The sequence below is a fragment of the Teleopsis dalmanni genome, chromosome X, assembly GCF_002237135.1.
Source record: "Teleopsis dalmanni isolate 2A chromosome X, ASM223713v2, whole genome shotgun sequence".
In the NCBI taxonomy this organism is placed as follows: domain Eukaryota; kingdom Metazoa; phylum Arthropoda; class Insecta; order Diptera; family Diopsidae; genus Teleopsis; species Teleopsis dalmanni.
This window is the reverse complement of record NC_051848.1, coordinates 39,543,522-39,605,942: the sequence shown is the minus strand read 5'-3', so window position 1 is coordinate 39,605,942 and position 62,421 is coordinate 39,543,522. Positions and strand designations below refer to the sequence as shown.

Below are 62,421 nucleotides of genomic sequence, written 5' to 3'. Positions count from 1 at the left end.
ATTAGATAATTGATTAGAATTTTTACAGTTTTGTCATATATAGTATTTCTTAGTTTGAAATTCTTGACATAGTGACTTCTCTAATTAACCTATAATTGTAATCAGAAGTTTTTTTATGAAACTATATTCTAATGCCGAATATTAGTTTTAAAAGTAAAAAACTAAGTTTAGACACTTATATAGATAACCTTTATCTTCATTATCTGTTCGTTTTCCGAGTAACTTTAATAATGTACATACATTTTGCTTATTAAGTAAGCAGTTTAAGTACCGGAGTTCCACTTAAGTTTAAACATTTTTTAAGGACTATTTAGTAACATATTGTTATACTTTAATGGCTTTCATATAATCTATTGTGAGGAAGGTGTTTAAATGTGTATAGATAATTTTTTATTTTATTATTTTCAAAATTTTGATGCAAAAATACTAAAGCTTCAATAATCTATTTATAAATAGTTATTTAAAAATAAATTATTTATCATTTACTGCACCTTTTTTATATGGTTTAATGCAAAAATTACAATCGACCATGGATCTCTAATAGAATTTTATAGTTGTCGTATGATATTATTTTATTTCTTTATGACTTATTCATTCTTTTAATCTGAGAAAATAACGTTAATACAATCATTATAACTTTATGGATTTGTCAAACTCATTTTTCTGTTTTTAAAATCGTTGAAATCTTGACTTTAGTAGAACTTTTAGGTCTTCACTTGGAACTTGTGATTGAGAATTTCATCACGTTAAAATAGTTGTTTTTTAGTATATTACTACCAATATTTTACGGGGGTGAGGACTTTATTTCGGGACAATATCTTTAAAAATCGAGGTTTATCCGCATACTTTTTGCAACACTTTTTGCTTTACTATAATATAGTATCTTACAAGTGAAGAAGGATTTAATTAGATTAAGGTGTTGGAATCATTTTTCGCTTAAGTATGACGTGATCACATTATTATGACGTGCTTTTTTTTCGAGAAAACTGAGACGTAAATCTTTATTAACTTTAAAATCAGTTTTTTCTGTCTCTCATTCGAAAGTATTAACATTTTAAGTTTGTTTGCAGTTCAATTGGGCCATCTTTTTGGATATACTGTCTGTGTATATAATTGTTAATTTTTGTCAGACCAGATCATCAAGCAATGACTGTTCAATTTTCTATTAATAAAGTAATCTTTAGGTAATAGTGAACTCGATTAATTTTATTTGCTATTGTTATATTAGGGAATTTTACACTGCGACCTAAACACTTATTGTGCCCCCTTCATGGATTCAAAGTGGTTGAAGGTAATATATACCATTAAGCCATTTTATGTTTTCAAAAGTTTGTTAGATGTATATTTATTTTAAAATTTTAATAATTTTGTTATAAAATTTTTTGTTTATTTTATTTATATAAACATATATACTTTATTATTTAAATTAATTCTGTTAATGATTTTAATGAGCAAGTAACATAAGCGAACGGAACAAGCAATACTTAAGTGCGAGAATATTTCGTAGCCACTGTGGCTGGTTCGCTATATAACTCTTGAATAACGTAAGCAAAATTTCTGATATTTAAAATTTAAATTATTCTCAGTTAGTCTTAGCTTCCTTTTAAAAACGGTTGAGATTCGGTATATTTGCATACTATTTTGCTACAAATTTCCAAATGTGCAATTAAAATTTTCTTTTGTATATAAAATATAAAATAGTGTGTGAACGATGAACCATTGCACACGCTTTGTATTTTGAGTATTTTCTTACCCGCAAAGAATTTATCTGTGTAGGAGGCGAAATGTGTAGGTCCTGTGGTGTTTTAAATAGAATTTTTTTTCTCGAGTACCTATTTTAATCTGTTGTAAATGTAGTGTTCTTATGCAAATGAAATAATTTTTGGATCAAAGCAACAAGTGTGTTCCTACATTGCAACAACATTATAATAAAATAAAATATTCAACAATCATTCAAGAAAAATATTTTATTGAATTTCCGTACCCATCACCTATTAAAGTAACTATTTCTAGTATCTTTGGTTTATTTTAATTTTAATTATTTAAATATTTTTAAGCATTTATATTGTGCAAATTTTTTTTCCAATACCATTTGGTATTTTCATTAAAGGTATTATAACTATTGTTGTTGTAACGTTTCCATTAGTATGAATAAAGGTGAGACGTCGTCAACCAGTCATATAGATCAAATATTGATCAGAAAAAACAATTAAACTTTCCAACAGCTCTCTGCCTGTCAATTTTCATCTTAATATCATTCGTCTTATTGAATAAAATTTTGTATATAGTTTGTTTGTTAAATTATGTTCCCATTGCCTTCATTAAAGCAGTTTATTTGATTTAGGTCACTAATAAAATTAATTAACCCTACAATAAGCTTTCGAGCTTTTCAATTTAGTTAAGAATAAATTAGAGAAATTATATAGCAAAAATGTCGATTATAGCATTCGAATAAATTTCTCGAAAGGGAAATTGATGAAATAAAAAACAAGTAAGTCAAACATATACCAGGTAAGAGGGAAGAGCTTTTTAAAATGATTGTTTTTTTATAAATAAGTATTAGACAGGCAATTTTTGGCATTTTCTAAGTTTTTCATGATCAATTAATTACTTACTGCTAAAAATACAAAACTAAATATTATCTGCTAATAATTGAAATGCAAGCAAACAAAAGCTCTTTAAGAACTTTCACAGAACTTTCTACCCCATAGCAGCTCATTCACATGCATAGCAAATCAACTTATGCTAATGAAAACGATCAAATCTTAATTTGATTAACATAAATTGATTTAACTGCAATGGGCAAATGTTAATAATTTAGATAAATTAAGACGAAAAATAAATAAGATTGTTTTGCTTTATTTTATAGTTTTTATAGAAAGTAAATTTCGAAAGTGTGGTAAGATTTATAAATATAAAAGTTAATCCATTTTGAGGTCTTGATTTCACTGCACTATTTGAGTAATACTTGTCATACAAGACTGTCATCAATACCATCCGTTGTTTAGTTTGAGGTTTGCTATTTCACAATCTGGATCACTTAACTGTTGCTTAGTATGTGCAAATGAGCGAAATTTTCGAATTTTCTTCAGTGCTGGAACTTTAGTGATGAAACTTATTCTTCACTTAATAGATGTGTTAATTAAGTTATCGAATTAATCAATATGATATGACTATATATTAACCAAATAGCGACTTTTTGTTATTTAAAAAAATAGATGTTACTCGTTCGTAGAACGCTCCTTGCATATGCTACATATCTTATATAGGTGGAGGAGCATAATTATATTGCATAAAAATATAGAGACACACTCAAAAGAAGAATCAATTAAAAAGATTTAATTATTAAATCTTATATACTCTTTCCACAATAAATTGAATTCTTTCAAGTAGTAGGTTGTAGAATCTCTTCACTTTTTCCAATAACATAACCCGAACTCATTTAATAATATGCGCTTATATATTTTATTTATATATTAACAACAATATTTTTTTTTAAACAAATTTAATATTGCAACGAAACTTTTTTTATATTGTAAGATGCCTATATCTTTCTCTACTTTTTTTGGTGTATAATATATACATACATTTAAACTTAATGACTGATTAAGCTAAAAAGTACTTCCACTGCAAATGCAAAAATTATATACAAAAAGTAAACAAGAGCTTTGCAATGACGACTATATTGACATAGCAATTTACTTGAGCATTAACTGCAGGAGTAAGCGAAGTAAATGGGTTTGTTAAGATTTATGATATTTAAATTTAATAGAGATGAACAATTCATATGCAGTATCTGCTATTTTGACAATACGAATTCTTCTGTCTTCTTCTGTCTTCTTCTGTATTTATGGGTTTTTAGTCATTTGTTATTTTTTTAATGTTTGTGATAGAAAAAATTGTCAGATCTAATTACTTTAATAGTTTATATTGAGAATGTTAATTCTGTTACATATCACTTAATAGCGTTATTTTTATATATATAAGGACTCATTTTAATAAACGCACATTAATTATATTAATTAAGTAAAATATATTAAAGACATTTTATAAATAAAATATTAAATATTTTTAAACATTTTAAAATATTTTATTATTTACATAATAAAATTAATAATAAAATAAATAATGGTATATAATTGAATAACTATTATAACCCAACTTAAAAAATTTTCTTAATATTATTTTTGTATTTTATTCTATTTATTATATTGTCTTCACTAATTTATGTATTTTTCAAAAATTTTATTTTTTAAATACAATATTTAAATAATAAATAAATATGTATAAATTTACATTTATAAATTTATAATTTGAATAAAAGTATATATTATTATAATTTCAATTTTAACTTATATTAATTTATTTGTTTTCTTTATTTATTTCACTTTTTTTTAAAATAATTTTTAATAAAACATTTTTTTAAATTTGTTTAAGGTTCTTTATATGTCGGATTGTATTTATATATATATAAACATATATAATACAGAATAATATATAATCTTTAAAGATTTCAAATTAATTTTTTTTTTGTGTTAAGTTTGAATGTATTATATTAATATATGTATAATGTGTATATTTTTTTAAAAACACTTAACCTATTTTTTGCAGACAGTACGTGTGTCCAATTTAAATTTATCTATCTAATTTAAAATTATTATATGGATATCATAGTTTTATTTATAATTATTTTATAAGCATAAATTTTTCAAATCATATTATAATTTATTTATTTTTTATTCATTTTATATAATTTTCAAATGCACGTAAAAATATAAATAATATAACAAGACTAATTCTTAGTGTTTTTTTTAATTTATTGTCATTGTATAATATCTCTGTATAATTTTAAAAAAATTAAATAACATTTATGTTATATGTAAATGCATATATAAGTGCAAATCAATTTTTATTGACTAACTTTTTTGAAAATTTGTCGAATTGTTCTTCATTAAACCCGAAACATCTATTTAACGAAATTCAACCGATCTAGGTGTATATCTTAAGGTTTCTTGAGAAAAATGCAGGAGTAAATAATTGCTAGTTAAGGGTAGAGGAAGGATAACTGCTGTTCTGTCAATAAGATCAATCAACTAACCTTGCGTTCCTCAACGGAACAAGTTGAATGTTTCAAAAACTTTTTATATGTATTATCAGAAATGTTTTAAAAAATAAGGAATTTTTAAAACTAAAAAACATAAAAATAAATTAAAAAAATTATTTAATAAATTTTTATAATTTATATATTTGATTTGTTATAAAGTCACGTATTTAGTTAGTTAAATATTATGCTTTTTTTTATATGATATGCTTTTTTTTATTTGTTAAAAATAAAAATTACTTGTGTTTATTATTTTGTTTTACTTATTATTATATTTTATTTTAGTATTAAAAAATTAAAATTTTTAAATAAATATTTTGATAGTTATTAAAAATGGTGAACAGTATAATATTTAATAATTATGTGATTAATTTGTAGATATTGGTATTTTAATTTTGTTATTTTTGAAAAATAAAAATTTGATTTTTTTATTTTTGGAAAATAAAAGTTATTTGTATTTTATTATAGTTTTATTATTTTTTAATTCATTATTTTTTATTTTATTTATTTTTTATTTTTGTCGTTTTATTTTAATTTAGAATACAAGTAGTTTTTTTTTTCTTTTATATATGATAAACATTATGAAATTTTTTATGAAATTAATAAGATTAATAAATAATATTTTATTTGATTGTTATATGATTGAGTACATTTTTTAGAGATAGGAATAATATATGTCTGTTATATTAATTGCAATATCACATATTATTTTGGTACTTGAACACTTACATATTATTTATAAGAAAACATGTTACTTTAGCTTTTTAAATAATTATTAAAACTTAATAATATTATATATAATATTTATGTGGTTAAGTTGTTTGTATATTTGTTTCAATTATTTGTTTTTTTTGTAAATAATTAAATATTTATAATTATCCTTAGTATTTGTTATATTATGGTATTTATTATTATATTTAAGTTTGGTTTTTAAATATTTTTAATTTACTTATGTAAGAAATATTTTTCAAAATAATTATTAGTATTCGATTTCATAATTATGAAGTTGATTTGTATTTTTTGAAAATAAAAATTTTTAATACATATCATATTATGAGATTTTATATTATATTTTGTTTTGCTATTTAAATACTTATATTCCATTTAAAAAAAAATAATTATCACAAATTTTTTAAACAATTATTAAAAATGATAAACTATAACTTATATAACGTCATAACGAATCACACTGGTTCAATTTTTTTTATTTCTTTTATTTTTTAAAAATAAAATATTTTTGTGTTTATTATATTATTATATTCGTTTTTATATTTAATTTAATTGGTTAAGCATTCATGTTTTATGTATAATAGCTAATATCAAATTTTTTGTATAATCATTAAAAATTATTAAAAAATATTATTAAAAAAGATAGACAATATCTTATTAAAATATTATGTGGCTGAGTTGTACATGCAGACATATTATTTTATGTTTTTTATTATTTTTATTTTTAAAAATTAAAATATTTAGTTTTTATTATATTACTTTATTTGGTTTTATGTTTAATTTTTGTATTTAAGTATTTATATTTTATATATAAAATATATTATAAAATTTTTTGTGTAATTATTAAAAATGATAAATTATATCTTATTTAAATATTACTTGGCTGAGTTTTAGGTATGGTTTTTTTTTATTTTGAAAACAAAAATGATTATATTATTGTATTGCTTAATATAGCTTAAGTTGGTATTTGAACATTTATATATAAGTTATAAAAAATCATTAATAAGAATTTTTTTAATAATTGTTCGAAATGATAAAAAATATTTTACATTTTATATAAAACTCTATGGTTGAGTTAATTTCGTAAATTATTTCAAAATGGGTTTACGATTCATATACTTTTATTATATATTTTGTACATAAAAATTTATTTATTTTAATAAATTAATCATAATAGTTAAAAGTTTTAGAAAACAAAAATAAATTTTCCAGAAATGTTTTGAGATATTTATTTGTCATATTGTTGCGGTATCATTTTTTAGATATTTAAAAAGAATTAAGTTATACATATATATATACATGTATAAATATTTTTGTTAGAGAATTCAGGCATGTAAATTGGTGTGTATATATATATGTATAGCTTATATACATGCAAAACGTTTATCATAAAGCAACGAAGCGAAGACGTCTTGGCCATTTTTAGAACTTAAAATAAAAATTAAAAAATTCTATTATATAAAGTTCGAGAGGCAATACTATAGGCATTAGTCAGTCTGAAGACAGCAAAACAAATAATATAAATACAAATGATAAAATAAAATAAGTAAAATAGATATATGTATGTATGTAAATATTTTAAAAAGTGTATTTAATGAAAATCTTAAAGTATCGTCAACAAGATTATAGCCGGTATCTATTAGCGGCATACCATCCTGGTTGTTATTGTTGCTGATAGTATTTTAGCCATATATTTTGTCGCTATTAAACATCGGTGTTGTGTCGGTATTGAGATATTTTTACATGCCGTTGTAGTCAGATAATACTAGCGTTGCTGCACAGATTCACTTACATATATCACAACTACTAAAAGATCGGCAAATATCTATTTGTGCTAGTAACACTTGACTTGTCTGTTAGTATTCAGTTTTGTGGTACTAAGTTTTGAATTTGTTTTGTGATTGTGTGTTTTTGTTAGCTAAGTATAGAAATGTTAAATATATTGCTTCTGCGCGTTGGGCCCCACCAATACAAATAATACTGCAATATTGGAAATGACTGTGTGGCTCATATAATTTTAGTTTTCTTCTTCTGCCTTTTTATTGTTTTGTTAAAAATACTTTAAGCATTTAAAAGTTTGTGGTATATAAGTATATGTGTTTGTGTAGTTACAAATATACAAAAATGAACAAGTATAAAAGCATTTTCAATAAAAAATACATGTGCAGTTTTCGCTTTGAAGATACGTATAATCATCAGCCATTCAATTACCCCACACTGCTGCCTGGTTCTGTGATATTGTGTGCTTTGGTGTGGATGTATAAGTCCGTGGCCATAAACTGTGGAGGAGCTGGTACAGTTATGGCAACATAAGACTTAGTTCTGAATTTTGCATTCTTTAGTGCATTGCTGATTCTGATACTGATCAGTTCAGACCATTGGCAAAATTGTAAATTTCAGAAAAATAATTTGAATTTTTGAAAATTTAAAAAGACCGCGTTTTATTGAAAATGTGATTTAAAATAAATATCCAAACAACACAAAAAAAAAATAATAATAATAAATATATCTATCCATAAAGTACAAATTGTTTATTTAAATATTAAAGAAAATTTTTTAAAATAATTTTCATTTAAACCAAAAAAAAAAACTTGTGATTTAATAATTAAATTCATTCACAAAACATTAAAAAATGTACATCTACTTATTAAAACTGTATAAAAAAATTGTGTTGACTAGTGTAAATTGTGCAACTAAAACCTCCAAAAAAAAATGTATATAAAAACTACTTAAAAATTATAAACTTAAAAAAGTACTTATAAGTTAAGAAGGGTGGCAAAAAAATTAAAACACCACATTAAAAAGAACGTCATAAGTCATTTAAAGAGACCCCCTCGAAAAAATAAAGGCTTATATAAACTCGGAGGTAAATGTAAATGTTTGCACATATTTTAAAATTCAACAAAAAGAAAAAAAAACGAAAAAAAAAATTAAAAATAAATAGAAGTAAAAGTAAAAAATAAAAAATAAAAAATAAATAAATATTAATGCTGAAAAGAGCAAGCAGCGTATCAAATGTCATAAATCACGTTAAAGTGTCATATGACAAAGTCATATGGCTCGTGTGCAATCGCGACTATGTAGTATTCTTATTCCACTTGTGAGTGTTTTCCGTTCTCCTTGCTTTTTATTTTTTTCCTTTTCTTTTCTTTTTTTGTTTTCTTTTTTTCTTTTTATTTTTTCGGTTTTAGTAGTGCCGTTGCCATTTACACATATCCAGTTTTCTTATTCCGCATTACATTTCCATTTTTCTTGCACAATTTCACATTTCCTTTTATTCACTTTTTGCTTTCTTCTTAAATAAAAAAACCCTAAAATGGCGTTTTGGCTGTGGCTATTTATGGAGAACGTTTGTGGCCGGCGGAGTAGAATTTTCTACATCTAAAAATACACCAACGGTTATAGCTTATAGCTTACTTTATACATCTACAAATGTTCGAAAAGTTCTAGGTACTCATGGGTGTGTTTGAATGCCAAAAATGTTTTCGAGTGAGCGTCTTTTTGTTGGCAGAAAAGCAGAATAACGATGCTATGTGCTAGTATATGACTGTTTTTCTTTGCAGATATGTCAGTGTTGTGGCGATGTGACAACACTGGTAAAAAGGGATAAGTTCTTGCAAAAATAGCGCTTCAAGTTGAAGTTTCCTATAAAAAAAAGTGTGTATCTGGTATATCTCACGTGAGAATATGTGATTGAAAAACGTGTTCTGACTAGGATTTTTTAATGATATTTCAAATTTAGAAATTAGGAGAGCAGAAGAGCAAAAGAGAGTGCTAAAAAGGGAGTAAAAGTGAAAAAAAATTTGTTGTTGATTTCTCATTAAGATATATATATCTACAAATTTTTTTTTTTTTTTTGTGGTACATTTTAAAACAATGATATTATGTAATAGCTAAAATCAAAATTTGCTAATTGAGTATATTTGCTTTAAATATTTGTTCTCGAAAACTTTCTAAAACTTCCTAGAACTATATATACTTCCTCGTTTCAAAAAAACAAATAATAAATAATGAAGTTTGTGGTGCTATCACAAGTATTAAATTTCATACTGTTAAGTAATTGATTAAAAACTTTTGAATTAATATTTTATATAATATATGTGCTTTTTATTTTTTATATATTTTAATTTTTAACTTTCAATAATAATAATTTTTATATATTAATAACTTCTTAATAATTTTTAACAATCTTTTATTATTTTATATGTTATTTTTACTTCGTATTTATTTAAATATTTACTATTCAATGTTAATAATTTTCATAAAATAATAATTTTTAATAATTTTTTTAAATAGAGTAACATTTAGTTATAGATTTTTTATTATTTATATTAAATATTTGTTATCATTATCATGTACTACATTATTATATAATATAATGTTAAACAATTATATGATTAAATATATTGTTGCCATTATTTTATTGTGCATTTTATTAAATATTCTATTAATAGAAACAAATTAAACAAATATTTCATAACTAATAATTTTATATAATAATATATTTCTGTATATGTTATTGTAGTTAGGTAGTACAGAAATAATAAACAATAATCCTTATTATTGTATAATAATTTGAGATGTAAGTTAACATGATTATGAAGAACAGTGTATTATAATTAAATATTAAATACTATATTAATAATAAATTCTAAACAACTTAAAATATTTTATAACAAAAAATATTTTCTAATTAATAGATTTATTAATATATTATAACATTGACATATATATTAATTTGATTTATTTGAAATAATTTCTAATTAACAGATATAAATATTTTTTTTTATATCAATCAACTTATGTTTTAATCTTTATTTTACTTTATTTAATTTGTTAAATAATATAATATGATAACATTAAATAGTGCGCTATTATATATTTATTAATTAAATTATTACATTAAACTTCAGTTCAATTATATATTCTACATTATTTAAAAACCTTTAACATTTTTTTTTTAATTAAAAGATTTTTGTGTGTATACTATTTTATTATGTATGTGTTATACACATATATAAACAATTTTATCTAGTTAGTGTTAAAACATTACTTTTGTTTTTATTTTATTTTTATTATATTTTATTTTATTTTTTGTAATATATGATTATATGAGATAGTGAATTTTTTTTCATATTTTAATATTTTTATTTAAATGTTGTTAACAAAAATTATTAAAGTTATATTTATTTTTATAAATCATTTATATTTTGTAATATTAATTGAGTAAGGCATATTATTTTGACATTTTTTCTTAAAGAAATGTTCATAGTGGTTAAATATTTTTAAATTATTTTTTTTATACATATATTTTTTAAATTATCATAAATTTATTTAGCATTCAATTCAGTTTTATATTATTTTAATGAATTTATTACCTGTCTTAGTGTATTTGAATTTTTTTTAGAAGTATCCTTAACAATGATATTATCTAAAAAATTAAAATTATAAATTAAAAATTATAATTTCTAATTTAAAAAACTATAAATATCGAATATATATATACATAATATATATATATGTATATATCAAATAATACAAAAAAAATTAAAAGGAATCTGCAATTTTTTTTAAAAATTCTTTAGTATGGTCTTGCAAAACAAAAAAATAAATTAAAGTTTAATTATAATTAATATTCTAATATTTATATATTTTATTTGATAAAGAAAAAATTTAATTGTAATTCAATTTAAAAAAAATACATAATAAATATAAAAATAATAATCTATAAAAAAAAGAAACAATTAATTTGAATTATATACCCATTTCTGTAAGTATATAAAATACAAATTAATATATATGAAAGGTATAAATATATATTAAAAACATATAGTTAATTAATAGTGAATTGAATTGCAACAAAATATAAATTAAAGGAGAATATATGTGTTTGAAAAAATTAAAGAAGAAAATTAAGAAAATAATACAAATAAAAACAGTTCTATTTTTATACTGTAAAGTTATTATAAATATATACTCATAGCAAGAAAATATTTGAGAATAAAAGAAATAAAGATATATTGTATATAAAAAATGTAAATACTATAAAAGAACAAAAAAGTTTAAGTTCAAAAATGAAGATTAATTAATATTAAAGAAGAATGAATGAATTAAAGAAGGATATATAATAATAAAATAAATTTTATTTTTTTGTGTAGAAATACAATAAAATGTAAAAAATTAATTTTATGAAACTAACATTAAAATATTAATTACTAACAATTGAATTATGAATGTCAGTTATATTAAAAATTATATATTAAAAATTATGAAATTATGAATAAATTAAAAAATTATAAATTGGAAATTATATAAAACAAAAAAAATTATAAATAAAATATAAACTATATATAAAATATAAATTAAACTATAAACTATAAATTAAAAATTTCAAATTAGAAAATTGTGAATTAAAAATTATAAATTAAAAATTATCAATTAAAAATAATAAATTAAAACTTAAAAATTATAAATAAAAAAAATCTATTTGGTGGAACTAAGATATATGTCTGTTAAATAAAATATGTCGTCGTATTAGAAATTTAATATATAAACTCATTAATCTAAAAATAAATTAATTCCTTTTAACGAGATAGCTGTTGTAGACAGAAAAATTAAAAATTAATCAAAAAATAAAGAAAGTAAAATAATAAAATTAATAATAAAAATAATAAAATAATAAAATTAATTAATAAATGTAATATAAAAAAACTGTCTTTTTAGTAATTAATAAATTTTAATTAATTTATTTATTATAATTTTTTTGACTAAAAGAATAAATATACTATATATGTCATTATTATCAATAATACTTATTATGACGCTATATTAATATATATACAGAAAGCGAAAAAACAATGATGATAACAATAATATAATTTTAAGTTTAATAAAAATATATGTTTTGTTAATTGAAATAAATTAAATATTTGTGTAATCAAATTATATAAAATATTTTGATTACAATGGTACAGATTATGGGAACTAATAATAATAATAATAATTATTTTGTTAATTATTGCAAACAATATTTATAAAATAATAATTTTATTTATACTTTATTTATACACAATATTTATATAAAAGTAAAACAAATATAATTATCAAATTATAATATATATACATTTTGAAAATCACGGAAATCAATAATTTATAAGTAGTCAACTCTTATGTTATACAACAGCTCTGAGCATCAAACCGCTCAAGAAATTTAAGTATACTCGAATGGGATCATTAAGATTAACACTAAACACCGTAATATTCTGACATTTTTCTATATTTCGAATGTTCGAAATTGCTTGTGTCATTCGAACAATAAATTTGTTTTATACGAATACGTTATATTTTATACGAATATCTATAACAGCAAATACACTGACACCACATGTTTTTCGAATATATACAAAAAACTTGTTGTGCTCAAATTGAATGATCGATTAAAAGCATATTCGAAGATAAGGCAAAATGCTCGAAAAAAGAATAATAATTGAAGCTCTAATACATTCATTTGAATTATCTAAGTTTTTTGTAATATGATAATAATTTAATCCTTGACAAACGCCTTTCCCGGATTCCCTCGATTACATAAAGAAAAGTTATTCGCAAAAAATTTCCATAAATAAGTCAATCGTCATGTGGGTGTTGTTTTCGTTCTTGTGATATCCTGATTCTCACTGTTGGGGTTAATTTTTTCATCGTTACGATGTCATTCATTTAAAACTATTTTCATTTGTTCTTATTTATTCGGTAATGTGTTTTTTTTTTGCTGTTCTTAATTTTTTATTTATTTTCATTGCGGTGCATTTCCGGTTTAAAATTAATTGCATGCGACATATTCAACCATTGACATGTGTTAATTTATTGCAATTAATTATGCATTTCTGTACATAAAATATTTGTGTGTATTTACAAGGATTTATTATGTGCCTAAATATTACAACAACAAATATGACAAAATACAATGCATGGATTAAAACATAAGCCGATATAAAAATTAAAAAACAATTTAAAAAACAATTTTTTATATAAAAATATATGTGCATACAATATTTTACCCAAATAAAATTAAATAAAAACTAGAGAATTTTCGATAAAAAAATAATTGTAAAAATAAAAATAATTTAAAATATAATAAACAGAAAAGTTAATAAATATTTAAAAAATATTTCAAATATTTGCAAATTTAATACAATAATTTTTTTATATGCAAATGTATTTTTATTATTTTCAAACAAATATGCAAGTCCCACTTTAAAGTCCCACTTGCTCTATTTTTTAAAGAGTTAAATATATAAAAATCTATTAGATATATTTCCTATTATATTGATTCTGGAATTCCTATTCTCATAATAAACTTTTATATATTTTTATATATATAAAATAAATGAAACGCATGTATGAATATGTATATATGTGTGTATGATAAGTAATTATTTATATATATATCGTTTGTGTGGAGTTGATATTTTATAAAAGTGTAAAAAAATTAAAAAGTTTAAAATTTTAATTTTTTACTATGTACTGAAAATTAAAAAAAATGCAAAATACAATATTTTTCCTAAGGAAAATTCAATAAAATAAATAAAAATAAAAAATTATATATGAAAAACAATGGCGAAAATTAAATAAAATACATTTAAAATATAATAAACAGAAAAGTTAACAAATATTTAAAAAATATTTGAAACTTTAAATATTTGAAATATTGTGGAGTTTATTATTAATTTATTAAATATTCTAAAATTTTTAACATTGCTCTTTACTTGGTGCCTAGAGATATATCTTTTATTTATTTATATATTATTATTTTTTATATAAATATAAGCTTTTGGTTTATAAAATATTATTGAAACATACAAATTAGTATTAACTTTTATATTTGTAAATTTATTTAAGATTCAAATTGTCTATGTTATTGTTATATATATATATATATATATATATATATATTTTATATAATAACTTTAAAAGTGCATATAAGTAATATATACAATTTTGTTTGTTTTAAATCATATTATATATTAGATTGCATTATGACTAATCTCTCATAAAATAATATTATATATATTAAATATTGTTCCTTGTTGTTAGTTATTTTTTTTTTACATTTTGTTTTAAATTTATTTTAACCCATAATTTATATTAATTTAAAAAGTAAGAATTTTTTAATGTGTAATATGTTTATATGTAATATGTTTACTAAAATTTTGAAAATTTGAAGCTATAACTATATTATATTACAACTATATTGATTTCAGTCGCATTAGTGTATGTGTCAAGACTTAACTCTAACTAATCATATTTTTAAAATATTTCGGTTTTATAAAAATTATATGTTTTTTATACATAATAATTATATATAAGTTTTTTTTAATTAAAAAAAAAAAATTCAATGTATATTATTTCATTTAATTAAAAAAATTTAATTGAAATTTCAAATAGTAAGTATAAAATGAATTTACTGGTATTTTGTTAAATATATAATAGTAAATAAATAATATAAAAAAATAATTAATATTAAGTAATATAATGGCTTTGGCAGGACATATCTTACAAAAATTTTTTAAATCGTGTATTGCTTTTGAGTTATTTTGTTTAATTTTATATATAATTAGTGTAATATATATATTTCAAAAATTTGTTATATATTTAGCTAATAGACTTAAGTGGAACCTTTGGGTAGCCATTATAGTCCGAATATGTTAAAGAAAACTGTTATTTATAACATTTTCTTTACGTTTCTTTTCTTGAAATATATTAAATGTGTACATATATATATATATTTTTAAATATATATTTATTGCAATTCATATATTTTAAGAAGAATTTACGTATTATATTGCTTTTCAATTATATTTTCAAATCGTTTACCATTATTTACCATTAAAATATATCTACATGTTTGAAAATATTTAAATAATATTTTATAAAACTATAAATATAATACTATAAAATTATAATTTTATAATTTAAGTTTTATAATATAATTAAAATTATATATTGTATTAAATCGTTATTTTATATTGTATATTTATATATTATATATTATATATATAACATAATATAATATATATATATATATATATATATATATATTATATATATATATATATATATAATTAGACATATATATACATATATACATATATACATATATATATTTTTTAATATAATATTTTTTGTGGATTATTTATTTTTTTATTTTAATATATATCTACTGTAATACGTATCTTACAAGAATTCTTACTTTTTTTGATAAACGATTATTATATGTATATATAATAAGGTACATATATTATATACGTTACAAATATATGTTATATGTTTTATACATATTAATTTTTAATTATATACATATGTAACTATAGTAATAAATACATCTAAAGAATATTTATGTATTATTTTATTTTTGAGTAATTCTCTAAATAGCTCTATTTTTATTTTTATTTTAACAAAATAGTTGTGTTTTAGAAAACATTTATGCATTATATATCTTTAAATTTATTTTTTTTAATTACATACTTAACTTTTGCTAAAATTATATTTGAAGAAGATATTGAAAATGAGTTATGTACTTAAATTCTTTAAATATAATAAGTCCAATATATGCATTAAAAGAATTATTTATTTACTATATTATTCTTCAATAATAATTTCCTCAATTCACTTCTACTCTTGTATTATATATAGTATGTTTATAATAAAGTATGATTTATTATTAAGCATTTATACATTATTTTAATTATTAATTATTTATCCTTATAGTATAAATAAATTGTATAAAAAATTATTTATAAATATTTTATTTCATAATTATATATATTTGTTGTTGTATAAATAATGTATAAAATTGTTTAGGTATAACTTATACTTCAAGTAATTTTAATAATAATATAATAGTAATTTAATAACATACATTGCTGTTGTAAGATATATATATTACATATTTTTTTTATTTTTTTATATGTATGCATGTATTTTTACATGGTGTTGTGTTATTTTTTGTTAATTTAGGAGCATATGTATGCTTCTGACCTATGCCAGTGGGTTATTTTTTGTGTATAAATAAATAAAAAAGTCAGTTGAGTGAAATTACGATATACATAAAGATGTATTATAAATTCTTTTTTGTTTTTTTGGATATAACGTTTAAATGACTTATTTATACTTCCCTTTCAAGGAAGGATCAATGAACGTAGTATACGTACGTGCCCACCACTGTGCATTGATCTTCAACGTGCTCATACGGCGATCTGAAGCCAACGCGAATAATTGTGAAGGCAGCGTTAATATAGTTGTTGACATATTGCGAACATATGACACACAGCAAGTCAACACATGGTATAGAACCAAGCAGGCAGGCGGGTAACAGACAGTAAGAATCGCTGTTAGGAGAGGCATAGGTATATATGCTAATGATATATTGTGTGTAATGCAATTATGCAGTGACCAAATTCAGATACAGATATATACGCAAAGTTCGTACCAGAGAAAACGTAATATTTACGCATGCGTGCAATGTGAGTGCCGGCAAAAAGTGCAATGTGTAAACCAAAATCAAATACAATGTGTTCCAGTGTCGGTGGCAGCATCATGGAAATTTGTAACTGTAACTATGCTTGAGATTTGTATATCCTGCATGATCATTTATATACATTTAACTTATATACACAAGTACAGGCAGTTATCTTCAAGTAGGTAATATGACCCAGGGTGCAATGCGCAAGCAGGAGACACATGTGCATGCAGTTGACCTGCGAACTAACAATTAAATGGAGACTCCTCAGCGCTAAATGTAGCACAATTGTAAGTTAATAGCCCTGGGAAGTGCTGTGTGTACTGCCGCATTTATACTAGCCACCGCGCATCTATGCCGAAACTATTTATAAATACAATATTGAATTCTAATTTAAAAATAAAACATATATAAAGTCTTGTTTACATCGAGGATCTGACACAGTCGTGTTTCAATGCTCAACAAAGACACAACCGAGTGGAGTGAGTCCAAATAATAAAAAAAAAAAGAAAAGAAAGTTATAAACTATAAAATAAAATAAATAAAAGTTATTAAGTTATTAAACAAATTTTAATAATTCAGTGTTGATATGTACTTATTTTAATGGAGTGTTTTAATAAAATTTGAATTTATCTATTAGAAAGTATAATGAAAATAACCGCGAGTTTTTAGTGATATATGCGTTTAAAAAGATTTTTAAATTTTAAAAAATAAACAATTATTAGTTTAAACCAAGTGAAGTGAGTCATTAAAGCAAAATATTGTCATGTGTTGAAAATAAAAAAATAAAATAAATGTAATGTTAAGTATTTTTATATATAAAGGATGCCATATGTGCTACTACGACTGCTGCTCTTCCTAAACATACGATGGATTTAAAAAATTCTGGCAAAAAATTTATGCTTTTAAAAATAAATAAATATAAATACCATATATAAATGAGGTTTTTTCTTTTTGGTTAAACTTCTGGATCTGGCTTTGGCTCATTGCATGTAGTCGTAGTTAGTTTCTTATGTTGGCTGCGTTCCTTTTCAGCCAACAATGGCAAAAAGATGGAGGTACTTTCGCTACTTGCAGTTACATTTGCTGCATGTGTTTCCATTTATATGTGAAATGCGCTTAAAAATTTGTTTTATAGCATTCATATATTGTTATTTAACTGGAGACACTGCAACGCAATCGGTTAAAAAGTCCTTCCTACTCGACAATACTCGCAGAAGCAAACTGCACGTAATAAATGTGCAGGAAAAACCATACAAATGTACCAAAGGATTTGTTACAAAAGTATCTATGAGTGCAACAAAATAAAGCAGAAATCTACAAAATATTATAAAAACATCCAAATATAATGCAACAAAGCACGAAGTTCCTGCAGAAAAAAAAAAAACAAGAAAAAAAAAAATTCTATAAATGTATAAATAAAAAATATCGAATTAAGGAAAAAATATTTAAAAATATTTATAATGAAAAGATTTGTATAAAAAATGTGCATGAAAATAAATAAAACAAAACTTTTACAAAAACATAAAAAAAAAAAAAATTACTAAATAAAAAAATTCTATAAAAACATAAAAACGGCACTGAAAAAATAACCAAAAATAAGGACACGAATATTGTGAAAAATTATTTTCAAAAAGTTTTCCTTCTAAAATTTATGCATAGAAAAAAAAATTCAAAAAAAAATTCAAAAAAAATTCAAAAAAAAATTAAAAAAAATAACAAAAAAAATATATTAAAACTTTTCTTTGTTTTTGTGCGGTTAGTAATGGTGTGTAAATAGTTTTATTCAGTTGAATAATCCCAGCACAGCTTTCATTTTTTTACTCCATATTCCATAAAAAATGGGAAAATTGCTGTGAAGCACAAGAAATGGTGTGAAATTGACATTGCACATTACCGTCCAAAAGGAGTTGGAATTGGAGTCGGAATAAATTGCTTAAATTAAAACAAAATATCAAAATTAAAAAATTGTAAAATGGTAAAGTGGTGAAATGGTAAAGTGGTAAAAGTGAATGTGTGTCAATGTGTCTGACTACTTGAATGAATACATTTCTCGTCTATATAAATGGCCTTTTAGAGTTCCATGCTTCCTTGCATTCAATAGTAATTTTTAACCATATGGAATGTAAAGAAGTATGGAGCGATATAAGCCAAAACAACGTTAAAAATATATTTACATATATAAAAATTAGAAAAACAATTAAACAGATTTTCTACTAAAATTAACTAGTAGAGAATTTCATACTTACTTACTTACCTACTTAGTTGGCCATTGCAGACGTGAGTAGTCGTAGGCCGCGTTGAGTAGTCCAGTCACTTCCTCCCTCTTTTTTTTTTTTTTTTTTTTTTTTTTGCAGTAGGTGGGAAGCATCGAAAACCACAGTATGAGACTTGAACCCACTAAAACCACCTCTTAGGAATGAATGGAGAAGATTCCCACAGCAATGTGGGAACTTCATTCCAGTAATCAGGGAAGAGAGAAAGTAGATAGTGAGGTTCATCTAAGTCAGAAAGCAAGGGCATGAATTAAGAAGAAAGGATAATAATGAAGGTGGTGGGTTTACGGCTAGTTAGCGGGGGTGAGACTAGTGATATACTTTAAGATCAGGGTCACGAAAGCCGCGGTTAAAAAGAGCAATAGCGAGAGGATTTTGATCTTGCTCATCAAAATAGTGGAGAAGGTACTGTGCAGGTTTAAAACGTAAAGCTAGAACAAGGTCTACTGGTAGGGTATCTGGACAAGAGACATCAGGAGGGAGGTCGTGGAGCCGGGTGAGATACTAACGGCCGAGTGTCAAAAGGTACTCATCAATACGAGTGATCTTGGCATTGTCATATAGAGTGGAGATAGAGAAGTGCTTGCCATTAGGCTTGCGCTTATAGTTGGTGCAATCACGGAGAAGTTTCCGCTTCCTCCCCTTAGAGAATTTTATGCTTATATTAATTATGAAGAGAACATTTAAACAATATTTAAATATGATAAAGTTAATTGCATATGTGTTATATGAACCGAATTACAGTAGATAATTTTACTCGATTAATAATAAAATAAAGATATTAAAGATGTTGTAAAGTATTATAATGTACTTATAATACTTTGGGTGTCGATGCCTTTAATAGACCTTTGAATACTAGCTTCTTTTTCGATTTAATCAGATATTAACTAATTCAATACAATAATAACATACAGGACATGTGAAGTTTAAGTCACAGAAGTAACCCGGAGAAAGGCTTATTACATGCCTAATCGGCGTCAAAGAAAAAGCTCAACGCGTTCAATTTTACTAGGGGGATTTACAATACTGAGTAATAGGCTATAGACATGAGTAATAGACATGGTAACAGTGTAAAGTGGCAAAAGTACTTTATTTGAAAAGTGTTTTATAGTTGCAGTTTTGGTTAATTATCACTGTTGACTAAAATGAGCCAACATCATCTTATTTCAAAATATAAACTTACATACACAAATATTTAACTAGACAGTGTAGCTGTTCTGTTAATGCATACCAAGGATTTAAGCAACACCCGAGTAAAGAAATTCCGTTAAATTCAATTCCGATACTCTGACGATGCAATTAAATAATGGATTTTGATGAACGGAATTATTTTAAATAACTTCTTTAACTACCGGAAAGGAAATAAGTTAATGGTGGTAATGGAGATTCTTCAAATACACACTACCAAGTTGCATAGCATATGCTTTATTTCTTATTTCGAATCTATTATTATTTCTCTTCTGATCCAGCACTCTACTGTATCTTCTCAGATCCATTATTCTTCTTTTTCCTATCCAGCATTCGACTGTATCTTCTTATAAAATACTGTCATAAATTCCAATGCTTCACAAACTCGTACTTGTACCTGTTAGTCTTATATATTTTGTACAGTTTAGAGGCATAATACAATATATATATATATATGTATATTTAAAATACTTCACAATACTTATTAAATAATGACGAAATAAGTTAATATAATTCATATCTAAAACTAAAGAACAATTAGCGCTGACCACCATCACTCTATTGATTCCAGCCAATAATTAACTTCTTACTTTTGAAATAAAAAAAATGTTTGAACAAAATATTTTGGTTAGTTATATGACTACGCCTTGACAACACCCGCTTATCACATCAGTACAATTAAAAAAACTCCTTTAGTAAGCCTTATTCTCTACAGAAGCTTATTGGTCAGTGTTTAAAATATTCCTTCAAATTGTAGTCACATAGCTTATGCACTTTTTCCTCTGGGGTCTATCAATTCACTGCATTCTATTAACACCACTCATATAAATTTTATTAACACACCTTAAAAGTTCCTTTTAGATGATCAGACAATATATATACTGATATATTAACAGATAATGATAAAATCTATTGCCAAATCGCCGGTACGGGAATTTGGAATCGTAAAGGATGTGATATTTGAAAGAGCTTAAAAGATACGAGATATTGAAAGAGTGATGTAAGAATTATGCCTATATATTTATTTACTTGTAAAATGATCAGACTATGACACGAAGAAAACACATCCGAATTGAGGGCCATGACAATAGGCGTATTCAAACCAAACTTGTGTATAGTAAAGATGTTTAGTTAAAACACATTACCTTAATATATGACGATGACGGTAACTGGGTTATATTTTCGTGGTCACTAAACTACTGTTACAATTAAGTGTTAAAGAATGGTTAGCAGATAGTTCTCTTCCTGTCAGAAAAAAATATTTTCTAGTATTTTTAATAATTTTTTTATGTATTTTTAATAATGGAGTTTATATTTCTTAGCAAAAGTTTTTTTAGCAGTTTATACAGAATGGTAAGTAAGTTTAAAGATCTGTAGGACATCACACTTTGACAAGCTTTTCCCGACTTAATAACAATGTTTATTTCAGCTACTGGCTCTGGAACAAAACTTCAAGTAATAATAACGGTATATATGTTTATTAGGAGTGTTTTTGCTTTGATTGGTAATATCTTTAGTGCTTTTGATATTGTCAAGTCATTTACTTACATATGGTTGAAACTTAATATTGACATTATTTTTAGTGGATCTAATGGCAAGATTTGTTCAGGTGCTTTTTTCGGATTATATTTCCCATATTATTTAATAAGCATATATTTTTTAATAATACTCAAAACTCAAAAAATTGATAAGCTATTTTAAACACGTTTGTATTCGTATGTCTTTGATCAGTTATCACAATCTGGATCTCAGTATAATCTATTGACGAAGGGGTTTTGCGTAGAATGGAGTTATGATGGAAATACTGATTGCTGTCAACGACTTCAGGTATACTATAGATGTCAACTCTGCATTGTTAACAAACAATAATATGAAGAAAAAAATGTGTTTCCAAAAGCTTTCCTCATTTAGTATTAAACAATTAATGAGAAAACTTTTGAGAGATGAGAATTCCAAATATTTATAGATAGCACCGACTATAAGGAGAGGCTAAACGATTACTTAAATAATTTGAAAATTTTAAAGGTAGTGTAAATAAATTTCACATTAAAATATTATTCTGGAAAATATTATTATAATAATTTTTTTTGTAGCAGATATAATTCATTCTCTCGAAGTTGAGAACTGGAAAAATAATTACAAGGATGTACTTAACACAAAAGAGATGCATTATCAAAATACAAGATTGTCTAAAATCCTATTTGATATTTGTTTAATTCATAACTAACAATCAATTTTAATGGATGTAATAGTGATTTGTTAACGGATTGAGAATTATCTTTGCTCCATATATGACAATTTGCTTTTTGACGTAGCCATTTAATCAGAAATGAGCTTCATCACTAAACACAATTTTTTGATAAAAATTCTCAGCTTTGACTAGTTTCAAACAGTGAACAGACACTAAACAGTGGGCTTTTGCTTTCCAGTCTTGCATGAGCAGTATTTTATAGGCACGTAAGCCAAGATCCTAGTTAAAAAACAAAGGGCAACAAATTGAGAACTGTGACGAATCGACACTTCGGCGTCTTCTTCAACACTTCGAGGTACAGCAGCAATATTCTGTTCTGCACGAACATTTCTTTGTCTTATTGACGGTTATGAATCGAAAGGAATAAAATTGGTGCGAAAACGATGAATAACTGCAAGAATGGCTTGCTCAGTAGGCCGATTATGTGGTAAAATGGACAAAATGCACTATGAACTTCGCGAATACATTTATTTTTCTCAAAGTAAATGACATTATGAATTTCTAAACTTTATTGAACTGAAATGTCAACGCAGTTAGACATTCTCAGTTGTCAAACCATAGTTTTCGATATCGATACTTCTAAGGCAACTAAAAAAATACCCTATATATAGGACGATCTTTATGAAGCATCAGAAATCAAAATTTGGGATCACATTAAATTTTAGTCCTTACAAAATTCGAGTGCATTGGAGTCATTTGTAGAAACCATATTCTCTCGTAAATACTTATGAATTCTTTTGTTTCATACATTTCGTTATTAATTTAGAAACCAGTTTCAAGATTTATATATTATATGAGATTAACATAGATGATAATTTAAGAACAAAAAAATTTGAAAAAAGCTTAGTACAACTGTTGAATTTTAATATCAAAATTTTTTAACAATTTTTATCATATTTTTGTGGTAGTGCACAAAAAGAGAATCCCAACTGTTATTTCTATCGGCTCCCTCCAGTGGTTCTTTCCTTCAACGAACTCATAAACAGTTTATAATTTTTACATATTTATTAAGAACAAAGTCGGAAAAAAATATAAAAGTGAATAACTTTTAAAAAGTCTAAACCGGTTGAGTTTTTGGTTGAGAACGTGTCACTGTTTACAAGTCACGTGGGTGGGTGCGATACTCATCGTTTGTTGGCTGTGAACTTCTCTCAGCTTCCATTCTCGCAATTTAAGCGCACGTGTTGCTCATCAATTTGAAAGAAAGTATTCTGGCACTTCTTTGGGGTCTGCTTTCGCCATATCTGCTGCTAATCTGACACATGGCATGCACGTAATTCTATCATCTCATACACTCGTTCCACAAGCGAACACTATGAACACGGTGGGGTGAAATCATTTGGTGTGTTCGTTCATCAAATCTGGAAGGGCCAACATCAACAGAGCGCGGCTTGGTGGTATAGTATTTTCCTTTAGCACTGCCTTTTGCATATTAATTGCATTAGGATACTATTTGATAGCATTGGCAAAGGAAAGTAAGCATGCTGTTTTTGTTTGGGTCGGAATCATGCTCAAAAATGCAACCCCAGCTGACTGCAATGGCAAATTATGCGATCGTTAAACTGCACTTCCGTTTGGAGTTGGAAGTTTGTACAAAAGTTGCAAGTTCTCAGCCAACTTCTCTACTCTGGCAACTTCATGCGTGCGATTGTCTGTGAGTACGTAGGGTTGTCTGTCTATTCGTTAAGGATACATGTAAGGGATAGTTTTTTACGCATAAAACTTTGTAATGCAATGAAGAAAAGTTTTGCTTTGCTAAATCCACTTTACGGTACTTGGCTTAACTGCAGCTACCTCCTACGTGCACTTTTGCCACTTTTGCACCTTCGCAGCCATTTATGCAGGCATGCAAGCAGCAAGCGTGTTTGTTTGAGTGCATAAATCCAGCTTCCGTTGAGAGTTCTAAATTAAAACAGTAAACTTGCATCGCATCCTCAATAAAAACAGAATGACATTTAAGATAAAAACATTGAAATAAATTTTAAGCTAAATTTGCATATTCTCCAAAAATTAACAAAAGGAAAAAACCATTCGGAAAGTAGGAAGCAAAGAAATTAACTAAAACTTTTTTAATTTGCTCAATTTGTGCTAAGTCACTTTTAAAGGATATGAAAAACTATGCACATTCAGCAGAATTGAAAAAATATCAACAAAACTTATATTTAATTAATTTTTATTATTTTTTGTCACACGCGTACTTATTTTAAAATACTTAGTTTTAATTCCAGAAAATTAAAAAAATCACTCTCCGGTTTGTGTGGATCACAAAAGCACTTTAGCTTCTAACAGTAGACCAACTGTTTGCATAAATTTTGATATAATGAGTATGTCATACAAAAATATCGAAAATATACTAATGTATCACATCAGCCAGGCAGCTATAATGGCACTCATATCCTACCAGGAATCATCTAAACTGGTATGGGAGTGCATTGACATGCTGAACATACTCGGCTGGTATCTGAACATTCCCGGACATGCTGGTATCCAAGACAATGAAATGGCATACAAACTTGCAAGAAGAGGTGCAACCTCAAGAATGATAGGTCCAGAACCATTCTGTAGTCTAGGCAAAGGAACTCTCTTTATTTTTATGAATGGTGCAGAGGAAAAACAAAGAGAACTCTATTGAGAAAGGATATCAGAAGTCTCACAATCTAAAATGCTGTTAGGGACTTACAACCTAAAACGCTTCAAAGATTGCATATAAAAAAATAACTTAAAAATTATAATGGGATTATTGACCGGTCACTGCAGATCGAAGAATCATCTATCGAAATTAGGCATTCAATCCAACTCAGACTGCAGATACTGTAGAGAAGAGAGAGAAATTGCATTGCATGTGCTTGGGGAGTGCTTGGTACTGATGCAAAAGCGGAGAAAACACCTAGAGGGGTATTTCATGAATCATAAAGATTCAAGACTAGGAACGGTAGGCTCTATACTGTCTTTCATTAAAGAAATCGGACTTAGAGAAATACTCTAAACCGAGTAATTATGATTACTCTAAAATTTCTATACTGAACTTTGAGAAAGAGTTATCTTTGGACTCTGTTTCGATAATAAATTTTTTATTGCATAAACATATTTTTCTCTAGAGCATTTTTAAGATATACGAATAAGAAATAATTACTTTGCCAAGAGAACAATAATCATTCCTGTGCTACTCTAACATTTTGAAACCTTCTTTGTTGAAGAATATACATTTAGTCTAAAGACACGCCTCATTTTCAGCTATGACTTTTTCATCGAAAGTAAATCTCTTTCCTTGGAGTAACTTTTTAAGATGTGCGACCAGATAGCAGTTATACTATGTGCCAAATCGAAAGAAATACGATGGATAAGAAAGCAATTCGAAGTGACATATGAAACGGTGAATTATCTTAATAGAATAAAATAATATTTTTTATTTCTCAAATATGGTAGCATTTTTGCGATCTTGCCTTTCAAAAGCCCTAAAAACTGTTTATTATATTTGTTATTGATAGTTCTTTTAATTAAGGTATACAATTATACAATGCAAATTCCAAAGTATATATGACAAAGGATGATTTTTGTTCCTTTGGTCGCTTTCGATAACTCTCACCGATTGCTCTCCATTCAGCTGACTGTCGTCTTGCATCGCTGGGACATGGTGGATCCATGTTTTATTCGTTGCTAGCTATTAGTGTAAAGAATGCGTTTAATTTCTTTAAGCAGCTCTTAACAGCTCTCTAAGTGGTTATATTAGTTTTGAACAATACTGGTGTAAAATATAGAATTCAATAGAAACTGAAAATAATTTTTTCAACAAACAATGAATATAACTTTACAATAATTTATTTTCAAACGTTAGAAACTTATGGTCTGCCTGTGCTTTTAATATTGTACCTTTAAACCTTCCTGACTACATTAATATATGCGCAAGCAACCCCAATCCTCTCCATTTACTGAACTTTACCGAACCATAGACATTATTCAACACAATCTGGATTCATCACAGTCTGGATTCATCACAGTCTGGATTCATCACAGTCTGGATTCATCACAGTCATCAAATGACATTGAAAAGTATCCTAAACCGCACGAATTTTGTTATAATGACCCTAAATCAAACGAGCACATATTATATTAGGTTTCAAGTGCTCACAAATAGCATGGACTTTTCGATGGAGTCTCTCTTTTTGCCTGTAGTTCTCTAGTCATGCAGATGTGATTTTAATTTCCTTTACTAAATCTTTAATATAAATCTTGCTAAATGCTTGTCCGATATCTGGGAAGGTACAAATCTAAAAAGTGTTGATGTGGTTTTTTCCAGCATTTTTTTATTCATCGCCTCTTCTGAATATGCTGATGTTTAGAGGTATCAAAATGTAAGACTTTAACTCTGCATTAACGTTGGAGACATGAAATTAGTTTGTTTAGTAAAACCTTATAACAAACCTTGTTAAACGCTTGTGGGATCTGAAAGGTCTGAAACGCTTGTGCAATAATTATCGATATAGTTGTTTTTAATATTCATTTTATGCATTCCAGAAAGGTGCGTGCCAATCACTATACTAAAGACATGATTTTAATTTGTTTTATGCTATTACTTCTTTATTAAGTCCTTATAACAAACATGGTTGTATGCTTAGGTGTCCGATATCTGAATAGACTGCAGAAACTTAAGAAGTGTCCGTTAATCCTTTAAAATTTTTATGACACAAGCAGTATTATATTGAAGTCAGTTAATTGCATATATAAGAATGTGATTTCGTTTTATTGTTACGAGTATTTTTTTGTTTTAAAAACTCATAATTTTGTGTAATAAAATGTAACTGGAAAACAAATTTCATTATTTAACCACAAATGATTTGAGCTATTTAAGCTTTATAAATGTCAGCAATACACTAAAGTGCTTCGTTGCATTTACAATTAGATTCAATTAAGTAAAGCTGCAGTATTGTTTTAGCCAGCCATGGTGCATGCTTCAGCGCTTGTTGAATGCTCAATATACTAAACTATGCACCATTAAAAGCCAGCATGTACTGCATGTTGATAGCACCACGCCAAATTGCGGACCACAAAATAGCGAGACGAGTTCGTAGCTAAACCGTCCCAATTTTTACTAAGCACATCCGTGTCAAGTAAACTTGTGTGTTTTTGTATGCACAACCATAAACCAATGCCAGAACAGACGGAAGTCCAAAGCGAAGTTACCCAGTCCTGGACAGCCCACTCTCTCTGCTGTCATAAATGAGTATACCCGCACGCAGATTATTTTATATTGTAATTATTGTGCTGTGGAGTGATTCACCATAATGTCGCTTATAATTACTTCACACAGCATCACAACAGCGCCGTGGAGCAGCCCATACCACAGAAGTGCACATTGGTTTGGTGTCGTGCCACATTCAAAATATTTCTGTCAGTGGCACTCAACCACACTGCGTCAAAGCACCACAGGATAGAACAGGACACGACAGACCAACAACATATTTCAGAAAAGATTTGTACAAGTAATTTGCATTATTTTTGTTGTGATCGCATTCATGTGCAATTCTATTTAATGTAATTAAGTTGGCTTGTTGTTTTTCGAATTAATTTTACAGTAAAAAATATTATATTTAATTATGATTGCGAAATCATATGTTTTGTTTTCAATACTAAAAATTTAAATTATATTTGTGATTCACTTAACAAAAAATTGATTAATATATATAGCACTTTTAATACCGCCTCATAACTACCACTGTGCTGATATTTTTTAGTGCTGATCTTAGTCACTAACAAGCCCTGTACCAAAAAGTAGAACAAGTCCATAGGCTAAATCTAAATTCAGGGATAGGAATAAACTGGGTAGTAGCTCCCAACGAAACAGAAAACATTCCGCCTTCCAAATGAAAGCTAAAATGTTGGCCATTTACGATCTTCTAATGTCAGGAGGGGAGAGTAGTTCTCGACCCAGTGACCTCCTCCTGGCCCAGATTAAGACTGGGTAGTCGCATAATATGTGACTGAAAGTCTCGTCTGCTTCTAAGCAGAGTCGACAATCTATCTCTTCTGACAGACCCATTTGGTTAAGGTGATAACACAGTTTATGGTGACCCGTTAAATATCCCACCAGCAACCTCAACTTTGTGCTGCTAAAGAAGAAAGATATATATGGTATATTTGGTGCGGTTGCAATATATTGTAATTTGTGCCGTTTCTTACTAAAGTTTCCACTTTTACTTGTCGGAGTATTTGATTGTCCATGGTTGGATAGTATTTTTCAATTTTTTTTTTAATTCTTTTGGTTGAAATTTACATTAACAGATTTTGTTTCATTACCATATCTAATTTAAAATTTTTATTAAAAATTTCCAACTTCAAATCAAATTTGTCGACTGTGTTTTAAAAATTTTGTTTGATAGTTGGGATAATTTCCTACACAATGCACTAATACATACACCCAACGTATTCCAAGAAAAAAAAGAAAAAAAATTTTTAATGATGCTTTTTATTTCCTGAGACTATTAATCTATGCTGTGCAGGAAAGGGAATATTAGTAAGGAAATTCTTATACCTAAAAATCGGAATACAGCTGCTTTAAATATCGCCAAATACCTATTATCTGTTGTCGTTGGTCACATTATTATAAATAGTAATGTAGCTAGGATTGTGGTAAGGGTTGGGCTATATGTACTAGAAAATATTGTTATTAAAACTATTTTAAATAGTCCTTAATATACATTATAAATCATCTTTGGTAACATTATTATAAGCAGTAGTCAGGATGTGATAAGAGGGGAGCGAAAGTGGATATTCAAGAAAATATTTCCTTAGGCGGTGTTTTTGCTGTATATAATTTGTAAATTATATATTATTAATGAGATATACGCTACTAATTTTACAAATAAATTATTCGTTGGTTTTTTGAGAGACATTACTTGGTTATACGTTTTATATCAGTTATATGCAAACCCTAATGATTTATCAAGCGTCACTTACTAAAAAGATGGTATTAATTGACGGATTAATTTTTATGCAAAATTGTTAAATAAATAATGTTCCCAACTCTCAAATGCCACGTTATAGAAAATGGGATAGAGCTTATTCAAGTAAGATATATATTAAATACTTAGACTGACATCAAAACACTTAAGACAATATTAATTTTGTGATAGTTAAGAGTATATATAGTGATTTGTAGTAATAACTGGTAAATATTAGTTTAGTGCTGTTAAAAATCATACATCTTATGATGATCCACAGTTGAAGCGATATCCTTAAAGAATTTTGCTTCCATTTTGAATTGCTCTTGTTCCGCTGAGTGAGCTGTAACGTTATCCTTTCTCAACCTTTGCTACAACCTTCTCATGCTTCCTTACTACATCTTTCTCCCTCTTCGTGAAGGCGATGGAGAAGTCTCTCATTCTAATTTTCCTCAGATAGTAAATCAAGCACTTGTAGCTATTTCTGGCCTCCTAAGGCATTGAAGCCTTAGATGAGACGGTCTGAGTAGGATCAAGTAATAGTTTCTCTATTTCTATATTGATGTTATCGAAGTTGCTAATCTGTGATAACGAGTCATCATCAGTTGCTACATTGATGCGTAAGTTCAGAAATTAAGATCCAATTTGATCTCATTCAACCTCCTCATACAAGGCCTCTGGCCTACCCAAAGTTGGCTAGGAGACCACGCCTTGTTGAGTATTAATTATTAAAATTGAGTTTGTATTTGTATTTGTGAGGTCACACACCTATTTATAATGATGGTATGTTTATGTTCCCCTATGTTTTTGTTAATTATTGTGTATTATTGTTTAAAATTTGTTTGTAGCTTAAGTTCAGTTGTGAATAGTAGATTACCATTTGATTACCAGAAATAAGAAAAATTAATTGAGAGATATTCTAAGTACTTTAAATATTGTATTAGTGGATAATCCACAGTACCCAGTAACTTTTTTTTTTGATTCTTTACTTTGATTTAAAGTTGATTGTGTTGACGGCCAGTAGAAGCTCTTGCTATGTCCAGAAACCATGATATGGATGTGTCTTAGATAGTCTTAAAAAAAGGCTATTTCGACAAATGTTAGAAATGTTTTCAAAAGTGTATTTACCGATTATAAGGAATATAATTATTAAACAATTAAACAACGAATACTTTTTCAATGGCAAATATTTACTTGTTTATTACTATGCTTATGGTATATATATTAATTTCTGTAATATTTAAGAATTGATATCGTTTAAGTATAAGAAATTATTTTTAAGTTGAAAGCTACTCCTTATACTGGTTTAGGTATAATTTGTTAATGTATATATCTTTGAATTTCTCTGTGATGAATAATTTTCATTAGTTTTCAAAGGTCTTATGTTGTATTTGCTTTGCTTTCGAATTCTAATTAAGTTAATAAGCGATGCAGGCAAGCTTTAAATTTCAAGAAATACATCAAATAAATTTAATCAGATACAAATGTAACATAAATAAATGCATTCCATTTCAGTATTAGATAAAGAAACATACAACTTTAATATGAATAGACTTATTCAACTGTCATTCCATTTTACCATATATGAGTATAAAATAATACATGTTATGGTTGTATGTATGTATATGACCAGCATGGGAGGCTGTCAAATGATTGAAGATACTCAAATATTTGAAAATTATTATATAAATTAACTAGAAAGCAGTGTCTTATCTTTGACAAAATTATTGAAATTTGTAAATTCAGAAAATATCTAGGATTTTATTGCAAGTAATGTTCACTTGCATAGCCTAATTGTTTGTGTTTAAAATTCTATGATTTTACAAGATGAATTAAATTCTTCAAAAAGGAAAATAAAAGGAAAATGTATAAATTTAGATTTTGCTTTCACTATTTAATACACAACACTATTTAACCCTTTCAAAACGTATAGAGTAAATGCAAGAAATTTATTTAGGAGCTGCTATTGTTTGTTTCTATTAAATTTGCACACGATAATTAAGCACAGGATTTTGATTATGGACATATAATTATCTATAGAAAAGCTCTTAATGCGGTTAACCGAAATTATATATCCTTGTAGTAAGGTTTCAAACGAATGTTTGTCAAGAAGATTTCAACTGGTGGAAACGGAAATACGAAATGCTCTTGATGTACGGAAATATGCAGTATAAATTCATATCCATGCACATGTATGATTCTGCATACGAGAACAAGCATCCACAATTGCATTCAAAGGATAGCAGCGTTCATGAAAACACGTGAATCCTTGCTCTACGCACAAAATCTGAGATACTGCACACTACACTCTGTACACTGCACACTGCACACTATACACTATACACTGTACACTGTATGCTTTAATGATGATGAAAGTGTTGTGCATGGATGTGCAACATGCAATTTTGTACGTTTAAAGTTCATAAACTGCAATTATCCTGAATTCATGTAAACCACATCCGCATCCGCATTTAAAAGATTAAATTCAAGCAATTTATGTATATGGAATATTATTTATACACACACAAGAAAACATAAAGAGCAGAATGTATACAAAATGTCACATGTATATATTGTATATATATGTATATATATATATATATATATATATATGTGAATATAAAATCATACAAATCAACCAAACATAATTGTACGCACAGATCCTGTATGAATATATCCAATGTACTCACACAATAACACTCATACGCAAAGGCATACATGACTCTTATTAAATGCCAAAAGGATAAATATTATAATGCATTACTATGCAACAACTATTCAAAAACAACAACAACAAATAATAACAACAACATCAATAGCAACAGCAACAGCTCCAACAACAATAACAATAATAATGTCAGTAATAATGGCATCCAGCATTCAACAGCTTCATTTATTATTGTATTTATGGTGGGCGTAAATCACCAGCATAAATGGATCGGAATTAATAAATGACAATGGCGGTGGTAGTTAAATGCCATCCATACAATGGGACATTCAACATTTTGTTTTTGCCATATGGAATCGAAGTGTTTTGGTCTTTTCATAGAGCACTTAATTTTTTTCTTAATGTACTCAGAGACTTGAGACTCAACATAAAATTTTAGATAAATATAATATTTGAAAACTTGTGAGCTGGAAGCATTATTATAAGATGAAATATCCCCTTCCCCTTCTATGTGAAAAATATTTTATGACCTGTAAAATTTATAAAATTAGCAAGTAAATTTCATTTATGATATCGATTCGATTCGATTCGATTCATCGATTTGACATCGATGAGTTTTTTGCGATATACAAAATTATTATGCCACTTAATCACTGTTTTTGGTAACGAATAATAATTTTTGGGTAATGAATAACTAGTATTACATCCCATACTAAAATAATTTTTGCTTCTATGCTGATTTTGTAAGCCCTTTATGTCAATGCTTTAATAACTTCTTCAAAAAAAAAAAAAAAACGCGTACTTATTGTACTTCTTTGGTTCATTGACAATTTTCGAAACCCAGATACTGGAATTAAAAAATGTTCGATTTATTTGCAGTTTTTAGGTATCGTTTATGTTCATTAGCTTTATGTTAAAATGATTACTTTAGAAAAATCGTGCATTAAATCTCTCACATTCGATAGACGGATCTTATATTGTCCTTCCTAATATTGTATTATAACAATTTCTGATGTTGATGTAGTTTTTAGATTTCGTTCATAAATCAGTCTACTTAGAAATCATTGTTCCAATTCCAAATAATACACATTTGATATAAATTTCTTCTAAGTGGATTGTTTTTAATGCTTGTATTACCACTTTTGAACAAAGCTTCGTCTAAATCTTTCTTCGTCGATCGATGATCTCTCAGAATCTCGCCTTGTATTATCAAAACTTCTGATTTTGGTGCAATTTTTGATTGCTGTTTGTGTGCATCATTTTTAAAGCTTATAAGAACAATATTGATCAAAGTTTTTAAAAAATCTCTTTTGGTCGATCGACGATCTTCCAAAAAACATATTATAAAATAATATGATTTTTTTCATTTTAATACATATATATAGATTGGCAGACAGATGCCTGCGTTTTATTGAGTTCTTCTACATTGCATTAAATTATTCAATACAAAAAGACTTTAAACTCTGCTTTCGTGTTATCAGTGGTACGCTCTGGTTTTTCAGATGTTTCGAATAATTTCCTAAGGCACCCAGTTTGGCAAACTCATCCATTTTTCATTGTCAAATGTGAACTGTGTTAATATATCGTTTCTTTCTTTTTTTCTTTGTAAATTATATAAAAAGTCGAATAAAATTTAACGGGCTATGCTTATAGTAGCACTTTTTTAAGGAGATATTACTGCGAATAATATTAAAAGTATAGCAGTTGGTAAGAGTTTGTGGGATATTCTTTGTACATGATCTATGGATGATGGGGTATTGCAGATATGGTATTTAGAAATTCTTTTTCTATTGAAAGGTGTAGTTGTGAAAGTTTTTAATGTCACATACATAACCGAAGAAGGAATTTAATAATACCAGTAATTTTTTCCTTCAGAGTTGCAAAAAAACAGCATTAAGTCTGGTTGAAACAAATTGACATCACTTGTAAAACATGTTAAATTATTTTTTAACATATAAAATATATACATTGTTAATACTAATAATTAATGAATTTAAATAAAAGTTATCAAAATGAATATTAGGAGGGCAATGGTAAGCATTTTTATTTTATATTTATATATTCATAATTTATATATTTTTTTATGTTTTTTAATTTATTGGTGAATGAAATGTTCATATGATTTTAAGGAATGATTTGAATTTTGCAAACTATTTCCATTGAACATTTACAATAGTCAGATTTTTGAATTTGGCTGCATTGCAACTATAGACCTAACTCTGAAGATTTCAAGACCATTGTTGTTACTTCACATGTTCACTCTCGTAAGTTGCGAGTATTTTTTTTTGCTACTTTGAAACAAAAAAATTCGGCTATTGTTGATGATTATAATATATATATATAATGTTTATATATATATATATATAATTATATATAATGTCTTCTAAGCCGTTAGCACTTATGAAGTTGTAGTGATGGTTGTAGGCTGAAAATTCCGCTGCTCTTGTATTTTCAATATGATAAATTGTGTAATATAGCACCTTAGGTTTGGATTAGGTTTATACCAGCAACTCTAAGGACTCACAAAAATCCATTGGCTTAAAAGTCTAAATAAACTTTAAAAAAAATGTTATCTTTATCTATATTTCTCATTTTATGAAATTTGTATTCCGATAGGTAAATGAATATTTAAGGTACGATATATAATAATTATTGACTTGGTAAGAAATTACTTTGTTATAATTAACGAAGAACTCACACGAGACTATGTCAAACGACTGTATATGGTTGATCATATTTCATGAGTTTTTCCATGAGCCAAAAGTCTTACCAACAGCATTTTTATTTTAAAATAAATATTCCTTATACATTATACACTGAATATTGGCACTACATATGACATTTCTACAATTATATGAAATTTTTAATTATAAAATTAAATTTAAATTTCTTAGAATATGAAAATTCTGTTTCCTTATTTTTGCAAACTCTGCCTTTTTTTTTTTTGTGATGAAAATGTGGCAAAGACGTGCAAGGCAAAGATGGAGTGTGAAAATATATAAAGGACATTATTTGCTGCAACTGGGATCAGCAACTTTCTTTGTGCTGTAAAAATCTTCTTAACTTCTTTTACCGTCAGGGACTCAGTGCAACTAAATTTTTCTCTTCATTATTAGTTGTTACAAGTCCAAAGAGCCTTAGCGGCAGCTGTTTCACAAAAGTATCTTTAAGTTGATGTAACAACAAAGTTGGAATCCGTCATTGTGTTCAAAGTTTAAACTTTCTTCTTTCACTTTTAGACACAAATCGCACAAATCGTTTGTTTCTCCATGTCTATTTGTATGTCTGTCCATTTTTTATTTGTTCTTTTGTGTTTGTAATATTTGTAGTGAAAGCAAAATGTATCTACTTTTCTCAGCGAAGTTTCATTTGGATGGAACTCACTTTATTGCTGAATGTGTGCATTTTTATATGAAGCAAATCTTACTTGGCGGTGCAATTTGTGGATATCCAACAACTTCAAGTTGTACATTTTGTGCTTGGTGCTCCCACAGTGCTCCCACAGTGCTGCTCTGTGTTGCATGACGACTGGTATCTCGCTGACTGGCGGTAACGTTGTATATACTTGCATTTACATACATTGTACGGATGTAATGTGTGCGTTGACATTTCTATTTAAATTATGCAATTCGACCAAAGTTGTGCCACTTAGGCTGCATTCCCCTGTTTGCTGGTGCTTTCGCTTTACCATAGTTCTTACCAGCCTCATGGTCTACGTACTCATTTTGTTCTGTCTATTAGGTAGCAGTGGCGTTATGTAGTGCCTTCATGGGTCGAATGTGCTCTCTGGTTGCATTAACATTAGTATCAGCGAAACCGTCATCAGCAACATCATGGGACTTGCAGCCACCACAAATCTTTGTTTAGAGCGCATTGTTTATAAATGCATCTCCGCTGCTGGGGATTTTGTGTTTCGTTGTAGTTTAGTTATTTTTTTTTTCATTGTAACTACTACATTCATTAAAAGATATTTTAAGCAATAACTTCTAGATTTTAAGTTTACTTAATTACAAAACTGTTGAAAGTATCTTTTGCATATCTAGTGAAAGTTTTGTTGATAAAAAAAGTTGTCAAACTTATTTTGTGGGTATCGACAGTATATAAATAATTATTCACATTAATTAAAATAAAAAAAAAAATAAAATTCTTGGGGAAGCCTATGTGCTTTCAATATTTGTTTAAACAAATTTTTTAGATCTAAAGTCTCAAAAATTTTTATTTAAGTTTCTGCTAGTTTCCAACAGACTGAAGATTAGATTTCATGGATTGCTTTTTCTTACAGCTAAAATAAAACACAAACGACATGCTAAGAGACCTTAGAATAGACCCGATCAAAAAATACATAAGGGACAGAGACCTGAAGTTATATGCGAAAACGGACAGGCTATCCTACTTAGCACTATCTAATCTTAGAGTAATCAGTCTCCGCATGGGGAGGTACGCAGATCTTAGATCAATTACTGAATAATTATGAAGCTTATCAGAGATATACAAATTAGTCAATGAGATGGGTGGGACGCTATAGTACACTCAGCTATCAAAGAGTAAATGTGCCCAGTTGTGCTGACTCGAAAAAAAGGATCAACATGTAAAGCTAAGCTATTAAAGCGTCACAGAAGGACATAAAGTTATCTCAATGTTGGTCTCGATATCTATGTTCAATATCTGTAGACAGCTTGTTTTAGCACAATTGCAGTAAATAATATAAATAACAATACTTTGTAACAAAACATTAACGTTTATTGAAAAAAAGTTGATTTTGCTTACAATTAAATAATTTGGATTGACACAAAAAGCTTGTGTCAAATGACAAAGTTTGGATGGGTTGTCTTAACTTTAACACTTTAAATCAGTGGTTCCCAACCGGTGGTCCCCGAGATGTCTAAAATTGGTCCGTGAATCAAACTAAACAGGTATGGAAACATAGCTTGTAGTTTGTCCTCTGAATATACTATTAGTGAACAAACTATTATTAGAAAATTATAAGAAAATAAGCAAAAAAAATTTTTTATTTATATAATTTATAGCTCATATAATATACATATAATGCACTCATACAATTCATACAATTCTTTACTCATTATACAAGTTATTATTTATTTATCATAATACAGTTTATGATTCGTAAGCCTTGTGATGGCCACTAAAAACAAAAATATCACTGTTGTACTTGGTCAAAAAAAGGTTGGGTACCACTGCTTTAAATGAACTATATATATCATATAATCAAGAATTATATATGCTTAATATATATTACATATAAAATTTTTTTAAAATTTAATCATTTCCATTGAAGTATGTTGTTGACCTATCCAAATATATTCTTTATAAACGCGCTGATTGAATGCTATCATTAAACATGTGAATTCAAATAAAAAATTCATTGATAATGTTGGTTTAGGTTTTAGTATTCTATATTCTTTAGGGTTTAGTATTCTATTTTATGTACCCTTTAAATACTGTAAATCAAAAAATCGTTTGTTGCATGTATTCATCTCTTTTCATGAGATACGAAACAAAACCTCTTGACATTCTGAACAACAGTTAATGAGGAACACTAGTTCATATAGTACGACATAAGGTACAATAATCAAGTATAGATTTCTGAGAGAAACGATACCATATAGCTTAATCAAAATATTATTTTATTAGTTCCACCGTTATTGTGATTCTGTAGGGTAAATTCAAACCAAGGTACTTAGTCAGGTGATCATAGTGTCAGGACCATAGTGTCAGGAATAAAAAAGTTAAATACCTTAAATAGAATATGATATTCCTACTCAAATTTCAAAGTTTTATTAATAAATAAAAATAAAACAACTAGAAAGATGAAAAGCGAAATACATTTTCGGTACGAATTACAGGTGCGTTATCCCTCAAAAACAAAATTTTTTTCTTCGACAAATTTGGTAATTTTTTTTTAAAAATCCTCATTCAATTTTTCCAAAAATATATAATAGTAGTCTGATGTTATTGGTTTTGCTTTTTAATAACCCAAATAGTCTATGAAAATTACTTTTCTTAAATCCCAAAGTTTGTGTTTGTTTGGGCACTACCCCCGGGCTGTACCCATTCTCAGGCTTGTTGTTTTCCCTCTGGTGTAAAGTAATAGATCCATGTTTCAATAATTGTTACTACTCGAAGTTCACAGTCTGCAAGATTGGGAACTCATTTTGCCGAAATCTTTGTCATACCCAAATATTTATGTAAAATATTCGACACACGTTTATATGATATGTTTGTCATCTCTGCTATCTCAATCAATTTAATTTTTTTTCAATGTTTTTTTTTAGTTTTGACCTCTTTTGGACGACTCAGACGCTCTTCATCAAAAACACTCCTACTAAATTCAGCATTCCAATATTTTATTGTTATTAACGATGGTGCCAGGTTGTCGTAAACAGAATTCATTTCCAACTTGATTGCATCATTCTTCATTCCTTTGAAATGGAGGAATTTCATTCCTGAATGATGTTCAATTCTTTCCATTTTATAAAAAACCACCAAGGTGCACTATTTCAATTATTTGCAAACATCTGATCAAGTCATGTCAACATGTTGTAAAGTCAGGTAATTATTAGCCCACTTAGTAGTACTCAATGTTAAGAATATTAAAAAAAAATATATGAATGTTGAGAAAATATATATTTACGAATACAAGTTATTCTAATCTTATTGGTGGCACGTGGTGTCTCTCGGTTTCATTTGTTACATTGTCACATGATATTAATACAAACAAACTTGAATAGCTGGCAGTCGTGGAAGAAGAAATAGTAACGTATTATGAGTGAATGAAGTGTTTGGTACGAATCGGTGGGATATGATGTTATATGTGACAAAGAAAAAGTATTTCTATGACTGATGAGAACTATTGTCAACAACGCCTTAATCCTAGAATGATTGTATATGACCTAAGGGATGACAAGAGTATGAATACGGGGTACTTGACTAAAGGTAAAAAATTTATGAGCTGCTTTCCACTCAAGACCTTCCAACTAGAATCTTTTTTTGTCAGTCTAAAGTGAGTTGCAGTCGTTAACTTTCCTATATATGAAACGTTTTTATTATTACAATTTCGGTAGTTAACAGGTAGATCGAAGTTGTCCTCATTAGTAACTACTAGAAACTATTTAAAATATTTGTGTGACCGCAACTGTTTCATTATCGTATTAAAGTATAACATTATGATTTTTTTTTATTCTCATGCGATCGAACTACTTTAGTTTTTGGACTTCACTGTTTTAATGGTGTTTTTATGCGACATAAAAACGTCGAAGGCCCTTTTTGACCATCTAAAAAAACTTGTAAAAAATCTGCAAAATTAAAAGAAAGTGTGAAATTTTTAAAAGGATTTCTCAACTTCGTTTCGAAAAAACTTTCATAGTCGCTGGCTTTGTTGTCGTCTTCCTTGCTGTTTATTTTTATCTATTGTTCTATAAAAAGCTTACTGGTGCAATCCTGTAGCTAAAGTTTTCAAAGGATAAAAGACAAAGTTGTGCAATAAACAAAGTTTTGCAGTAATTTTTAATATTTTATTTCATTTCTGGCTTGCAGTCTTTTTTTACAGTGTAACGGTCGTATGCGGACAAATATTATTTTGTTGTAATCACCGTTGTGATTTTAACATCTTATATCTTTTCTTTTTATGTAATCTTTTCTGTTGTCATAACTATTAAAATTCACGAAAGGACCACTCACCGAATTTCCATCATTATGCTTTATACGCAATACAATATTTTACAATTTGGAGGGCGCAGTGGAAGTATTTTGCATGGCTTTAAAATGATTGTCCGGTCTGCAGTCCTCTTCACTGTCACTGTGCTTAGAATCCTTTTATGGTTGTATTCTAAAAACGCAAGAGGTGATATGTAGAGTGAAAGCAATCATCTCTTCTACTGCATTTCTTTATTCTTTTTAACGGATGTAAATCAAGAAACACCTCATATGCTTCACTCGCTGCAGTCTTTAGTGCTTCAGTGACAAAATGAATTTCAGGACTTTCAATCTCAATTTTTAGCTACGGATAGATGGGTTTCTGAAGTGACACCACTCTTGACACAATTTTTATGATAGGTACTGTGAACTGAGCTTGGTAACGTTTTGATCATGTTTTCTCCTAAGCACATCAGCTGCAGATCACTATGTTTCACCTAATTTTGTTACGGTTCTGTGTGTAATATATATAGATGGACGGTTAGTCGTGAATCATTTTCTCGTCGACATCATTCACAGAATATATTCGCACGCAACGATGATGAAAAAATTGTTGGCACCGGTCGCGTTTGAATATTTTTTGTACATTTAGTATCGTTGCGTTTTGATTGTGCCGAAGAGTTTCTCTGAAAAATCAAAACTTTCCGGGTTAATGGCGGCCTAAATGCAAATAAAGTTATAATTAAGACGCTATTAAAACTGGACAAACAACACAAAACTTACTCTAAACTCGCTTTGTTGACGTGGTGTCCTTCTACGTATGTTACTCATCATTGTGCAGTGTTGACAGTAATGGCCATACGTATACTTAGGTTTCATACACGTAAGCGGAAATGTCGATTGAGCTTTACGTACAGGCCCGGATGATTCTGGACATAAAAACACAAAAACAAAAATATAATCAGGAAATCTCTTACTTCGTTGAGTAAACAGAAGTATCAAAATCTCATATAAAAAAAGTTATTAGTCAAAACTGATATCAAAGTATCGAAGCTTACGAATTAGTCTTTATGGACATTTCTCATCTTCCTATATAGTATTTAACTTACCCATTTTCGTCTTTGTGGAATGAAGTTTTGAAAGTGTCGAGTCCGAATTACTTCTTCGTAAATTTCCTGACATTACTGGGTCTAACAAAGTTAAGACGAATATATATATAGTAATTACTTATAGCTAATTAAGCGGTTGTAAGTATTAAAATTTGTTGTAAGAAAAGTCCTGATACGAATGAGAATCAATTCTTGATGGTGAATTGAAATCTACTGACCTTTATTGATTGTTTGAGTTTGTGCCATAGGAACCTCAACCGAACGTGGTTTTTCTGGTTGGTACGTCTTTTGAACTAAGATGTTATAAGTTTCATGATGGAATTTCAAGAATTTTTACAAAAGTATAAAAAATATTAAAGAAATAAAGAGTTCACTTACCGTAAAGCTTCTCGGCAACCTTATTTAACTTACACACAGTTTGGTTGGGTTTTTTGTCTGCACGGTTATCAACTTTCCTGATATTCCCTTCATTTTTACTCTTGCCAGTGTTATATGCTAAGATATTTCTAGCAATTATTTTCGGTCCATAAATGCGGTCAATGTCGTCAGCTAAGGAAAAGGTAAGGTAAGGTAGGTTAATTCACAACTGTTGAATTATAAAGAAGGTTTACCTGACTTTGCTAAATTTTTTACAATTTCTTGTTTATGCAACTCGTGCCACTTCTTAACTAGATTGCTTCCACCCACCGTACTACTGTTGCTACACATCCGCGCTGTAAGGTGTCTGGCATCACCTATATTGTTTGTGGACACTAAATTGCTTGTATTCGATTCAATTGACTTATTAACTACCGTACTAGGTCCTAGTTGATGACATCAAAATAATGTATTTTTTTATAAAACGTGATATGAATAGCTTTGAAAAAAATGCTTACCATTTTTATTTATTATTTTTCTGGTAGCCTTTAGAGCTTCCTGCATGACTTGGACCCCACGCTTCATTTCTTTTTGTGATTAAACAAATTTTAACCATAAAGTAGGGTTTTAAAAAATCTGTTTAAAATTACGAAAGATTGTAGTATGGATATAACATGCATCGACATAGCTGATGAGTTTTCTAATCCCATTAGTTTGTTGTATTACAAGAAGTACTAATTATTTTTCGCATACCACACAAATTCTTTTCGAAGTAAGCTACCGATTGCAGAATATTCCAACAAAATTTAATTATAGGGGATAGGATAGGAATAGAATAGGAGAAGAGTACAGAGTGGTAGATGGAAGATTTTTTGAACAATATTTTTTTAAAAGGTCATAAATTATTAAAAAATTTTGCATTTTTAATGAATAATTTTAAAACGATTAAAGTTTTCAGAAAAATGATCCAAGAGAACAAGAACATAAAAAGCATCAAATCAATAAATATTCAGTAGACCGAAAATGATTGAGAGTTGTTCAGATTTCAGAGAAAGGTTTTTTTAGAATGTTCTGCGATACGTTTTGTTTCAGTTGTATTTTCACAATATAAATAAAACTTACCGTTTAATTAGATAAATAAATAATTTTCTTTTCCTTAATCGAACCGCGTACACCTTCTATTGGCATTTGACAAATAATTTACCTTACCCAAAATTTTGATACGTTTTCTAAATTTGCGGGATATTTTCTGTAATTATCTTCATTCACAAAAATTTTGATAGAAAAAAAATTTTTTTTCATATATCCGTGTAAATATACATGCCCACTTGATCAAAAATTTCTATTAAAATATATTGAAAATTATACAGTTGTTATGTATATGTATGTATAAATCATTTTGTATATTTATAAGTAAAAATATACATATAGATATATACGACATTGGAATTAAGTCAACAGTCAACCATGTGAAGAATCGTCAAATTGTAGTCAGATCACCTAAGATTTATAACAAACTCATGTCAATGTTCGGAGAAACTTTAGAATAATGAATATCCTCTTCAGTATTTATAACATTTTGGAATATGTAACGGAAAGCATAAGAACACTGAACTAACAATGGAATGATTAACGAGAGAAGTTGATCACTAATTCAGAAATATAAGTAATGACATCAATGGACTTTCAATCTAAATTTCTGGAGTTAGGAGAGAACGTAGTGCTATAAGCTAGCGAATACACTTTATTTCTATATCAGGTTATCTCAAAGATTTAAAAATATGGACAAAAAGTGCGAAGTTGTCGAATATACGAATGTGATGAAGTCTTTATTGCATGCAACGAGTAAAACTAAACCATGATGCTTTATAAGCGAAGAAGGGAATGTCTTCAATATTTTGGATATGCAGATTTTAATATCGTGCTCCTTTCACATCGGTTTTAATCTAGTGGTGAACCAGATCTAAAAAACACTCATCAAATAATCAGCATGAAAGATATTCCTCAGAATGAGAAGAAATATCATTTACGAGATTGATGTAGACAATTGTGGTAAAAAATATGTAGTTGTTCCACGTACAACTAAGAGAACATATACTATATCTACCATTTGTATGTGGAATATAGTGTATAGAATATATGTATATAATGGAATAGAAGCCATCATATGCATATGAATATAAGAGAAATAGTTTCTATAAAATTTTTTGTTTCTCTGCTTTTTCCCAATTAATTCTTCTAAGACATTACCGAAACTATGAGATTTTAATGGCATGTACAACCACCTGAAAATCTATGGGATTGACTGCATAAAGATCTATTAAATCTATTGTTAAATTTGTTAAATTCTTAAATTTGAAGGATTCACAATTCCATTATTTTGTTAATTTAAAATCAGTTTTGACTTTGTTTATTATTTTGATGAAAAATGGAATTGTTATGACGACTTTCAAATTCATATCTCCAGTTAGTTACGAGCACCTCTGAGTTTATAAGAAGATGATTGGAAGTATGAGAAAATGTATTGATTGTAAATTTAAAATTTATTTCTCTTCTGAAAATACCCCGAAGTTTTATTTTCCAGTCACCAGTCGCCGGAGTCACCCGAATCCCGAATAACATTAAGAAGAATATGTACCATATATATCATTTAACTACATATATATATATATATATATATATATATATATATAGCAATATGGAAAAAAATACTTGCATATGAATGCGGTGGCTTCTTTTGAATTATTTTTAAATTATATATATTTCATTACCTTTTACCTTTCTAATTGCACATTATCTTTCAATGGGTAATTTGAAAACCAAAATTTTGAAATTTTTCGGAGAATAAAAAAAGGAAACTATTTCTATAAAATAACAAATTTAATGAATAAATAAATTTACATTTATGAATATGTTTTTAGGTTGCCTACTTTGATATTTTCACAGCGTGTTTACTGTATATCGGATATTGATTATTGGATATATATACCCATTATTTTGAAGAAGAGCAATATTTATTACTGCGACTCAATTTCGTTATATGGGAAGTAAATTATTGGCATATTGAAATACAATATCTCGTTATGTTATGTCGAAGTTTGATATTCTTCAGGGAGTCATCAAGTCATCAAGATTAGGAATAGTTCAAATATCCTGACTGCTGATTTGATCAATCCGTTATATATAAGACTAAGAGGCATAATGCACCTAATGCAGCAGTGATGAAATGAGACATAACAAGCGATTAAAAGTAATAGGCACTGATTTTAATTAAATCTGTCATAAAAGTATTAATTTCTCTAAGGTTACAGCACAAGACTCATTTATCACACTTAATTAGACAACTGATATTAAATACTAATACTATGGCATTACTAATATATTTTAATATTATTTTCAATATTACCTTATAGTCAATTGTAAATCAATCGTTGGTGGCTAGTTTAAAATTCTTTACTCATTTGACGAATCGAAACATTAAACCTACTACATGGCGATAGCGAATATTCTTATACTACTGTCTTTTCTATACATAACTGATCATACCGATTAAAATATAGTGATTAATTTCAACTATTATTCTGATGTTGTGAGGAATTGTACTACAATTAAGGATCTATTGCGCCTGTCATGCCCATTGAGCAAAGATTATAGATAGCGTTGTTATGTGGACATAGCGTAGTTGTCATTCAAACATTCAATGCTTTATATTCGATAATTCCATAGATCACTGTAGTTTGTTTAAAATTTCTCTGAAAATTATTACTTTTATTTCTTATATTACTCACATTATTCTAAATTTACAGAGGTGGTTATACTAATCATAATATATTCGAAATGAGCAGTGGCGGTTTATCATTAAAATACTTATTTATCAATTTTGAAATAATAATGATAATAAATTGACAGTGGGGCAATAAAAAAAAAATAATTTTTAATCAACAAAATTGCATTGATTATTTTGAGAATTTTTGATTTAACTAGTTCTAATCGATCTCCATCACAACATCTTATTCCGTTTAGATTAGTACTTGACATATATATATATTCCATAAATCCTTTGATATGTCCTACAAGTTTTAAAAATATGTTTCTAATGGAGGTCCAATTCACTGAAAGAAAACATTTATCATAATTTTTAGATTATTTTATGTCAAGAATATTTCGAAGTAATTATGAGTGACTTCGGTTATATTCAGGTGTCCATTGATATTCAGCCGTGGCGACAGACTTTTTTAGTCTTCGTATTTATAAAAATGATTGCGAGCGATGTTTCTCAAACCTAAAACAAGACTGGTAGAATATTAAACTTTAAAATCAATTTAGTATAGAGTAATGTTATTGATGAGTATTATAAGTATTATTACCTGGCAATTCATTAGGATGGCTTACTCAAGTACAAGTAATTTTAACCTCATACAAATAGCCTTAACCTCATACCGGGTCTGTGTCTTTTATTTTATCGTGGCAAAATTGGTAACAATTTGTGATTATTCGACTTTAGTTATCGAAATACTTTAGTAAGTAAAAAATTTAATTACATGCATCATCGTGTACTCATAATTTTTATTACTCTGATTTTCATTACCGCAAAAATTCAATTACGATATCGCAAGACTATTAGGCACGAATAAAACGTAATAAAGCGATAACTTGAAGTAATTTTGTGTAATTCTTTGCAAATGTGACCAACGCGGCAAAAATTTTCTATTCGAACAATCTTACATTAAATAATTTTACGATTTTCTTTTATACATCCCGTGAAACCATTAAGAGCATTTGTGCGCCACCAAACGAAACCCACCCATATTAATAATGTAATAATGAAAACGGAAGACGGAAGGCAATGTGTTAATAGTCAAAGGATATATATCAGATGCAGAAAAAAGGTAATAAATTGTGCCCAATGAGTACTTGTATTTACAGTAATTTCATCCAATAATTAGGAGTAGTCAGATCAAATTGGAATTAAACGGTAGAGTGACATTTTAAAATATAGGTAGCCATTTTCGATGAAAATACATGGCATCAGTTTCATGATTTCGGAAACCAAAATCTAATAATATTGATTGACACAAATAATATATCTATATTAAAAAAATTTTATTTAAAAAATGAATAAACTCCGACTGAGGTTCTCACATTGGTGTGACGTGATGTGATCTTCTTCTTCTTTGTTCCGTTAACTTCCAGTCGAGCATAGGGCCTCAACAAATCTTCTGACTTGTGTTCTATTTGGAGCAGCAGTGCAGATGTCGTTTCATGAGAAACGCACCGCACTGATGTTAATTCGGCATTAATTGTCCTTCGTCATGTGATGTGATAATATGAACTTTTTTCTCTACTCGGTATTGCAAACCAAACAAGTTCACTTTCTCTAAGGAAACAACGGAACTCATAAGATCGAAAATAAAAAAAGAGGAGTCGAAAATAGAACAACTTCTGGCTTTTATAAGTTCAAATTTAGAGAACCTTTCTAATTCAAATTATAAACAAAAGTTCAGTACAATTTGACACATTTATAATTTTTTTGTATGGTTGATGTCAAAGTTTGCAATAGAATTGCAGACTATGAAAAGCCAAAGAACTTAAATTCTGGTTTTGACCTAGCTAGACTCCCCGTAAGTTTGTGCTAATCACACACCTTTCATATATAAGCCCATCCTTCGCTGAATAAGTATTACTATGTTATGCTTTCTGGCTCTGATAAATTTAGCTTGCTAATTACTAAGCCTGACTGCTTCCCTCGCTGTTTAATATTACTGAAAAAAAGTTGCATCTGCTGAAAGCGGTTGCAATCATTCGTAAGAGGTGGTTTACTTTGTACCTATTTCTTTCTAGATATTTAAAGAGCAACAAATTTTATAATTTAAAGAGCACAAAAAAGGAATACAAAAAGAAACGATGGGAAGAATCTAAATGATTAGCGCATTACTTTTAATCGAATACATCCGTTATGCCAGAAATGGACGCATCCACCTTTCAAGACATGTACGCAAAATGTCTTTAAAGACATTTAGTTAATCTGTTTGAAATCGATCGGTCTGCAGGCATTCATCCATGTCTTTAAGACGTTTTTGATGACGGATCAATCCGTTTCCTACTGGGTTATGTGTATCCTGTTGTTTATATCTTATAAAGTATGAAAGAAAATAAATTTCTTAGATATTTTTTATTGTGAGCATATAAATCGTTTTTAAAACAGTTATTTAATAAATTATGTCAGTTATATTAAATAATAAAAATATCTGAACCTATTTAAAGTCCATAAAATGTATACAAAAGCATATTTCGGTTATAATCACATTTTTTTTTTGAAGCATAAATAAGTAATTTTAGTAATTCAGAGCAAATACTTGCTGCAATGATATTAAATATCAATTTTAATTTAAAGTTATTATGGTTCCAAATGCTTTTACTACATATTTATTACCAAAATTAGTGTTCAAACACCCCCAGCCATGGTTCACATTCTTTACTGGCTTTATTTTAGGTACTCAGTACTACTCCATATTTATTTAGAATGTTATTTACTGAATTCTGAAAATTAAAAATAGATTAATATGAATTTAAATTATTTTTTTATCATATTACTAAAGTTATTTATTTATTACAAAACACACAATAAATGGAGCTGCAGTAATGCATTGCCAAATGTGCAATTATGTGTATGTTTGCATAATTTTGGTGCATTTTCCTGCAAATATAGTACTTTCTATTATTTTATGGTTTCAATTTACTTTAATTTATGCATTATATTTAATTTAAATACAAAAATATATCCCATTAAAAATATTGTAATACAATGTAAGCAACTTTTATTGCATAATTTAAGTGCAGTACTAGTAGGTGCAGGGGCGGATGTGACTACGCTTAAAAATTATTCAATATATACCATATTTGCTTTATTATCACAATATCTTAATTAACAGTACCAAATTGCTTCGATATCAGTGACTATAAAATTTTGTTCGCAAAACAGATTTTATTTTTTCTAAATTTTGTATTAAATACTGAAGCTTTGAATTACTGAAGCTGTTTGATAAGACACTTAATACTGTATTTCTATATTTAAAATCTTCTACGTCTCTGCTTTGATAAACGTCAACTTAATATTTGCTTTATATAGAAATAAAATTTACGCAGGAGTATGTGGAATTACGGGCAGATATGGGTGTGTTAGCTTATCGGCAACTTCATAATCTAGTAAATACACCTAACATTGTCTTTCTATGAATTTTCAATTATATTTCCGAAATTGTGTAATAACAACAACTAAATTATAATCAAGACACAATAATTTATTTGTACGTAGAATTAAGCTTGCAAAGCAATAATAATAATTTAAAATTATTTTAGCAAATATGGTATATGAAGCTTATGGTAGTATATAGTATATACATAACTTATGCTAAGAATAACATACAAACTATGCCGAAATAGTTCCTCATTAATAAGGGAATAAGTTTATTCTATGATTTAAGAGTATGTTATTTCAAAAATAGTATGGAAGCTGCAAATGCATTTTAAATACTAAGCAAAATACTAAGGACCAAAGAAATTTCTTGAAAGTAAGGTCAAATAAAATATCCCCAATAGCCCCAATACCCCCAAAAGAAATTTCTCTTCATCAAACTGAATATATTGCAACTTTATGTCACATTAAATATAACGGTTGCGTAGAGTTTAATTAAGCTCCATTATCTGAGTAACTATAAGTAAGATAAGTGAAGCACATAACTTTAAACTAATTTGAGTTCCAGGAAAAAATAATATCGCGAGATTGGACACTATTTTTTTCATTGACGCAATAATATTCGATATAATGGGTATACAGCTTTTTTGAATATCCACTAATCGACATTGGCAGCTGTCATGTTCTAGCCTTAGCTAGACTCTAACTCTAGTCGTGTTCTGGTTTTGCTGTAATTAGTTATGTATGTCTGGTGCGTCCTACAACCTGTCAGGTGTAAGAGTAGCAGCTTTAAAGTTTATATTCAAAGTAATAGTTCAGGTCAATTTGAGTAATAAAAATTTCTTTACATTTGACTGTTTGCTAATTCTTAAAAATAAGCTTCAAATACTTTGTGAGTATTGTATATAATTCACTTTTTGCAGCTGTCAAGGATTTTTCTCATTGCTGTGTCTAACTTCTCTTTAGCAAACTGAAAACAAATTTTTAAACAGACACACTGCTTACTATTTCAAGACAGTGTTTGATGTTTGAATATCTGTGCAACGTTCACTTTTTACAATATTTTCTTTGAAATTGAAGTACGTTTTCTTGATTTATCTGCTTAAGTCTCAGTAAGAGAAACTACTTTTCAACAAAGTTTAGAATCATCACTTGCATACGAACCACTCAACTGCAGAGGCTACAATAATACAAGAATAAAGGAAAAAGGAAAAAGCATCGCATATCCGACACACCGACATACCGACATACCGACATACTGACTCACAAGTGAAAGCAGAAGAAGATGTCCTGCAGAGTCTAGCACTGGCAGTGGGCTTAGGCAGCATCAAAAGTCGTTTATATTGGAAGTAGCACTGAATTCACTTCGCACAAACAAAAGATTTACGACGCACTCATTTTTCTTATTTACTTCAAAGAAAGACCGGCATAAGCATTGATCCAAGTAGGATGCATAGTGTAGCCATTTCCGTTTTGAAACCAATGAACAGAGCACCTCTACAAATTCCCTGCCTTCCATTTTGTTCTTTGTGCCGAGTTTGAATATGAATGCGTGTGCTTATATTAAGCATAATGCGTCCTTACATAAACAAAACAATAAAAATTCGTACTACGAGCCGCACAATGGGAGTAATGGCATAAAGTGTGATTTCAAGAATTAATTGGCCCATCTCTTGACCAAACATGTTCATAAGTCTTCTTGAATTTACGCAATGTTCGAATGTGCGACTAAGCAAAGAAATTAATTTGTTATCCTTGCTCGCTCATCGCTGGCATAATTTATGGCCTGGACTGACTGGTCGTTCCTCAGCATTTGCCTCGTTCTGGTCCTTCATAAAAACCAATTATTTGTTTAGCATGTTTTGTTGCTTTAATTGTCGCTTTTGCTTTATTAGCAGATTTCTTTTTTTTTGGTTTTTGGTTTTTTTTCTGGGTTGTTATTTCATTTGATGCGGCTATTTTTTTACAGCCAATTACTAACATTCATATCCTTCCGGTCGTTCCTTTGTTTCATATCAGGGATTTGTTTGCGTGGAAATAGTCTACTGGGTTGTTGTAATTGCTATGGAATAAATTTATTTACATCAGTATTATTGCTTTAAGCTACTTATCAACGCCTAATTTATTGACCGGTACACTTCCTCATAATTGTATTAAAAATAATCCTGTAAGCTTTGACTGAGATAAGAATATTACAAATTGAAACTGCTTTGTGATTTTAATTCATTAAAATAAGTAAAATAATTAAATTTTGTATTTACATACATACATTTGGTATAGCAACCTTTTCACAGCAAATAAGATTAATTTTAAAACCCTTAAATGTAAATTATTAAGTATTTGTAATAATTGTACGATCGCAATTGTTATATTGCATATTTGCACGAATATTGGATTCTGTAGAGATGTGTCTAAACTACTTTATTTTACAATAAACTCTAATAAAAATTTAAAAAAATAATTTTTTTTAAATTAATATTTTTATGAAAATAAACACGGTTTGTCACATAGGATTTACCATATAATAACTTACATAAGTAAATTATGTCGCCACGTCCACAAACCCACTTTAGTTCCATAAATGTCATTATGTCCCTTGAAGACATGTTGTCTTTTTCTGTTATAAGTGGATAGGCAGTTGATAAGTACAGAAGTCTGAGTCTGGCGAGACTATCACAGTGATATGGAATATGTTCTGCTGTTTTCTCTTCTTCGTGACAAAGTCTGCAACTATAGTCCTTTGTAATATATAAATTCGATAAATATTTTTGACTCTGCAATGCCCAACGACCGCAAAACCCTGAGACAAGTTGGATGTTTTCTCTGTTCGGCATTAGTAGCTCCCTAGTTTTGGCTTCTGATCGATTTAGCATGACTCCTTTAGCTTGTCTGCAGGCAATTGTATTATCGCAAACAGTTTGAGCTGTTTTTTTTCACCCATTCATTAATTTTAAATTTAAAAAGCTCCGTGAAGGACCGCAGAATGGTCTTGGCCCAATAAGGTGTGAAACCGCCCCTTTTCTGGTTAGTTAATTGGCTTTCTTGTTTTCCTCAAATGTGTTGTGTCGTAGGATCCCTTTTTCAGCAAGATCTTTTAGAAGTTGAAGGCATTCCCACACTTGTCTTGAAGTCATTTGGTATGATCTAAGAGTATACTGCTCACCTTCTATGTCAAAGTCACAGTAATTTCAATTACAGTGTTACAGTATTACCTTTCTGGTAATAGATTCATCTATTATAGCCAACTTTATATATAATATAACCAAGTTTTATAAGAATGGTAGGTAACTTTGGCAGTTGGGAAAAAATCATCACTGAGTTCGACTAAAGAACTTTCTGGGCTTCATACCAATGGCATATCCTCATCGAAATCACGACTGTCTAACAACACAGTTCTCAAAAGGCCTACGTCTAATCTGTCTGAGAATTAAAAACATCTCCCTTGTATAACAGGAACTATAGTTGCTTCATTTAGTATAGAATACAGTATAGTGATAAACAATAACTTATCACATATAAATATGTTCATTCCCAATGTCTATCTCAACTGTAGCTCTATTCCATATGATTTCATCCATATTCTTTGCCCAAAAGCACACAAAATTCGAGTCCCCTTGACTTATGGCTTCGTCTTGAACAGGTTTGTCAATGCCTATCTCAACTGTAGTTATACTCCGTGTGATTTCATACATATTTTTTGCCCAAAACCACACAAAATTTGAGTCCCCTAAGTCAGCCATAAGTCAGGCTTCGTAGCATGATTCATTCATCTAAATACAAGCATGAGACACTGTCGCTACCTGTACTTTCTTCTTTGCTCCTTCCCACATCTATATGATATTCTCTATCCCGCTCTACTATGCAATATCTTGTTAAGCTTGAATGCGGTTGCTTCTGGTTGACATTCGATTGGTATTTGGTCAGCGTCAGTTAGAGAACAGAGGATACATGTTCGTATGACACTCTTCCCCCCGATGTGGAATAATGAAAATCATGTTAAATAATTTTCATACACCAATTCCCACTTCAACTCATACAATGGACCGTTGTGATATCGCGAAAGTAGCAAAACTGTAGCAAATAAGTTGAAGTTTCCTTTATTATATTGAGTTATTTAGCGCAGTTGTTTAATTTAATTTTATTTTACCTATCATGTGATTTTTTTTTTTTTTTATATTATCAAAAACGAAAAATGATGCCAAAAAGTGAACCACAGAACTAAAATTTGCACGTTTAGTTTTTCGCGGTTTGCAATACAAATTGCAAGTCGGGGAAACACATTTAATATCGTGTAATTATGCTTTTTATACAAAAGTCGAAACCACAGCAAGGCGAAAACTTTGTATTTTATTTATGAATTTATAGTTCATTTAAATTACATACATTTTCATGTATTCACATGGAAACAGCTTTTAAAGCATTTGTTTAGAAAATTTAGTTTGAGATTAACTTTGTTTTTAACTATTTCAATTAGTTGACTCATTTCATATTTTATTCAAATTTTCCAAATTTTCCAAATACACAATCAAAATTCATCTACAATAGAAGTTCCTTCCACAGAAGTTAGAAAATTAATGTTTTCAACAAGAATAAATGACCGTAAATTGTTATACATATTTTCTCATTAGAGGTTAGTTAATTAGTAACCGAAATCAGATATATTAAAAAAGTACATACTTTCAATGAAACAGATTTTATTTACAATGAATATACTGAGTATTTCGTTTGAAAAGGTTTTCATTTAGCAGATGCCTTAATGGAAGAAATAAAAAAACGATATACAATTGGTTCATTTTCAAGAAGTCAACCTAAAAAACAGGCTCTGATAATTGTTGTTGTAGTTGTATAAAATCTTATATAAAAAAATCTTGAAATCACTTTGTGTGCTATCCATTCTTCATACTTTACTATGGGCTTATATAGATAATGTTAACTTGAAATCTAAAAAAATCACAAGAAAATATCCGTAGTGAAGGGCTTGAAGTTGCCAGGAGGAGGAGAAGGAACTACTGTAACCATTACTTTCAATATATCATTTTCTCTGAATTTTGTTAGGCTATTTGGTCTTCTGAATGAAGTTAAATAGATCATGTACGTGAGATGCAATAATATTAGATATTGGCCAGCAGCCGAGAATTTCTCTGGATAGGACCTTTGCCTGGCATTGAGTGTTTCGACAAAACAATGAGGTAATGGATTCACTGTAAAGCGCTCATGTCAACATAAAGAAATCCAACATAAAGAGAATTGGTCACACTACGTGTTGGAAGAGCTGTACACAGGACGAGCGATATCGTTGGTGGAGTGTTATGCAGGGGTGCTGATGCACTCAACATTTCTAGATGACAATTCGACATTGAATTTTCTGTTGAAATTCAGTATTAGAAGGGCATTGTCAATATTGTTTGGAGTAGTACTAGAAAGTTTTCAAATGGAGCCATGTCTATAGGCTAACAGCAGATGATACTGATAACAGTTTACTAATAACATCAAGTGGCATTAAGTAAAGCACTAGATCTAACGCAATGAATGGTGCAGTACAAAGGGCACTACTCATGCAGAATTCAGAATCCTTTTGAGTACTGTACTAGACGTAGGATTGTAAAGAGCCATCCACTACACGGTGATGCCATACAAACGTATTGCTCTAATACTTAGTTGTATTAGAGTTGTAATCTCCAACTATAATTCCTCCCTTGTACATGCGATTGAATTTTATATAGGTACTGTAGGAACGTTCACACGAAATTCGTTACTTATTAATTTTATTTAGTTCGAATTAGAAAAAGGGTTTTTTCTTATCAATAACGCAACTAGTTTAGTTATGGAAAGAAGCATTATGTTTTGATTGTGGGTTATTATAATCTACACGTTAATGCCCCAGAACTTATTTCTCTTCTGTATCTAACGCATGTAGGTTGAGGAACACCTGCAAAAGTTTACTCGCTGCAGTCCTTAGAGTATCAGTGATAAAAGGATTTCCTGTACTTTCTACCTCAATTTTTAGCTACGGATAGATGGGTTTCTGAAGTGACACCACTCTTGACTCAATTTTTATGATAGGTACTGTGAACTGAGCTTGGTAACGTTTTGATCATGTTTTCTCCTAAGCACATCAGCTGCAGATCACTATGTTTCACTAAATTTTGTTACGGTTCTGTGTGTAATATATATAGATGGACGGTTAGTCGTGAATCATTTTCTCGTCGACATCATTCACAGAATATATTCGCACGCAACGATGATGAAAAAATTGTTGGCACCGGTTGCGTTTGAATATTTTTTGTACATTTAGTATCGTTGCGTTTTGATTGTGCCGAAGAGTTTCTCTGAAAAATCAAAACTTTCCGGGTTAATGGCGGCCTAAATGCAAATAAAGTTATAATTAAGACGCTATTAAAACTGGACAAACAATACAAAACTTACTCTAAACTCGCTTTGTTGACGTGGTGTCCTTCTGCGTATGTTACTCATCATTGTACAGTGCTGACAGTAATGCCCATACGTATACTTAGGTTTCATACACGTAAGTGGAAATGTCGACTGAGCTTTACGTAGAGGTCCGGATGATTCTGGACATAAAAATACAAAATCAAAAATATAATCAGGAAATCTCTTACTTCGTTGAGTAAACAGAAGTATCAAAATCTCATATAAAGAAAGTTATTAGTCAAAACTGATATCAAAGTATCGAAGCTTGTGAATTAGTCTTTATGGACATTTCTCATCTTCCTATATTGTATTTAACTTACCCATTTTCGTCTTCGTAGAATGAAGTTTTGAAAGTGTCGAGTCCGAATTACTTCTTCGTACATTTCCTGACATTACTGGGTCTAACAAAGTTAAGACGAATATATATTTAGTAATTATTTATAGCTTATTAAACGATTGTAAGTATTAAAATTTGTTGTAAGAAAAGTCCTGATACGAATGAGAATCAATTCTTGATGGTGAATTGAAATCTACTGACCTTTATTGATTGTTTGAGTTTGTGCCATAGGAACCTCAACCGAACGTGGTTTTTCTGGTTGGTACGTCTTTTGAACTAAGGAGTCATAAGTTTCAGGATGGAATTTCAAGAATATTTACAAAAGTATAAAAAATATTAAAGAAATAAAGAGTTCACTTACCGTAAAGCTTCTCGGCAACCTTATTTAACTTACACACAGTTTGGTTGGGTTTTTTGTCTGCACGGTTATCAACTTTCCTGATATTCCCTTCATTTTTACTCTTGCCAGTGTTATATGCTAAGATATTTCTAGCAATTATTTTCGGTCCATAAATGCGGTCAATGTCGTCAGCTAAGGAAAAGGTAAGGTAAGGTAGGTTAATTCACAACTGTTGAATTATAAAGAAGGCTTACCTGACTTTGCTAAATTTTTTACAATTTCTTGTTTATGCAACTCGTGCCACTTCTTCACTAGATTGCTACCACCCACCGTACTATTGTTGCTACACATCCGCGCTGTAAGGTGTCTAGCATCACCTATATTGTTTGTGGACACTAAATTGCTTGTATTCGATTCAATTGACTTATTGACTACCGTACTAGGTCCTAGTTGATGACATCAAAATAATGTATTTTTTTATGAAACGTGATATGAAGAGCTTTGAAATAAATGCTTACCATTTTTATTTATTATTTTTCTGGTAGCCTTTAGAGCTTCCTGCATGACTTGGACCCCACGCTTCATTTCTTTTTGTGATTAAACAAATTTTAACTATAAAGAAGGGTTTTAAAAAATCTGTTTAAAATTACGAAAGATTGTAGTATGGATATAACATGCATCGACATAGCTGATGAGTTTTCTAATCCTATTAGTTTGTTGTATCTCAAGAAGTACTAATTATTTTTCGCATAACGCACAGCTTCTTTTCGAAGTAAGCTACCGATTGCAGAATATTCTAACAAAATTTAATTATAGGGGATAGGATAGGAATAGAACAGGAGAAGAGTATAGAGTGGTAGATGGAAGATTTTTTGAACAATATTTTTTTAAAAGGTCATAAATTATTAAAAAATTTTGCATTTTTAATGAATAATTTTAAAACGATTAAAGTTTTCAGAAAAATGATCCAAGAGAACAAGAACATAAGAAGCATCAAGTCAATAAATATTCAGTAGACCGAAAATGAATTCACGGTGAAGCTATTCCGACAAACTATTTGTGGGATGATTGAGAGTTGTTCAGATTTCAGAGAAAGGTTTTTTTAGAATGTTCTGCGATACGTTTTGTTTCAGTTGTATTTTCACAATATAAATAAAACTTACCGTTTAATTAGATAAATAAATATTTTTCTTTTCCTTAATCGAACCGCGTACACCTTCTATTGGCATTTGACAAATAATTTACCTTACCCAAAATTTTGATACGTTTTCTAAATTTGCGGGATATTTTCTGTAATTATCTTCATTCACAAAAATTTTGATAGAAAAAAAATTTTTTTTCATATATCCGTGTAAATATACATGCCCACTTGATCAAAAATTTCTATTAAAATATATTGAAAATTATACAGTTGTTATGTATATGTATGTATAAATCATTTTGTATATTTATAAGTAAAAATATACATATAGATATATACGACATTGGAATTAAGTCAACAGTCAACCATGTGAAGAATCGTCAAATTGTAGTCAGATCACCTAAGATTTATAACAAACTCATGTCAATGTTCGGAGAAACTTTAGAATAATGAATATCCTCTTCAGTATTTATAACATTTTGGAATATGTAACGGAAAGCATAAGAACACTGAACTAACAATGGAATGATTAACGAGAGAAGTTGATCACTAATTCAAAAATATATGTAATGACATCAATGGACATTCAATCTAAATTTCTGGAGTTAGGGGAGAACGTAGTGCTATAAGCCAGCGAATACACTTTATTTCTATATCAGGTTATCTCAAAGATTAATAATATGGAATAATATGGACAAAAAGTGCGAAGTAGTCGAATATACGAATGTGATGAAGTCTTTATTGCATGCAACGAGTAAAACTAAACCATGATGTTTTATAAGCGAAGAAGGAAATGTCTTCAATATTTTGGATAAGCAGATTCTAATATCGTGCTCTTTTCACATCGTGTTTAATCTAGTGGTGAACCAAATCTAAAAAACACTCATCAAATAATCAGCGCAAAAGGTATTCCTCAGAATGAGAAGAAATATCATTTACGAGATTGATGTAGACAATTGTGGTAAAAAATATGTAGTAGTTCCACGTACAACTAAGAGAACATATACTATATCTACTATTTGTATGTGGAATATAGTGTATAGTATACATGTATATAATGGAATAGAAACCATATACATCATATGCATATAAATATAAGAGAAATAGTTTCTACAAAATTTTTTGTTTCTCTGCCTTTTTCCAATTAATTCTTCTAAGACATTACCGAAACTATGAGATTTTTATGGCATGTACAACCAACTGAAAATCTATGGGATTGACTGCATAAAGATCTATTAAATCTATTGTTAAATTTGTTAAATTCTTAAATTTGAAGGGTTCACAATTCTATTATTTTGCTAATTTAAAAGCAGTTCTGTCTTTGCTTATTATTTTGAATGACGAAAAATGGAATTGTTATGACGACTTTCAAATTCATATCTCCAGTTAGTTACGAGCACCTCTGAGTTTTGAAGAAGATGGTTAGAAGTATGAGAAAATGTATTGATTGTAAATTTCTAATTTATTTCTCTTCTGAAAATACCCCGAAGTTTTATTTATTTTCCAGTCGCCAGTCACCGGAGTCACCCGAATCCCGAATAACATTAACGAGAATATGTACCATATATATCATTTAACTACATATATATATATATATATATATATATATACAGCAAAAAAAATACTCGCATATGAATGCGGTGGCTTCTTGGCTTCTTTTGAATTATTTTTAAATTATATATATTTCATTACCTTTTACCTTTCTAATTGCACATTATCTTTCAATGGGTAATTTGAAAACCAAAATTTTGAAATTTTTCGGAGAATAAAAAAAGGAAACTATTTCTATAAAATAACAAATTTAATAAATAAATAAATTTACATTTATGAATATGTTTTTAGGTTGCCTACTTTGATATTTTCACAGCGTGTTTACTGTATATCGGATATTGATTATTGGATATATATACCCATTATTTTGAAGAAGAGCAATATTTATTACTGCGACTCAATTTCGTTATATGGGAAGTAAATTATTGGCATATTGAAATACAATATGTCGTTATGTTGTGTCGAAGTTTGATATTCTTCAGGGAGTCATCAAGTCATCAAGGTTAGGAATAGTTCAAATATCCTGACTACTGATTTGATCAATCCGTCATATATAAGACTAAGAGGCATAATGCACCTAATGCAGCAGTGATGAAAGAAGACATAACAAGCGATTAAACGAAATAGGCACTGATTTTAATTAAAATTGTCATAAAAATATTATTTGTCATAAAAGAAAATATATTTCTTTCTAGTCTAAGGTTACAGCACAAGACTCATTTATCACACTTAATTTGACAACTGATATTAAATACTAATACTATGGCATTACTAATATATTTTAATATTATTTTCAATATTATCTTATAGTCAATTGTAAATGAATCGATAGTGGCTAGCTTAAAATTCTTTACTCATTTGACAAATCGTAACATTAAACCTACTACATGGCGATAGCAAATATTCTTATACTACTGTCTTTTCTATACATAACTGATCATACCGATTAAAATATAGTGATTAATTTCAACTATTATTCTGATGTTGTGAGGAATTGCACTACAATCTAAGGATCTATTGCGCCTGCCATGTCCATTGAGCAAAGATTATAGATGGCGTTGTTATGTGGACATAGCGTAGTTTTCATACAAACATTCAATGCTTTATATTCGATAATTCCATAGATCACCGTAGTTTGTTTAAAATTTCTCTGAAAATTATTACTTTTATTTTTTATATTACTCATATTATTCATTATTAAAGTATTTATTCATCAATTTTGAAGTAATAATAAAAAAAATAATAAAAAAAATAATAAAAAAAATAATAAAAAAAATAATAAAAAAAATAATAAAAAAAATAATAAAATTGCATTGATTCTTTTGAGAATTTCTGATTTGTATTTTATACGCGAACTTTAACTAGTTCTAATCGCTCTCCACTACATTTTATTCTGTTAAGATTAGAACTTAACACATTTATACCTATGTTCCATAAATTTATTAATATGTCCTCTAAGATTGTAGTGCGTTTATTTTATGTTTCAAGGGTGATTACCTAAACTCTTCTTCGTATGTTACAAACTTCAATTAGAGCATAAAATAGTTTTATATGAATAATTACAAAACTAATAAAATTTACATTCATTTATAAGAACAGTTAAACTCATTACTCCATGAGTAAACCAACATCAATTTTTGATTATGAAATTTATGGATATTTAAATATATGTATTAATTTTACGTGATACTTAACACGTCAAGTTTGATATATACACTACAAGTACAATGAACTAAATGAGAATTATAAAACTTCAACTCTGTTTATTTGCACAATTGACGTAAGACAATTACTCCGTTATTGTTGCTAACAAGAACTCCTTCAGAGGCAGTGCGTTTGCCTTATCCATGCCATTTATATTAATGGGTTTAACTAGTTGTGCTAATTGACATGCTTTTTAAAATTTCATTTGAAGGGCAATCCATGCGTATACTATTTATATAAAGCTTGAGATAAATAAATTGTTTGAAAGTAATTCTAAAAATGATTTCGTACTGAAGATATGAATTCGTAAGTAAAATTGAATGATTGAACCTTAAGAAGTGACGAATCAAAGCGATCAGTTAACGATTAATTTATATTAATTATTTTTTATTTTATCGCTTATTTATTTAAAGCTACATCTGAAATTCCCTATTAAATATTTTATATTAAAAAATTATTATTAGAAAATTTTTTAATTTATTTTTCGACCTGTTTATATAAATGGCTTTTTTCATATATATATTATTTATATATTGTCTATAATATATTCATAAATATTGTATTGAGTACAATATAGATGAGAGAACAAAGAGAAAGATGTTTACACAATTTTAATACCAGTAACTTATAATCGTAATTCTGATGATGACTCTTAAGGAGAGTCGAAATATAGAGTTTAATAAAAACTGTTAGAGTTTTATTATTTAACAACCTACAGCCAGAATAAAAATATATAAAAAAAATATTTTATATTATAGAAAAGTGGAAACTTTCTATTTCTGTATCATCTGCGGAAATTGAGACATGTCCATTTGAAAATAACGTAAGATGCAAATTTTTATATAAATATATATATAAATACATATATTCTATAATATTCTATAATAAATATTATATATTTGAATATATAATATTCATAATATATTAAGACTTTTGCGAAATGGAGATGTGCCTGAACATAGTATTAATTGAAACGTTTAGGTCAAAAGTAGTGTGTATATTGTTAAAAATCCAACCCTTCGAAATGGTGAACACTTAGTTTCATGGTATAGTTATTGACATAGACATTTTGTGCAACATATGAAATAGAAATGCTAATAAATTTGCCAATTAAAATATCATTGATATTGTACTATTTTTATCAAATTCGTTAGCTAAGTTCTATGCCTTTACGGATTTGGATACATGGAAATGATCCGTAGGCAGATAACTTCGATAAAAGGATTATGTTCAAGGCATTAACAGATATTTGTATCTGTTAAATTTTATATAAATAAAAAAACATATAATATATCTGTAGTTACAAAGGAATTTATTAGCCAAATAGCAAATAATTCATCTGTAACTTAACTATTAATGCAAAAAAAATGGAACCGCCATAACTAACTTTTAGATTACAATTCTAATTGTTATCTTATTTTTTTTTAATTCTAAATTTACTATTTTTCTGCATTGAAGCAACAGGTTATACACAGACCAGCTATTGGACAGACAGACGGATTTAATTTCATGCAATACATACATATATATATATAATTTCATTGGTTTCTGATTCTTTTTACCAAAGGAGTTACAGTATTCAAGAATACAGTATTGTTGTTTTTCAAGACAAGATAATGCAAGAGAAGACAGTATTTATGTTGACTATAGCTGTAAAAATTGCAGAATCTGTTCAGTCAGATATGCTAGACCACTCCGTATTGCTTTTAAATAAGCTGAAAAAAAAACAAATGTGTTGTTTGATGATGGATTCCGGTATAAGAAGGGAACGGATCTGCGACTATATCTAACCAACCGACTACCCTTTGTAATCAAAAGTCGTAAATATTTAAATTTAAATGAACTTAGCTAGTAAAATTTGCGTAACGTCGATTAATACCTTAGACGTAATTTATAGAGCACTTGAAAAAGGCTGTTAAGTTTCTCTACTATTCGT

The 62,421-nt window shown here is 28.0% G+C and overlaps 2 protein-coding genes across 4 annotated transcripts; both read right to left on the bottom strand.

The window, feature by feature from the left end:
* Window positions 1-40,182: 40,182 nt before the first annotated feature.
* On the bottom strand, window positions 40,183-44,650 carry LOC119662120. 2 transcript variants are annotated; one of them, XM_038071676.1, is made up of 9 exons: window positions 44,564-44,650; window positions 42,908-43,127; window positions 42,304-42,421; window positions 42,040-42,231; window positions 41,807-41,977; window positions 41,647-41,721; window positions 41,429-41,509; window positions 41,103-41,248; window positions 40,183-41,039 (listed from the first exon to the last, which is right to left on the bottom strand). In XM_038071676.1, the coding sequence occupies exons 3-9, from the start codon at window positions 42,368-42,370 to the stop codon at window positions 40,968-40,970; spliced, it is 804 nt and encodes a 267-aa protein (XP_037927604.1). In that variant the 5' UTR covers window positions 42,371-42,421; window positions 42,908-43,127; window positions 44,564-44,650; the 3' UTR covers window positions 40,183-40,967. The 2 variants fall into 2 exon arrangements, with proteins under 2 accessions (XP_037927604.1, XP_037927603.1); XM_038071675.1 differs by having other exon boundaries at window positions 44,557-44,644.
* A 10,078-nt stretch (window positions 44,651-54,728) lies between these two features.
* LOC119662225 lies at window positions 54,729-59,016 on the bottom strand. Of its 2 annotated transcripts, none has more exons than XM_038071804.1 (9): window positions 58,930-59,016; window positions 57,253-57,472; window positions 56,608-56,701; window positions 56,344-56,535; window positions 56,111-56,281; window positions 55,951-56,025; window positions 55,733-55,813; window positions 55,407-55,552; window positions 54,729-55,343 (listed from the first exon to the last, which is right to left on the bottom strand). In XM_038071804.1, the coding sequence occupies exons 3-9, from the start codon at window positions 56,672-56,674 to the stop codon at window positions 55,272-55,274; spliced, it is 804 nt and encodes a 267-aa protein (XP_037927732.1). In that variant the 5' UTR covers window positions 56,675-56,701; window positions 57,253-57,472; window positions 58,930-59,016; the 3' UTR covers window positions 54,729-55,271. The 2 variants fall into 2 exon arrangements, with proteins under 2 accessions (XP_037927732.1, XP_037927731.1); XM_038071803.1 differs by having other exon boundaries at window positions 58,923-59,010.
* Window positions 59,017-62,421: the final 3,405 nt, after the last annotated feature.

Bases quoted from the DNA above. Each gene is read 5' to 3' on its own strand.
- LOC119662225 (XM_038071804.1), bottom strand. From the start codon at position 56,674: ATGAAGCGTGGGGTCCAAGTCATGCAGGAAGCTCTAAAGGCTACCAGA. The intron at 56,282-56,343 runs GTAAGCCTTCTT...CCTTTTCCTTAG, and splicing joins AAAAAATTTAGCAAAGTCAG to CTGACGACATTGACCGCATT. The intron at 55,814-55,950 runs GTCAGTAGATTT...TAACTTTGTTAG, and splicing joins AACTCAAACAATCAATAAAG to ACCCAGTAATGTCAGGAAAT.
- LOC119662120 (XM_038071676.1), bottom strand. From the start codon at position 42,370: ATGAAGCGTGGGGTCCAAGTCATGCAGGAAGCTCTAAAGGCTACCAGA. The intron at 41,978-42,039 runs GTAAACCTTCTT...CCTTTTCCTTAG, and splicing joins AAAAAATTTAGCAAAGTCAG to CTGACGACATTGACCGCATT. The intron at 41,510-41,646 runs GTCAGTAGATTT...TAACTTTGTTAG, and splicing joins AACTCAAACAATCAATAAAG to ACCCAGTAATGTCAGGAAAT.